This window comes from Amblyomma americanum, chromosome 6 (genome assembly GCF_052857255.1).
Source record: "Amblyomma americanum isolate KBUSLIRL-KWMA chromosome 6, ASM5285725v1, whole genome shotgun sequence".
NCBI lineage: Eukaryota > Metazoa > Arthropoda > Arachnida > Ixodida > Ixodidae > Amblyomma > Amblyomma americanum.
The window spans coordinates 122,769,708-122,841,796 of record NC_135502.1 but is presented as its reverse complement, the minus strand read 5'-3'; the positions used below and the strand labels follow the sequence as shown (position 1 = coordinate 122,841,796).

At 47.8% G+C, this 72,089-nt stretch overlaps 1 protein-coding gene across 1 annotated transcript; it reads right to left on the bottom strand.

Moving 5' to 3' along the window:
• Nucleotides 1-18,944: 18,944 nt before the first annotated feature.
• Nucleotides 18,945-68,814, bottom strand: LOC144095491 (uncharacterized). The gene is given in 7 exon segments (XM_077629216.1): nt 18,945-18,952; nt 20,140-20,481; nt 20,514-20,687; nt 20,690-20,826; nt 40,602-40,659; nt 65,983-66,133; nt 68,755-68,814. Coding segments are annotated over 7 exon segments (930 nt in total).
• Nucleotides 68,815-72,089: the final 3,275 nt, after the last annotated feature.

Sequence of the window (72,089 nt, the reverse complement as noted above, 5' to 3'; positions counted from 1 at the left end):
TAGCATGAAGTACCAACTCGCCCAGTAACTTATTTTATGCACCAGCGAGCACACAAGCTACCAATTTTGAGTCTCAATTTACACGTTCTTTGGGCATGTTGGCTGGAACAAATTGCATGTCATGGTGCGCTGTCGCCTGTGTGCCGCTTGAGTATAAATTAGGCCTCCATATCCGGCCAAAGAAGCTAGTTCTTTCGAAAACTCACAAGAATCTTGGTTAGACGTCAGTTGGTGCTTCTTGTCTGTGCAGCGACGTGAAAGTATATATGAAGGAGTCTGGAGGGAAATAGCCGCTCAAGCACTCTGAGTGCGTCTGCGCGTAGGTAAAATACGGCAAACCATGGTTAAGGAGCTCTCCTCGTGGCGCTGCGGCGCGTTTGTGTGTGAGGCCGTACGCAGTGCTGGAAGATGCGTAGCTGTCATATGACTGTTCACCAAGGCTGTGCTGATACCCGCGCGCACATCGCCTCTCGCCCGTGTGCGCCACTTCGCTGGAGTGCTGGCTATTGCTTGTCGCGCGTTTTTAAGGTGAAATCTTTATATGACCGATTAGCAATGAAACCTGAGGTCGTTTGTCTGCACACAGGAAAAGTGGTCCACAAAACCCCCAATGACGTCATCAGCAAAGAAAAAATTTCCTACAGAAGGTGCAGAAAACTGAACTAAGGACCTGCAGATCGCGAGGCAAGAACGTGACATATGGGTAAAAAAAACCACGTTGCTTCGTCGCGAATGGTGGTGAATTTAGTGCACGCATTTCTTATGCTAGTGAGCAGGTGTAACATTATAATGGAAGGAAAAATTTAAATTAAAAAATAAATGTATTTCGCATTCAAATTACGTAATTTATTCTTGGTTAGTAGACGCTCAACACCGCAAACGCGAGGCAAAGCATGGCAGATATAAGCAGGAACGCAGACCCGTTACTCACCAAAAGGAATTTTGATACTAATTATTTATTTTGCACTGAAATTAATGCGGCAAAGAAATTCATTACATTATAACCTACCAGCACAGAGAAGTAATAAACTACATTACAAATTACCAAGAACATGAATTGATTTACTGTAAATTTATTACAGTAATTTAATTACTACCATGTCTGGTATGACGGTAGGACTAAATAGTTGATTTCAAATATTGCACTAAAATAATAGTGTGAAATCAAAAGTTATAGACAACCTCCGGTTGAACATTCATCTCGGTGGACGGCAGATCTCTGGAGTAGCAACACTCAGGATCCTGGGCATGTGGCCGCACTGCAACCACAATGTAGACCGCACAGACAGAGTCCTCTCCAACTTCACAGCCCAAGAGATTCGGTTGATCACCCGAGTCGCCAACTGCAGTAGTGGATTCAAGGGGGAAGACACAGCCTGATATGAGCTGTCGTCGTCGGTAGAGCCGCGTATAGAGCACCGTACCAAATCCTTACATCAGAAGAAGATGAGAAGATAGAGGCTTTTTTGAGGAAGCGAATAATGCGTCGCTGGGTCTACCTCTGAGAAATTCTACGCATGAATAAATGAATCACACGGTATAGAACACACACCTATAACACCAGGAAGCGCTACGCATTGCTCAGAAAGAGGAACTGCTGCATAAGGCCCCGGGCAGAGCCCTCCTTGGGAGGCTAGGCTGCCCTGACATCCGGAAGAGAATCCAAAAGATGTAGGACGTATCAGACGACATAAGATCGACTTACGCAGTCCTACCCATCCCTAAACGCATGCACCCACCACTGCACCGAGGCAAGAGGGAAGTCGTTAAGAAAGCTAATTGTTGGCAACAAGGACTAACGCACACAGGGAGCCAGCCAGCCTCACCATAAGGGGCTGTGCCTCTGCTCAAGCCGAGGAGAATGCGAATGTTCTTGTAGTAGCCAAAGGCAACAGAAGAGAGTCACTCGCAATCGTGTCGAACTCAAACACGGTCTGTCGTAACTTCCTGAAAGGGAGAATTGTCAAGAAAGCTTTTAGGTTTCTAAGCCAATGCGGCGCAACCCAAGTGAGCCAATTGATTATGTTTGTGCCGGGAGACGCTGGCTTGTGTGGGAACCACGTAGCGGACGCCATCGCTCGAAGACATACAAACCGATCGATGGCTGAGGCGTTTAGACTCGAGCCAGTTACCCAGACGTACGACGATATACTGGAGCACGTTAGGAGACTAATGATGATCTAACCCCACCCCACAGCCAACTAAATGAAGAGCAGTCTGTAAACTGAGACAGCTCCAAACGAGGAGGCGGAGGAACAACTTTATTTTAAGAAAAGAACCAAAGTCCTCAAGGGTGGGCTCCTACTTTTGCAAGAGTCCACGACCTGGGCCTCACGCAGAGCTCTATCCACTAGCCATGTTTGGCCAGTTCGTTAAGCAGCTCGCATAGCAGCCTCCCGTGAGAAGGGGGATAGATTAGGTATGGGAGCAACTGCCATGGGATAGGGGCATTCCCACAGGTAGTGCATCAGGGTGGCCTTAGCCACCCCACATTCCCAGCAGGGAGGGAGCCCCTAACGAACGCATCGCCATGCCTATTTATTCTAAATAAGGTGCACCCACTACGCGCAGTCCCGCATGTCATGGTGCTGAGAGACAGCCGCACTATATATCACTGCCAATATATCAATATATCGCACTATATATCACTGGTACTGACAACGCAACCCGCCAGTCACACACAATGCCACACCTCAGCATATGGAAGGCAGAGCGCTCCAGCTATCTCCAGCTGCCATGCATAGCCTCCGTACGGGTCCTGTACAAGGGACTGCCCCACGAAGACTCAAAACTTGCAAACAGCAACCAATAAACGTTTTTTTCTTTCTGTCCAGATCGTCTTGGAATAAAACCATCTGAAATGTTTGCAACAAAGTCCTGTTCACGTAGCTTTCTTTGCTGGCCCTAAACGAGAGCGCGAAATTTAAGCTTCCCACTACACAGTGGTGATGCTTGAGCAAATACCTCGACCTCACCTCAACCTCAAACAAAACTTGGCAACACCACTCAACTGAAACCTCACCACTCGATGTAGAGGTCTCCTTAGCCGCACTCACTTTATTTTTCAGAGGCTACTAGCGACGTCTTTTAACCACTCTTCAACCTCATATTGTGAGGTTGAGGTCAGATGCAGGACCTCAAAAATAAAAATAATAAAGCAGGTATTTGAGTAGGCAATTAGAAATCTATCCACCGAGAATACTGTGAGTGAAATAAGCTAAATGTTGAGAGTAGCTTAGTAGCAACTTGTTATTTATATATTTATTTATTTATTTATTTATTTATTTATATACCGACAGCGCCGTGAGAGATTACAGTAGCATGACAGGGATTTAAAGGTGTATAATTATTAGATATGTCGTGTACTGTGACCGAAGGTGACCGTTTGGATGCAGAGGCATATCATTTTGCATGTTTCGATACGTGACGCTCAAGCATAGCCTAAACTCCTGAAGGCACCACAGAAGCAGGAAGCTATGCAACCATGACTGTTGCATATCACTATTTCATCCGACAGTACATACACTGTCCAAAGTATATGATAGAAAAAAAGCTGGTACTCTGCACTAAGAGCTCGAAGGGCTTATCTATGACTTCTGCATGGACAGTTACTAACCCTGAATCTTGTTTAGGTCGTTTTGGAGGGACAATTGAACAGACGAGTTGTTAACGGTTTGATAAAAACACAACCATGAGCAAACATACAGCTCTTACAGGACACACGCATGGCCATTATTATTTTTTATTGGGTTTAGCGTCCCAAAGCGACTCAGGCTATGTGGGACGTCATAGTGAAGGGCTCCGGAAATTTCGACCACCTGGTGTTCTTTGGCGTGCACTGATATCACACAGTACACGGACCTCTAGCATTTCGCCTCCATCGAAATTCGACCGCTGTTCGGGGATCGAACAAGCGTCTTTCGGGTCAGCAGCCGAGCGCCATAACCACTGAGCCACTGCGGCGGGCAATAATGGTCATTAAGGCACGATAGAAACAAATTGTACTCACCTTAATGTATTAGTAAGCGGCTTCGTGGTTGTATATTCGACTGTTATTATTTTTTTCATACTTACCACGAATCCCACTTTTTTTTTAAATTACACTTGTGAAAACAGGTAGGCCACAGTTGTACATATGTTCGAATACGCGTCTTTTACATCAGTTCGCCCGTCAAACTCCGCCCGAGCCAAATCTCTCGCCCCTCTGCAAAGCATTTGAAGCCTTTGCAAGACGCCTGAAAACTAAAAACAGGATCACTTCCGGTATTAAAATGAGAGGAAAACTGTGCGCCTATAAACTGCACACCACAACGTGACTTTGCAATCGGTTCGATTCGCTAATTTTGAGTGAACAAAAGAAAATGAATGAATAATTTTTGCGACACCGACCAAGAATTTTGAACCGAAAATCAGCCCGTCTACAAACAAAATGTGGCGGAAAAAATACCCGTCGCAGGTAAACAACTTGTGATGTAGCACCTGGAACATGGTATTTCCTCAGCGTCTAAACAAGAGCTGCGAACGCAAACGGTGCTGGAAAACGTGATGCTGTTTACGAAGCAACGGACTTAGTCAACAGTTGTGCATTAGACGCGTTTGTCAGTCGCATGGTGTTAACCACACCGTCCCACCATATCTTTTTTATTGATGCGTAGTTTTTTCACTGGACTACTTTAGCTCAACGCTGTACTATGTATTAATCCCATAGAGCACGGTGTTTGCCGTTATCGTGGTTCGGGATCATATACAGTCGTGCCTCGTTAGTATACACTTCGTTACGGGTACGCCAGATTATGGACAATTTTCGCGGGAACCCAACTTTTTCAATGTGTTTATGCCTCGTTTATACGAGAATTCGCACTTTGAGCAATGGAGGGTGCGTTAAGGTAACAAAACTCAGTGCCCCAGAGCGATGTCCATAATGCTTTCCGGCGTTTGAGCAAGCATTTCGACCAATGCGAAGCAATGACCGCGTCCTCGTGCAGCACATGAGTAGAAGTTTTTTTTTTCTCTACCGCCCACTCTAATTTGCCAGAGGCTGACGCGATTTTCCTATTAAAAAACAACCCATATGCATTTGTAGTTATTGGATATGGGTGATATAGGACATATGGGCCATATGTGCTATATGGGTCATATGATGTATACGGTTCATATCGGGTGAGCATTTTTTCAAAATGTGGGAGACATGGCCATACAATTCCAATTTACGTGGCAACTCCTGGATACACCTGTAAAATAAGCAATGCCATAAAAAACAGAAAACAATAGCACTTGAATTTGCTTTCGAACCAGCCACCTTCAGATTCATAGCTGAGCACGCTAACCACTAAGCCGCATCCAACACTAGAAAGAAAAGCATTCTTTCCTCAGGTCTACGACGAATGTGCATTTTTGTCACTTGGGAAGTTTTTTCCATGTGAACCCATTGCAGTCATAGCTGTAGCTGGTGCCCTTGCAAATGTGCTAAATATTTTTGCAGTCTATATATCTGCAGGTGTCACCGATTCCCTTCATCTTCATTAAGCATCGGTTTTGGTAGAAACATCTGCTAACGTCACCATTTCTCAATGCTGGCTTTCATGTTGTGTCCTAAGAACGTACGTAATTCTGGCTGCGCTCAGGTATCTGGCTCATCAATACATGGCATAATGCGTCGTTTAGCTTCACATGAGGTCAGCTGAGGACCGTCGTTGGTATTACACTTGCGACTAAGCATTCAGAGGCACGCAAGTACACGACGGTTGCAGGGTACATCATTGTTTACATATAGAAATACAGGTCATGCAGATATCCAGCATAATAAGACAGTTGACCCAATAGGTGATTCAATTCGTGTTAACCTAACCAGGGTTCATGTCAGCACATGGGCACATATGTCCTTATGGCCTCATATCACCCCCCCATATCAACTACACTTGCTCCTTTATGCAACATAAGAAATGATAGGGGTCCCTGTATGTGTCCCATATGAATTCAAATGGGACACATAAGAATATGGGACGAATAGGACACATTCATACTGTGTCCCATATGCATCCATATGGGGCACATTCGTTTTCATATGTGTCCCATATGAATATACATGTGTACACTATTATTTTATACGCGTCCCATATAAATTCTTATGTTCACAATGAATTCTTATGTTGTATATGAATTTATATCTGTCCCATATAAAATCATATAGAGCTTTTTCAATAGGGTTGTGGCCGATGAATTTTCTCACATGGGAGGCACCCGCCAGGGGCGGAGCTTGCTGCACAGAGGCAGAACGGTTTTATGAGACGAGGAACTTAGGGTTACGTACAACCAATTTAAAAGATTGAAGAACCGCCACGGTGGTTGGACCAAATGACCAATCCCCTCGCCCAGTGCCCATTCGCTGCTGTCTCCCAGGTGTTGGTTCTTACAAAAGTAAAAATGAGAGAATTAACACCTACAGTTGTCTTGCCTGCGTTTAGGGATGAGACTCGGACAGCAGCTTTGCACTCTACTGCATACTGACCTTGGGACAAGCGCTCCGAATATCGTCATTTCTCCGAAAAGCAAGGCAGCACTCGCCTCCAAGTCATGTGTCAACAGCGCGGCAGGGCTGCCTCAGCGGATCTGGTTACCAGCGCTATCGACGGATTTGGAGCCCTCAGAGCACCCCGATGCCGGTCGGCCTCGGCTCTGCAACTTCCAGCGCTTCGTCAAGGAGACCTGAGCTGATCTGCCAATAATTGCAGCGCCTCCTTGTGGGTTCCTCCGCTAGTGTTCTATTCTCTAGTCACCGCCATAACAGGCGGATGGCAGGCAAGAATGCACAAGGCGCGGGTATCCAAAGGGAGCAAGCTGTTGTCTCCTGGCCTACTAAAGCGGCGCACAGTGCATTCCGGAGATCGACGTGTACAGGCAGAAAATTTACTGCAATGGCGAAGCCATCCCCTGGCAAAAGGCTGATGGGCTCGTTCTATGGGTCAACTGAGAATGTCGATGGCACACTTTTCAAATCACCAAGACGTTACGAATGTCGAGGCGATGCTCTCGTGGCAGTGAGCTCGCAGCTGCGTCAGCTAAGCGCGTGTTTTTGCCCAGCCACGGCCGCCTCGAGGAGGGAGGTCGGGGGCACACCAGAAACGAGCAAGGCGCGAACACTACAGGGGGAAGACTTCTGGCACCACCGAAGCTAAAAACAACCTGCAGCAATCCTCGGAGGAAAAAGGAACGCAACCACTCGCCTAGACAAAGCTGCATATCCTTCTTACAATTGTGTAAGCTTATTTCGGGCTGTTACAGTTCGGCCCACTGATGCACTTCGACGGAGTTAATGCACAGCTACCACTCCTTCTGAACGGCCAGCAGCATCCTACATCTCAACCACTCAGGCTGTTCATGAATATGCGGAAACTTTTTTTCAAGCTGTCTAGTGAAGGCGACATGAAGCCAGTTGGATGCATTACAATGGCCAGCATGAAGTTCTGAAGAATGGAACTGAATGCGCCTGTGAAGCGCAAGGTCGACGAGTACAGGTGACAACGATGTGGCGTGTGCTGCGGGAAGACCTTCAATCCGCGGCTTTACTGCACTTATAAAGAAAACAATAAAGGAATGTGATATATCTAGTCATTCAAGAGTGCTGCAATAGCTACTAAGCCTCCACAGACAATGCTTTAGTTTGTTTAGGACAATGGTGGCCGACAGAACGCCTTTGACGTAGCTCAGCTTTATTTACATAGTATTATAATGCGGTCTTCGGTATGCACGGAAACAAACTCTTATCACAAACTTGTTTTCGTGATAAATTGGGCTTTTCTTTTGCCGGATATTTGTTTGCCGGATATTTGATGGGAGTAAAAGTGTCGATATGAACGGCACATGACTGTATGGAATTCCGAGCCAGAAGGAGGAAGTGGACACTGTAGGTTACTCGGGCGGATATAAAAGAAACATACTTACATCTACTCTTTATATATATATCGAATGAGAATACAGGCAAGTATCGTTCACAACTCAAATTTGAAGACTCCGAATAAGTGTGAAAACCTGCAACCCTGTTGCTTTTTAGTTCTTTTTTGTTAAATCAGTGGACGTATATGCTAAAAGCTACCCTAACCCTAACTACGTCCCCCTGATAACGTAGGTTGCTCCAGTTTCCGTCGAGTAACCATGTAATGTTCACGGGGTCCCCTTTCTCTTGAAACTAAAGCAGAAGTTGGGACGTTAGAACGTTGCCCGGGGATGAACGTGACGAAGCAGTCTTTGTTCAGATAATACGATCGCCGATGAGCTTCTTCGCTACTTGTTCGGCGTTTAGGTATGATGGCATTCCGCTGCTATATACTACTATATATACTACATGTGTATATACTACACATGTGTATGTGTATATACTACATGTGCATATACTACAGTGCTGTCTTAGCGGGTGTTGAGACTGGTGCCGCTTGGAGTCGCCATTGCTGGAAGAATTGAGCCCACAAATCTGAGCAAGAAGGTTCGGAGTGCTGGCAGACTAATTGGCTCAATTCCGCGCACAAAGTTGTTAGTCGAGTTGAAGCCTGGTGTGTGTTAGGAATTCGTACCGACAACCTTTGTTCCTCGAAACGTTAATGGGGGCAACCATCGGAGGGCCGTTGCGGGCAAACCAGTTGTAAACTTGTGGAGGTTGTAATTTGACGGGTGCAGGTGGTAACTTGTCGTTTCGTAATGTACTCGTTAGAATCCGAATTTGTCGAACGCATAGGTGAAAACGACTTAGCTTACGCTCTCCATTTGATTTCGCATTCGCAAAACACTAATTTTTTATCTGGCACAGCCCGTCTGGGGCCTTCACGCAGCACCGCAGTGAAGTGATACATTTTCAATTTCGCGCGCTTTTTCTCGGAGCCGTTTAGTTGCACCTGCACTCAGTTGGTTTCATCTGCCAAAGACACTCAGTGTGTTTAAAAACTTTTGTTATATATACTTGAAACACCTTGTACACAAATGTAAACAAATATCTGGATAATCTATAGAATAAACATGCATCAGCAAAAACTGTCGAAGAGCAAAACACGATAAATAAAACAAGGTGCTGTTTGGTGCTAAGATATGCTGAGATGAATTTTAAACGCTGCGTGCTCTTAAGCAACTTCACCGCTGATTGTTTATGGTGCACTTTGTTGTAAGCACTGAAAAATATAAAGCAAGAACATTTATGTAATTCGCGACCATGGCAGGCCGGGGTAGCTGGTTATTCATTGGAGCGAGCAACACAACATTGCGCATCTTTTTAACATGGCTAAATAAAGAGCGGACAGCACCGTGCAGTTCTATATTCTTAACATCTATTTTCATGGGGGTTTACGCGAGCAGAAGGCACAACGAATTCAAATGAATGCTTATTCATGTATCACTTGCTCATAAAATTTCTCAAGCTGAACGGCGCGCTGCAGCTCTTCCCGTTCTGAAATTTTTGCTTAACCTGTGAAAAAAACCTCAGCTCTCAGTACTCTCAGCTGGAAATGGTTGCAGCAATTTCTCTGTCGTTTTCTGCAATCCATGAAAATTCCTCAAACGAAGCGTTGTTATACGGAGAGCAAAGAAACATTCATGACGCGTCGGTTTGAACTACTACTCATATAAGTTTCATTATGAGTGTGTGATATTTTCGAAGGTGAAAATAGAATTCAAACTCCAGACATCCCGATGCATAAAAAACCCGTTTATCCAAACATAAAATCCTATATATATATATATATATTAAGGAAGCCAACAGTCACCGAAACCAGGGTGCATAGGGGAATGTTTCTTTTTTTAATTTGTAGTGCCAATCAATCGGTTTTAAAGAAAATTATTTATAAAGCAGCAGAAAAAACAATGATGCCGCCGGTGGGATCCGAACCCACGACCTCCGAATATCGCGTTCGGTGCTCTTACCAACTGAGCTACGGCGACGGCTGTCCAATCTGCTGCTTTCGTGGGTATTTATGTTTACTGGGTGTAAGCGAACCTTGAGAGTGTTCACCAGCGCCACCCTCGACCATAGCGGTGGACGTAACACGTCCTGTAATACCGCGAGTGTGATGTAGGACGTCATCTCACGTCGAAGGCGGAAACTGTGCGAGAGCCCTCTTATGCTACCTATGGCAACGGAGGTCTCGGTTCTGGCAGTCTTGTTGCCATATATATATATATATATATATATATATATATATATATATATATATATATATATATATATATATATATATATATATATATAGTGACGAAGACGACGAACTGCGCAGTGGCGCGGGCAGGAGCGCTCGCGCTAGGCCGGCAGCCATTAAATCATCTCATTTCCATCGATCATAGTGTCTCTTTCTTCGGCTGGCCGCCACGTAACATTTGGTGTGAGGTGCTGGGGTCCCTTCATCGCCATCGTGGTCCCGGAGCTTCGGCGTCCTGCGCCTGCCGTGGTCGTCGGCCGTGTGTGCCTGGTCCGCACCGCCCGGCTGTGCCCAGCCCGCCAGACCTGAACCGACCTCGCCGCTTACCCCAGCCCCGTCCACCGCCCCGACCACAAGACACGACGAACTGACCACGTTGCCGCGACCGGAATGACCCGACCGACCCGAGACGCTGCCCACACGTGAGGACACCGCCCCCCCTGCCTCTGCCGTTCGGTGCGTCCAGGGACCTCGGCCGTAGGCTCCTGGCAACCTGCGGCCCGGATGCTTCGTGGACCGGGACTCATTCGCCGATCGTCTCATTCACCGTGGCGGCAAGCCCTTCACCTCCTTCTTCTGTATCCAACCATTTTACAAGCCCATCGTCATCTGCAGCATTTCATCTTCAGTGCCGATCTTCTCGTTCGCGATCGGGACGATCGCTCGGTGGCCCCGAGTAGTGTGACGAAGACGACGAACTGCGCAGTGGCGCGGGCAGGAGCGCTCGCGCTAGGCCGGCAGCCATTAAATCATCTCATTTCCATCGATCATCGTGTCTCTTTCTTCGGCTGGCCGCCACGTAACATTATATATATATATATATATATATATATATATATATATATATATTGCTACGGTTGTGCTTGTGCTTGGAACGCTCGTGCTTGGTGCGCTCGCGCTTGGAACGCGAAGAGGACGAAGTGCGTTTCTGCTGCTGGGCTTCGCGTGCCCGGTTGTTCGGCTGCGTGGCTGTAAGCTGTTTCCCTGTAAATATATTTTTCCCTTTTGGTGTGCACATCTTCACGTTACATTATTGGTGGAGGTGCGGGGTACAGCCACAGCAAGCACGGAACTTCGCAGCGGTCGTCAGCTCGCCGGCTCTTCAACCATGCCCAGCGAAGGGGCCGCTCCGTCGGCGTCCGCCAACCCGGCGTTCATCATTGCCCATCCGAGAGATCCTGGGACCTTCAACGGAACGGACGGCGTCGACGTGGAGGACTGGCTCGCAATGTACGAGCGCGTGAGCACACACAACAGGTGGGACCCGACCCTAAAGTTGGCCAACGTCATCTTCTACCTGACGGGCACTGCCAGGGTATGGTTCGAGACCCACGAGGATGAACTCACCAGCTGGGATCTCTGCAAGCGCAAGCTTTGTGACCTGTTTGGTAAGCCATTCGGGCGTCAGCTCGCTGCGAAGAAGGAGCTCGCATGCCGTGCACAAACGTCCACAGAGTCCTATGTATCATACATTCAGGACATATTAGCTCTCTGCATGAAAGTCGACGCCACTATGTCAGAGTGCGACAAAGTAGGTCACGTGCTCAAAGGCATCGCAGATGACGCCTTTAACCTTCTTGTATACAAGGACTGCGGAACGGTTGACGCAATCATCAAGGAATGCCGCCGGTTCGAACAAGCGAAGAGCCGCCGAATTTCTCCGCAGTTCACGCGGTTGCCGAATACGACTGCGACGTCGTCCTGTGTAGACTCGACTCCACCGAGCCGTCTGCCGACATCTGAGAGCCTGACACGACTTGTGCGCCAAGAAGTAGAGGCAATGTCCCCCGTTGCGTTTCATCCACCCGCAACAGACAGTACTCCAGCAGTATCCCTTATACAGGCTGTCGTTCGCAAAGAATTTGCCAATCTTGGGATTCAACCTGTTTGCTCAGTTAGTGCCCCATATGCTCGCCGCATGTCCCCGGAGCTCGGTTCTGAACGTGCATACTACCCTCGACGCAGCCGCAATCCAGATGAATGGAGAACACCTGATGACAGGCCCATCTGCTTTAACTGCTCCCGAGTTGGCCACATATCTCGACACTGCCGAAGCCGTCCGTCCTCGACCTACAGCCGCTACCCGCCGGGTTCTGCATATTCCCGCCGCTCTCCCTCGCCCTCGGAAACGACCTCTGCTGGCCACAACGCTCAGACCCCACTTACCAACCGTTCGTCGTCACCTCAGCGCCGTCGATCTCCATCGCCCCGACCTCGCCGCCCTTCGTCGCCGGCCCCATATGCCCGCTCCCGGTCGGAAAACTGATGGCTGCAGCGTCTGGGGGTGATGCTGCTCTGACGACCCGACCAGAAAACCCTCCTTTAACTCTTCATGCTCATCGGAACATCCTTAACGTCGACGTGGACGGGGTCCCTGTTACCGCTCTGATCGACACTGGAGCGCACGTCTCAGTCATGAATGCTCGTCTTCGCCGTCGCCTAAGGAAAGTGCTCACTCCTGCCCCCTCAACTGTGGTCCGTGTTGCAGATGCCGGTATGTCTATTGTCGTCGGAATGTGTACTGCTCGTGTTTCAATAGCCGGCCGCCATACTTCTGTGCTCTTCACTGTCCTCGAACACTGCCCTCATGACATCATTCTCGGCCTTGACTTTCTCACCGACCATTCCGCCCTTATAGATTGCGCCACAAGCATCGTTCAACTCGCTCTACCTGTTCCTTCAGAGCCACCGGATCCAATTGTTCACCGACTGTGCACCGCCGACTTTGTCCGCCTGGACCCCGATGCCGCCACTTATGTCCGTTTCTCCTCGGTCCCGCCAGTTCCCGATGGTGACTACATCATTACTCCGGTTCCTGATGTGCCCTTTACACGCAGTGTTGCCCTTGCGCATACAGTTGTCACCATGTCGGCAAATCAAGCGTCCCTTCCGGTTCTCAACTTTGCCTCTTACGTTCAGCCGCTCCCACAAGGTATGTCGCTCGCCACGCTGTGCCCTGCTGCCGAATGCGTCGTATCGGCGGTGAGAAGCGTCCCACCCCCGTCGAACTGCCGCGACTCTGACGTCCCACCACCTGATGAATATGCAAAAATGATTGCTGCTGACCTCTTACCAGGGCAAGCTCACGACCTTCGGTATCTTCTGTCGTCTTTTCGCGACATCTTTGACTTCGATGACCGCCCTTTGGCTCGAACATCTGTGGTCACGCATCGCATCAACACCGGTGACGCAGCTCCTATTCACAGACGACCCTACAGAGTGTCCAGTACAGAACGCACCATCATACAGCAAGAGGTGGACAAGATGCTCAGTAAAGACATCATAGAGCCCTCGTCGAGCCCTTTGGGCCTCACCAGTTGTGCTGGTTAAAACGAAGGACGGCAGCTGGCGCTTTTGCGTTGATTACCGGCACCTAACCAACATAACAAACAAAGACGTCTATCCACTCCCAAGAATAGACGATGCTTTGGACTGCCTTCACGGAGCCAAATTTTTCCCTTCAATTGACCTTCGGTCCGGGTATTGGCAAATCTCTGTTGATGACAATGACCGCGAAAAGACGGCATTCGTCACACCGGACGGCTTATATCAGTTTAAAGTTATGCCATTCGGTCTCTGTAATGCGCCAGCTACCTTCGAAAGAATGATGGACTCCTTGCTTCGCGGCTTTAAATGGTCCACATGTCTATGTTACCTCGACGATGTTGTGGTTTTTTCGCCCACGTTTACCACGCACCTCGAAAGACTGGCGAGCATTCTTTCTGTCTTCCGTCGAGCCGGGCTACAGCTCAATTCGTCGAAATGTCAATTCGGTCGCCGCCAACTCACCATTCTCGGACATCTAGTCGACGCTTCTGGTGTCCGCCCGGATCCTGTTAAAGTTAAAGCCGTCAAGGACTTCCCTATTCCCCAGTCGTCTACGGATGTGCGCAGCTTCGTCGGCCTCTGCTCGTACTTCCGCCGTTTCATCAAAAATTTTGCCGGCACCGCTCGCCCCCTGACCGACCTTCTGAAGAAAGACACCCCTTTTACCTGGGGCCCTGCCCAAGAGGAGGCCTTTTCTTCGCTAGTCGACTTACTCACCTCCCCACTTATTCTGGCCCATTTTGATCCGTCGGCTCCGACTGAAGTTCGCACAGACGCCTGCGGTTATGGGATTGGCGCCGTACTAGCCCAACGTCACCAAGGGCAAGAACGCGTTATTGCATATGCCAGCCGCCTCCTTTCTACAGCTGAGCGAAATTACTCAATTACAGAGCGCGAGTGTCTAGCTCTTGTTTGGGCCGTAGCCAAGTTCCGACCGTACCTGTTTGGCCGTCCATTCTCCGTAGTGACCGATCACCACGCCCTTTGTTGGCTGTCTTCACTGAAAGACCCCACAGGCCGGCTCGGACGTTGGACGTTGCGCCTCCAAGAGTATTCTTAGACTGTTCATTACAAGTCAGGGCGTCTCCATCAAGACGCCGACTGCCTGTCTCGGCACCCTGTAGAGCCGCCTGATCCTGGAGACAACGACCTCGGCCCGTGCCTCTTCGCTATCTCCGATCTGGTTAACATCGCGGACGAGCAGCGACAAGACTCTTCCTTGCGTATTCTCATTGATCGCCTCAACTGTGCCAGCCGAGATCCTTCATTGCAACTGTTCGTCATTCAGGATGGCGTCCGATACCGCCGCAACCTTCGTCCTGACGGACCTCCGCTCCTGCTAGTCGTTCCCCAGCGTCTCCGTTCATCTGTCCTAGCGGAACTACACGACCTACCGACCGCAGGCCACCTCGGCGTCTCCCGCACATACGATCGGGTCCGACGCCGCTTCTATTGGCCTGGTCTGTACCGCTCTGTTCGGCGTTACGTTGCCTCCTGCGACCTCTGTCAACGCAGAAAGAGACCATCAACGTTGCCTGCTGGCCTTCTACAGCCTATTGACGTACCTCTCGAACCATTCTACCGTGTTGGACTCGACCTTCTCGGACCTTTCCCGACGTCCTGCTCCGGCAACCGTTGGATTGCTGTCGCGACCGACTATGCGACCCGGTACGCTATCACGCGTGCGTTACCAACAAGTTGCGCAACCGATGTCGCCGACTTCCTATTGCAGAACGTAATCCTTCACCACGGCGCTCCACACCATTTGCTGACGGACCGCGGCCGCTACTTTTTGTCCCGAGTAGTTGACGATATCCTCCGGTCCTGTGGCACGCAGCATAAGCTCACTACAGCTTACCATCCCCAGACGAACGGGCTTACCGAGCGCCTCAACAGGACTCTGACCGATATGCTATCCATGTATGTCTCGCCCGACCACCGCGATTGGGACGTTGCCTTGCCTTATGTAACATTTGCTTATAATTCGTCGCGGCATGATACCACCGGCTATTCTCCTTTCTACCTTCTGTTTGGTCGGCATCCTGCGCTGCCATTGGATACATTACTACCGAGTTCTACTGCCTCGACCACAGAGTATGCACGTGACGCCATCTCCCGAGCAACTATGGCCCGTGAAATCGCCCGAGACCGGCTCACCGCATCTCAGACCTACCAGAAGTCAGTTTACGACCGCCGGCATCGCCCAGTACACTGTCCGCCGGGCTCACTCGTCCTCCTTTGGTCTCCTCCTCGCCATGTCGGTCTCTCTGAGAAACTTCTACGTCAGTACAGTGGCCCTTATCGAGTTCTCCGTCAGGTGACCGACGTGACCTACGAGATTACACCTCTTCATGCTCCGACGTCGTCCACTAGCCCTTTGACTGACGTCGTTCATGTAGTCCGTCTCAAACCGTACCACACGCCTGCTACATCATCCACTTAGCACCGGGACGGTGCTTTTGCCACCGGGAGTTATGCTACGGTTGTGCTTGTGCTTGGAACGCTCGTGCTTGGTGCGCTCGCGCTTGGAACGCGAAGAGGACGAAGTGCGTTTCTGCTGCTGGGCTTCGCGTGCCCGGTTGTTCGGCTGCGTGGCTGTAAGCTGTTTCCCTGTAAATATATTTTTCCCTTTTGGTGTGCACATCTTCACGTTACAATATATATATATATATATATATATATATATATATATATATATATATATATATATATATATATATATATATATATATATATATATATATATAACGAAGAACAGAAGCGCCCCCTGGGGAATAAAGATTTCAAATGGAAACTGAAACTGAATACAACGTACCCTACCCCCCCCCTTATTTTAGTGATTAGTTGTGAGGTATTAGTAAGGAAATCCCAAGGCATGAACACTGTACTTATTTACACATGTTTGCAGACTGTACACAACGTCAGAAAGCCGACAAATAGGTCTGATAGTCTCGGAGCAAGGCCCATGGCTGGCGCTCTCGCTTTGAACGTCGTGCTGTCGACGATGGCGACGGGTTCGTGAACTGCTGCTACAGTATGCCACGAGACCGAGTCTGCACCTGGGGGAAGGCGGATGTAGCACGTAGCACGGCAGGCTACAGCACATCAAGGATTTAGGCTGCGGCGTGGCAGTCTGCAGCACGTCAGGAGACCGAGGCAGCGGCGTGGCAGGCTGCAGCACATCAGGAGACCGAGGCTGCGTCGTGGCAGGCTGCAGCACGTCAGGAGACCGAGGCTGCGGCTTGGCACTAAATTGACCTTATCCATAGGTGTACCTCTCAGGAACCTGGAAAGCTTTGAGGCATTCCACGTACGGCCATCTGCAAGTCGGAATAAGGCTGGTCCCCTCCTGACGATCACTTTAGTTGGTGAAGAAAAGGCGCAGTCTCTCTCGAAACGAACGGACGGTTTCTTGATACGGACAAAGTCGCCTACGGCTTTATTCGTCTTCTTGGCAGCTCTCATTTTATCCGTGTAGTGCTTGCTGCTCTGCTGTTGACACCGGACCCTTCGACGGAGTAGCGCCAACTCCTTGCCTGGGTCTTCCGCAAGTGCTGGTGCTGAGAAACCCATGACATCCAGCCTGGTTCCGGGCATTCTACCACGGAACAGAACTGCTGCGTTGAACCTGTGGTGGCCTGCCGATCACATCGGTAAATGGCAAGGTATTCTGTGACTGCTTGTCGAAGTGGTCGCCTTTCGAGAGTTCGACTTGAATGAAGTTTTTAAATGTGCGATTGAACCGCTCTATTTGCCCATTCGCTTGGGGATAGTATACCGAAGAAAGTGAAAGACGGATGCCTCTGCTTTGCAGGAAGGTGGTGAATTCACGCGAAGTTAACTGAGGTCCATTGTTACAAACAATCTCTTCTGGATATCCTTTGCACGCAAAAACAGTTGTTAAGAAGTTTTTCACTTCGCTAGTGAACACTTCGCTGCAAAAATGTACCTCCGGCCATTTAGAACGGTAGTCAACAATCATTACAGCAAATCTGCTGTTATAAGTTGCAGGCACCAAAGGACTAACAGTCTAGGCCAAGCTTCTGCCACGGTCGCCCAGGCCATTCAACAGGCTGCAACGGTGCTGGCGATGTGCTGGCGGACTTATATGCCTCCAGGTAGATGTGGCAGCTTTTTATTGCCATTTCCACTTCGTTATCCATTCGTCGCCGCCAGAAATGCTCACGCAGTCTCGCCCTCGTGCGCGTGATACCCGGATGTGTCTCGTGCGCGGTGGCGATGATCTGAGCCCTGAGGGAGGACGGAACAACGCGGCAATCTGCGCGCAGTAGCAGTTTATGAACAACAGGAAGTTCTTCCCGAATAGGGTAGAAAGGTTTCGCCTCTTCTGGTACGGACTTCTTTGAAGGCCAGGAACTCAGCCCGAATGACTTAATGGTTTCCAGGCAACCGTCGTCGAAGGCAGCCTGCCTGAACTTCTCCTTTGTCACGCAGGCTGGCTCAATGAACTAGACAATTTCTTCATCCTTAGCAATGCCTGCCCCCAAGATAGGTCCTGGCAGCCGAGAAAGTGCATCTGCCACAGTGTTTGTGGAGTCCTTGCGGTATTCAAAAGTGAAATTGTAGCAAAGCAGTCGTGCACTCCAGCGTGCGATTCGGAGTGGGCGTCTTCCAGGTCCTTGTGACGACAACAAGGACACCAGTGCCTGGTGGTCTGTCCGAAGTTTGAAATGGCGACCCGAAAGGTAGTGTGCCAAAGTTCACAGGCATGCCCAAATACACGCAAGTGCTTCTCGTTCACCAACTGAATATTTCCTCTCCGTAGGCGACAGTGTACGAGATGCGAAAGCGACTGCCCGGTGCTCGTGGCCATTTTGTTGCTGCAGGACTGCTCCCAGCAAACAGTCGGACGCGTCGGTCGACACAATGACTGGAACTGACGAATCGAACATCTGGAGGGCTGTACTCGACGATAGCATATCTTTAACCCTCCTGAAACTGCTGAAACTTCGGCTAACCAGACAAAGGGCCAATTTTTGTAAAGTAATTATCTCATAGGCTCGGCCACTTGTGCCAAGTGTGGAACATACTTGGAGTAGTATTCTACGAGACCCAGGAACGAACGGAGGGCGGCAACATCAGTTGGGATTTGTGTAGCAACTATGCAATCTACTTTCTCTGGAAGTGGCGACATACAACGTGCAGTGACCTGATGCCCTAGAAACGCAAGTTCTGGAACGTCGAAGAGGCATTTGTTGCTCACTTTCAGGCGTCCGATCTTGATTTTTTTCGGCACGGTCTTCAAGTTTGAAAGATGTTCTTCTGAGGTCATGCCAAAAATGATCACATCAATATAGAACAATACACCATGGCAGTGGCCGAGGATTTTCGCCATCATCTTCTGAAATGCCGCTGGGGCAGAAGCCAACCGAAAACAAACCCTTTTGAAACGAAAAAGCCCGTCATGAGTCATAACAGCTGTCAGATCCCTGCTGTCAGGGTGCAAGAGAACCTGATAAGAGGCAGCTAAGTCAAGTTTTGAGAAGTTCGCAGCGCCTACCAAAACGTGAAGCAGCTCCTCTTTTTGGGGCAATGGGAAATTGTCTGGAACAATAGCTATGTTCGGTTCTCGAAGGTCTACACATATCCTGATGCTACCATATTTCTTATCAAGAACAACAATGAGGGTCATCCATTCAGAAGCATCGAAGCGCTCGGTAATGTCAAGTCTCAGCAACCTCTGAAGGTGATTTGATACTTGTGACAGGAGATGATATGGCAGACGGCGATGCTTGGAAGGTACAGGCTGCACGCCTTGCGCGTCTTGATGCGATGCGTGAACCCCTTAGCAAGACCCAACTCTGGGCTGAAAAGCGAACTGAGCTCATATGCTAAGGCTGGCGGAAGATCTTTGTTATGGGGCTGCGCGCTTTACGGTGTGGAAATGGTATGGGATAGCGGGTCAATGACAGGCGGCAGCGGAGCAACGGACGTGTATAAGCATTTAAGAGCAGAACCCTCAATGGGACGATTCAAGGCTTTAATGCTGTCAAGACCGATCAGACAAGTTCCTCGGTGAACAACATAGAAACGTAGTGACGCTGTACGGCCTTAAAACCCAACGTCTGCCTGGAATCAACCTAGCACAGAAATCGGCCGTGGAGGGTAGTCAAACCTCGGCAGGAGCGGAACGCTCTGAAAATATCGACTGATATCTTGCTTCGACAGTATGGAAAGAGACGACCCTGAATCGACAAGGAATGTCAAAGTGACACTTGTCACTTGAACATGAATTCCGCTACGCGCGGAACGTTGCAAAGTCAACAATTGCTCAGCAGTGCTAGATGACGGAACATCTTCATGAAATTCAACTTCACGAACTCGGCCTTGCATTTAAATTCGTTTGATGTTGCATACCTTTTGAAAGCGGTCCTTGCGACCACAACACGAACAAGTCCTGCCATGCACTGGACACTGCGGTGCTGATGCAAAGTGGCCCCGCGAGTCGCATCGGAAACAATGTGGTAAACCAGAGCGGCTACTCCGTTATGGGTTCCGCTCAGGGGGGAGGTTGCGCTGCGGCGTTCGTGAGCAGCCCGCGCTCCTCGTTAAATTCTGGTGAAAGGGGCTGCCGGCTGTGCATTTCTTTTTTGCGAAGATTGCGAGGATGGTTTACGGCGCTGCCGCAATGAAATTGCCTCGACCGAAGCAGAAAGCTCTTTTAGCTCTTCAGCCGCCTGCTCAAAGTGAAGTGCAATTCGAACAGAATCCTGGAATGACAGTGTGGAACCCTCGAGCAGTAACCACTCACGTACGCGACTGGAAGCCACGCCGGCAACGACTTGGTCCGGCAGAGCGTCACCCTGCGAAGTAAATGAACAATGTGACGCTAGCTCTCGTAGAGCGGCAACAAAGTCATGAACGGGCTCGCCTGTGTTTTGGCTGCGGTGGTGAAAGCGATGACGCTCGACGATGACGTTGCGCGACGTCGAAAACTGGTGCCGTAATGCGGCGAGTATTCGCCAGGAGTGGCCCCGACAGACTTGTCATCGGCGAGTGCTGCGGCACTCGGCGCTGCCGGTGCGGCGGCGCTGGTCCCTGCATGTAACGTATGATAAACACGCTGGCCGTCCGCCCCCAAACAATGCAAAAGAATAGCCTTGCGTTGCTCCGGCTCGAATGCGGTGGCTCCGAATGACAGCAATTACACGTTAAACATCTGTCCCACTGCTCCCATGGCAATGACGGACGACCGGACGTCGGGAGAAAAAACGGAGGCGGAGCAAGCCCGGTGAAGCTCATGGTGGGCAAATCAGGATGATGCAGCGGGGCTGGGGGCACGTTCACAACATCGTCGTCGCCACTGTGATATTTTCGAAGGTGAAAACGGAAGTCAGACACCAGCCGTCTCGATGCATAAAACCCCCTTTATTCGAACATACAATCATATATATATATATATATATATATATATATATATATATATATATATATATATATATATATATATATATATATATATATATATATATATATATATATATATATATATATATATATATATATATATAACGAAGAAGAGAAGCGCCCCAGAAAACGAAACCGAATACAACAGAGTGTACTTTTGTTTCCAGCGCTACCACGTGACAAAAAAAAAATGTGAGCGCACTCTGTCGCAAGCCTGACGGTGGCTAATCTCGCCTGTTCCGGCTCAGCATGCCGATGTAGGACAAAGGATGCGGAGTCTTCTTCTCGCCGGAAGGGTTTCAGTGACACCCCGCTTATTTTTGTTTATTTTTACAGTTTCTAAACAAAACTCGATTTCGCGCGAATACTAGCGTAGAAAACGGCTTTGCGTGCTGAAAGCTTCAGGCCCACCGCCCGCCACGGCATTTCCATAAAATCCTTTGTCAGTGACTGTCACGTTCAGGAAACCTCGCCTGGAAACGGTAAAGTGTTAAAACAACGGAGCGCGCTTAGATGCTTCCACGAGATGTTGGTTTGAATACTCCTCGCAGCCGGATATTCTGATTCCTGGATCAGCGTTCAGCGCGGCCTGACGCTCAGGAAGGCCTCATCGCATGCTAAGGAACCCGAACTCTTTTGCAACACTACGTTTCGCCGGTGCACCGGGTGTTCTCAGTGCGCAGTCTTGCTTTTCCCTCTGTGACATTTTCGATATTTCTTTCATTCCTTTCGCCGAAGGCACGTAGCTCTTCATAGGATTTTCTTTTTTAGGCGTCAAGAGTATTTTTTTAGTGCGGTTTGCGTCGCGACTTCCTTCGCATGGCGAAACGTGCTAAGCGACCGCACTTTTCAATATAATCAATGTTTTTTTAATTGACGCCTTTATTTCTAGGATATAGAGGTCGTGTCTAACGCTTCCAATAACGGATGATTAGAGTATGTAACCAACTTATTCTTCAAAACTTTACTCTTGCGCTCTGCTTGCGTTATTTTACTCTATGATTTCTTATGCTCTGGCTTCCTTATAGTTCGTCTATTCAGAAGTGAAGCCTGCAGCTGTCGGAGTGTACTCAAGAATTTTATCATTCCTCAGCTAATAATAATAATAATAATTGGTTTTTTGGTGGAAACGAAATGGCGCAGTATCTGTCTCATATATTGTTGGACACCTGAACCGCGCCGTAAGGGAAGGGATAAAGGAAGGAGTGAAAGATGAAAGGAAGAAATAGGTGCCGTAGTGGAGGGCTCCGGAATAATTTCGACCACCTGGGGATCTTTAACGTGCACTGACATCGCACAGCACACGGGCGCCTTAGCGTTTTTCCTCCATAAAAACGAAGCCGCCGCGGTCGGGTTCGAACCCGGGAACTCCGGATCAGTAGTCGAGCGCCCTAACCACTGAGCCACCGCGGCGGGGCACATTCCTCAGCTCTCTAATTGCGATCCGCGCTCCCTGCATGAAAGCCAAGAAGAATGACAAGGACTAAATTTGATTTACTTAAAACCGCGTTTGTGAACCATAAAACTAGATGTCAGTGTGAATGAGAGAGACATATAGATGAAGGGGGAAAGCAGGGGTGTTAAACGGAAGTGTGTTCAAGTTGGTTACCTTGCACAGGTTAAGAAAGATGGCGGGAAAGAATTGGGGAACAGGGAAGGGCTGAGGGGCACAGTAAAAACTGGTCCCTTCAAGCAAGTCGCTCTCAGGAAGCGAAACAGTGCCTTGTAGGCCTTGAGAGAAGTCGACTGCTGTGGCCATGGTCCCAGGAAAGGGCGAAGATAGGGACAGTCCAAAGCACAACGCAGCGTATGTCTTTCGGTCGCAAAAGCAGGACACTCACCCAAGATATGTACAATTGTCTCCTCACAGTCACTTATTTCACAGAGCTGCGGCCATAAAAACAATGTACTGCCTATGTAACGAAATCCGGGAGAGACTCATGACAGGATCCCATTGTACAAGATAGCAGGTGGCACTCTGCAGGAAAAGACTCAGCGGGGCCGCATGCAGGACAGTCGTTGCTTTTAATGCTCATCGGACCCACAGCAGGTGGTGGATGTCAGGTAATCTTTTCTGGAAACGGAGGTTTTGCGGGGGCATGTTCGTTTAACATTTCGTAAGTGAAGAAGTCTGTGCGCTGCTAATAAAATCACAGGACAACACAAAGAAGTGGAGGAAGCAAAACACAGCAAAGAGTCCCCCGCAAGTGTGTGCTCCACTTCCGGTGGCGGTGTTGGGAAACACGCGAGGAGTAGAGAAAACATAAAAAAACTTTAGATAAAACGTAAGCTTCAGTCGTATCAGTCAGTGTCAATGGTGATAATGTGGTGACGTGATTTTTCAGAGGCGCTGTGTTTTCAGTTTCTCGGCTTGTTGCTTATTTGGTCATGGGCGTGTGGAACGATGATTTCCACCTCCTACCAGTGAGAGGAGTTGACGGGTCGCTGACGTATGCACAGTGTTTTCCACGTTTCATGCTTGCTTTATGCTTCTAATATTTCACGCGTTAGTAAGAATGATTATTTAAAGAAAATTTGGAACACACCCCTTATAGTTTTATCAGCGGCCGTCAAAAGCTCCTCTTACTAGCTTGCATTTGTTTTTGTGCTCTGATAGTCTTTTACTGGAGCATCTTCCACTTTGGCAGGCCTTTTCGCACAGAACTGGAGTCTTATTGGGAACTCCCGCCGCTCAAGGCATGATTTCAAATTCGTGTTTATTTTGAATGCATTTTCCGGGCCTTCGCATAATTTATCTTTCGTCTTGTTGCACATTCCTTTCAGGTTTTTCGGGGCTGGCATCACGACTCTGAGATTGTGTTTTCCTGCAACATTTCCAAGTCCGTGCGATACCTTGTGTACGCAGGATATAACGACAGCTGGCTTCTTCTCATCCGCATCCTGCTTGAAACTCCGCCTGCTGTTAATTTTTGTAGGCAGTTTTCAGAAACGGTCAAAAGGAGAGCCTCTGGATAGCCGCTTTAGCTTTGGCATTCCATTTGAAGCTGCAGACTGTGTTCAACGCAGTGTTAGCCTGAATTTCTGCCAGAATGCATCATGCAGCTTCGGGAACTGTTGTTGACTTTACAAGTTTCCTATTCTATGAGTCCTGCGTCAGTGTTCCTTGTTCTCTCTAGTTCTTGAATGCCCGGCGGGTGTGGCGCATTAGACATTACCCACATGTCAAGGTGCTAAATGCTGCTTGCATCTGGCATTTCATACTTGAACCGCAGTTTTTCGTGCGTCTCGGATGCCCCTTGCAATCTGTTCTTTGCTCTTTTCCTTGAAATCTCATGCATAGAAGCAGGTCAAGAAATCGTCAACTTCTGTAAGCGCACGCAAAACTCCGACTTCATGCAATGACTTGAGCAGCTTTGCGGTCTCCTTTTGATAAGAAAAGGTCGCGAAGGTTTCTCGAAATGCAGCATCCGGTTCATATTCCACCTTTTTGAATGTAGACATCGCTGCTGAAGGTAATGTAGAAGGAGTTAAATGTGCACTAAAGAGTAGGTCTAAAGCAGGTCACTAAAGGAGGTCCCTAAAAGCACTATAGAAGCAGGGCAAGAAATCGTCGACTTCTGTAAGCGCACGCAAAACTCCGACTTGGTGAAATGGCTTGAGCAGCTTTGCGATCTCCTTTTGAAAAGAAAAGGGCGCGAAGGTTTGTCACAATGCAGCAACCAGTTCATATTCCACCTTTTTGAATGTAGACACCGCTACTGAAGGTAATGTATAAGGAGTTTAATGTGCACTAAAGAGGAATCTGAACTCGTCTTTTTACCGCGGGAAATCTATCTACACGTTCCGTGAATTCTTAGAAACTTCAAGTTATTCTCTTATGCAGCCGATTGCCCTAATTAAATCGGATTAAATGTCCCGCCTCACGCCTTTTTTTGAACTCAACGCGGCAGGTAGGCGGACTCAGCCAACGCGTGGAGTGCCTTTGAGCCTGTCCAGCAGCGGCTTCGCTTTCGCTATTATGTTGTTTTTTAGGTTTTTGTGAATTGACAGTTTCAGTCACAGACAATATAATCTCAACGGAAATAAAAATACACTTGGACTCTTTGATTTACGTATCACTCCACCGACGTCAGTGCGGCAAGCCGCAGCGGGACTGGCTGACACATTGGTTGACACCTCCTAGCTACCACGTTGAGTTAAAAAAAAGGCGTAAGTTGGAACGTTTAATCCGATTTAAATAGAGCAATTGGCCGCACAGAACAATAGTTCGAAGTTTCTAAGAGTGCCCGGGACGTGTAGACAGAGTTCCCGTAAAAAAAAAGGAGAGTTCAGATTCTTCTTTAGTGCACCTTTAAAGTAAATGCGCAAAAGGTGCAGGTAGTTTGCGGTGCTTGCTTTGTATTGGTTTTGAAACCTGGCCGTGTCGAAGTGGTCAGCGGCTTACTCCACTGCCTGGACAGCCTTCGACTGTAGCCGGTTGTAGAACATATAGAAAATGTCAGCTGAGAAGCATTTTATTAGAGCACCCTCTACTCTAATTGGTCATTCCGAGCCAAACTCAGCAGATTTTGAGCTCGACAATCGCTGGTTTCTTCCTGAAAATGTTTAGTTACCTCACTGTCAAAAGTGATTCCCTCCACTATTTCTGAGGACAAAACTTCCCGGTCACGTGAAATCCCTTTGAACTTTCAAGACAAGTTCAAAACTAGGCATGAAATTTTTCCTACACAGTCAAGAATCCGATGTGGTGCCTGAATGGTTAGGGCGCTCCGGTACTGAGCCGAAGAATTAGGGTTCGAACCCGCTCGCGGCGTCCGCGTTTCGTTCGAATCGAAAAGCAAAAGGTACCCGTTTATTTTTTATTTTGTTTATACAAGTACCTGCTGACCACAAGGGCATTATTACAGGGGGGGGGGGGGGCAATTAGAGGAAAATGAACAAGTGACAAAAACTTGAAACAGCTAAGCACAGTTGGTAAAAGCAAGAAAGTAACACGATACGTAACATCGATAAGTCATCTCAACAGCAAAACGGTCTTTATTGTACCGCGGTAAAAAATTACAACACTGTGCGATGTCCATCCACATTAGGACCCCCAGGTGGTCTAAATTATTCCGTAGACCCCCGCTACGGCACCTCTTTGTTCCTTTCTTCTTTCACTCCCGGTTTCCTCTCTTCCTTCACGATGCTTTTGGGGTGTCCACCAAGAAGTGAGACAGTTTCTGCGCTATTTCCTTTCTTGAAAAAAACCACAAATGGGCAGTACAGGAGCATCCAGAAAAGTCCAGAAGTCTATAACTCCTTTTTAAACACAATTATTAAAACCAAGATCATATAATGAATATTAAGTAACAGGTTTACATGTATACGCCCGAAAGAAATTTGGAATACTGTTGTGAATTTCTATATTACCTACTGTGATACGGCTCGCCCTACGTTGTATAGCGCGGCTATAATCAATCGTTGTACTGACACTTGGTCCTTACCACAGTTTCGAACTGATTACAAGCTGCAATCCTTGGCTCACAATCTGCCATTTTTTCTAAATAAATTTAAAGATACTGCTGGATTTAGTCCAAAACAACTGCGAACATACTTTGTGAAAATGTAATCTGTATTTATTCTTATGTCATCTGAGAAAATGTCAGTCATCACTGTACTCTTTTTTTTTGCATTCATTCATTATTGATAAACATTCTGTTATCTTATTTCTGCTGTGTTGCTCTCATGCATACGCTGTATAATTTCTTTTCTATTTATTTATTGACGACCACTACTGTATTGTTCATTGTTATTTCGTTTTGTCTGCTGCTGCCATGTAATGGTTTCCTGGGCCTTCGTCAAGCTGTCCGTACAGCTTTTAGCCCAGGTGACCATCCAGATACTTTCTGGAGAATAAAATATGATTTGATTTGATTTGATTTGATTTGATATGAAACCATTTCAAACACTACCAGCGCTGGACACAATGACATCGACCATTCTCATGCAAAAATTACTCCCCACATCATTGCTGATATGCTCTCGCATATCGTCATCTTGTTAATGAAGTCGAGAAATTTTTCTGATGAGCTTAAACCTTAAAAGAAGCTGAGAGTTTTTAAGAAGGGTGATTGTACGTGACTAACAAATTATAGACCTATTTACATGCTGTCATTTTTCTGTTAAAGCAGAGGGAAACTCTTTGAGATTTGATTAACGGAAGATTCAAAGAAATTCAATATTCTTTATTCATTACAATTTGGTTGTCACCCTGGAATGTCAATTGACATGGCTCTTATCGCTGTTACAGACCAACTGAAAATTGCAGTAAAAGGTTGAATCTTTTCTGGCTCTGTTTTTCTTGACTTATCAAACACCGCGGGAATGGCCTAGTGGTCTTAACAACCGTCTCGAATACGGGAGGTGCGGGGTTCGTTCCCCAGGGTCACCGGGTACCCACCTGTGTTACAATGGGTACAAGCTTGCCGCTGGTCTGCTGCACGGCTTATTTAGTTTGAATTTTTTCGTAAATGAGTATCTGGCCGCACCTTTAGTAGAACGAAGTACATTGCGCCATGGCGCTCTTTGGCCACAGGTGCCCTTACGCCATGAAAATACATCATCATCATATTGATGTATCAAATACAGTCGATACCATTAATAATTTAATATTGCCTGATAAACAAGAAGAAATAGGTATACAGGTCCACCTTTACTTCTGATAAAAACTTTTCGCTCAACATACATATAATTGTCAGCCTTTCCAGTGTTTGCATTGAAACTCAATTTTCTAATCCAGGAGTGCCTCGAAGATCCATTCTCGGGAAAATTTTATTTCTAACTTATAATATAATCTACCCTACCGTATTTTGTTTGCTAAATATATACTATATGCTTATTATACTACAATATTTCCTCTCATATACCTTCATTTATGCACTCATGCTGAAGCCAACATTTTAATAACCCAGTGAAATGATGTAAATAGCGGAAGTTGACATTAATCCGGGCAAAAAAAGGTTTTCATTATTCAGCTCTCATCAACGACAGCTAACGTTTCTCAACCCCTATTCATTGGATGTCATGCTATCATAACGAGCGAGTGCTCATCATTCTAGGGTGTCATATATCCTTGCCAAAAACCTTGAATTTCATCTTTATAGATCACGTAAAAAAGAAAATTGCTTACTGCATGAGGTCAGTTATCAGAGCAGTCATCTGATTTATAGCATTAGTTGCTTGGGTAACACATGCAGCATTCACCTACAACCACTTTTTAAAAAAAAAAAAAGAAAAAAAATTTAAAAAAAAAAAAAAAAATATTAAGATAAATAATTAGTTCAAAAGCAAGAAGTCGAATTTTGTCTATTAGTTACTACATTTTTAACGAACAGTATTACTCTCAACAACATTCTTTCAGTACCCCAAATTATTATATAACCACTGTAATATTGTGCATAATCTCATCAATGGCCTAGTTTCTTTATCTCAGATTCCCCCGTCTTTCCTCCTCGATCACAATAACATAAGGTTTGCCTTGAACAACAACCTATTTTTCCTAATGTTCGCACAAACCTTGGAAAACAGGCAGCTTTGTTTTGACAATTTTTCCCTCTGGACTTCATCATCATATGAACCAAAAATCATAAAACCTGTGTTGAAATACAAAAAGGAATTAAAACTTTTTTCTGCTCAGTGTCCCATTTCGACAATGAGGCTAAGTTGTGCCATTTGTGTTCGTATTTATTCTAACGGATCACTTTTTTGTTTTGATACATTTTGTACGCCTGTGTTTTTTGCAACCATTTCATATTGTAAAACTCTCTCTAATATAGGAGGTCCGGATGCAATATATGAATATGGGACCTCCGTCTGTATAGTCTGCTTCATATTTTGCTTGCAAGAAAAAATAAAATTTTGATTGATTGATCGATTGATTGATTGATTGATTCATTGATTACACTTTACTATTATCCATAAATAAACTACCAGCTGAAATATGTTAAACCCTGTCACAAAGAATATCCAAGGCCGAGGAGCCGACAGTCTCCCAACTCAAAGGCCACTCGAGCGCCGCTTCATGGGCCGCTCCGATGGCCATCGAATCAATAGTCTTTCCAGTCAACGGAATCGCATGGAACTTTATCGAGATTTCGAAAGCTTTCGAGCGGCTACTCACTGCACTATCAGATGAGGTGCGCTCGCAGCACTGGGCTTGGGAATAGAATTAAAATAGCATTTTTTCTAAGAAGGAACTTCAAAAAATAAAAAGCCTAATTTGCAGAATAAAAGAAACCCGGAGACATAACACTGCAGGGCGCATAGTACGATTGCTGCCAGCGATGCAAAAACGACCAACACCAGCTTCTTAAAAAGTACACGAATGATATTACAGCCTGCCCATGCATTCAATTCCATTTCAAGAGCGAATAATATTACTGTAAGCGATAGAAACTTTGCTTTTAACATTTTCACCTTGAACTTATTGAGTACAAACATGCCTGCAATTTTTTTGGCGGCGACGGCTGCGCCACAACAGACAACACGTTGGTGAAAGATGATAGAATCTCTCATCGGCGAACGAACTTGCCGTGTAGCAGCGGCACCACTCCTTCGAGATCGACAGCAATTGAGAAAATCAAAGGCTCTCAACTCAATAGTCTTTCAAAATGTCCTTGTGACAAGGGTACTATTTAACATTTTATTCTTTGTTTTATCCCGAAAATTGCATTTCCAGCATTTTTTTATGAAACGTGCGCAATATTCGCGATGAATATAAAACGCTTCTGTTTTATGGGATGTGAACAGCTTGGTAAAAATAGTGCATCAACTTCTACTGCAGGAAAAGTGAATTTAAAAAATCCCAAGTTACAAAAAAATGCAATTTGGCACGTATCCAGCCATCAACTTTATTTTGAGATGGTCCAAGTAGAGCACAAATTGCAGCTCACTACACAGATAACGTGACTGTAAGCATACAAAGCGATTTTTATCGGAGAAATATTAGCTCTGACATCGCAAAAATAATCTTATCTAATTGCGTCTCATAATACTCATATAGTGGAAATTTTCTTGACATTCACAATGAATGATATTACCATGACACTAGTAAGTATCAACTCGTACATGCGGATAGTACATAATGCCATTTCAACATCACCACTGACCGATGGAATTCAAAAGTTCATTTCGCATCGGTATTATTAATTATACCGAAAGTGTAAATGTATTCTACGCTGTACCAAAAAGTCGGCACTTTAAATCTTAGTAGCACAGCACCGTGGCTTGCCTGTACAGGATGTTTCACCTAAGACTTTGCAAAGTTTTTTTTTATACGCTTTTTCAGTTATAAGTTTGTTTTTTCGGCATAGCATTGTCAGCGATGTAGCACGTCGGATTACCGCTAAGACGTACTGACTAGCAGGCTGGCCAACTAATATTGAATAGCTAACTTTTTAACTGTTACTGCTAGGCTTCTTGAATATTGGCAGGCGTGTAGCCTACCATGAGTAATGTCCATATCAGGTTTTAAGATTCAGAATACGCGGTTTTCCTTGGTTCTCTGGACCAACAAATTTTGGCTGTTTCGATAAGTTACGCGCACTGGAAATGTTGTTTTGCCTGCAAGCTTCTCGAACGCGCATGTTTTTTGGTGCGATGTAGGACCTTATCTCTCAAATTTTTTTGTTTCAGAATCAACTTCTTGTATGCCGTACACAATAACGTTACATCAAAGACTGGGATGTTCAAGGTCAATAAGTTTGCGATGCTTTGTGCCAGTGGATTTTGGAAGTAATTGCATATGCTGTTCGATCAGACCTTTTTTATTTTTTTATTTATTGATACCGCGATGTTTTGCAAGAGCTTAGCAGGGTTGGCATACAATATGTAAGTAAACACTCGCGGGAAACAATAAACACGCTCTTAAGGAGTTAAAATAAAATTATAAATCAAATATACAAAAAATAAATGAAGAAAATGAAAGCAAAACGCATAATACAACTCCAACAGCAAATATGTAGTGAAAAAATATAAATAAACTAAAGAAGGGCTTCAAACATTTTTAGTGACGTATGTGATACTGCATTAATATTGAGATTATTCCTGTCTGTAATCGTTCTGGGGAAAGATGAATACATATAGGAGTTAATTCTTGCGTTTGATGGTGTCACTGTCAAATCGTTCAGTTGCCTTGTGTTGTATCCAGATGGGTACGATAAAATTTTGGAGCTGTTAATATTGTATACGCCTTTGATTAGTTGAAAAAAGAATTTCAAACGACAGCTACGGTTTCTGTGAGAGACTGGAAGCAAACCACTTTGGTTATCTAGATGGACGTATGACCATAAGAGCAGTGAAGAAACCGTGGTGCTTTCTCTTCAAGTCCGTGAGCACTTTTTCAGCATTCTACAATCTGGGAGACAGCGAATCAAAAAATGCGCGGTTTGTGCTGCACAGCCATCAAGTTGGAAATACCTCGTGGGATTGCTTTCTGGTACTCCATTAAAGTTTCAAAGATTGCTTGAACTGCAGGAGCAGAATTTATATCATTTTCTCCACATAAAAGCAGTTTACACGCTTGGCAACACACATAAACAATGCAAAAACAGCACCGTTAACATGGAATGTGCATCTGAAGAACATCATCTCATTGCGTCTGCACTAGATTTAATTATCACGAACATCGAAACGACTGTTCAGTATGCCATCACAGTCTAGTCTGATGTGAGAGATCATTGTCCTGTATTCATGTTTTATTCCAGACACACAAATGCCGAAACAGATTCATCTGCGGATTTGTTCTCTTTTCAGTGCATAACACCCGATGCAATGGAATCGTTTAGAAGTGGGATAATAGCTTGTGACTGATCTTCTGTACGCGAAAAAACAAACGCGGCAAAGACATATTCGGTTTTCATCAAAATGTTTGCGCGTATGTACTCAAAGCACTTTTCTTTAAAGCTGGTGAGCCATCGAAGAAAATAAAGAAACCGTCGCTAACGAGATATCACGCGCGGATCATGAAGCATAAAAACACTATACCGCGCTTTTTTGCGCACGCGCTGCAGAATTACTTCAAAATTTAAACAGATTCAGAAATAAACTCAATGCTGACCTATGCCGGGCCAAGTTCGCGTGTTATCACCAGCTATTCTCTAACGTTTCAAGCAAACACCGTACCATTTCCTGGAATGTCATGAACAAAGTGTTGGGTCGAAGTGGTTCCCACTCCCACTCTGATAGAATCGTTGTTGACGGGCAGGAATATACTGGCCAGTCGCTCGCTTATTACTTTAACCAACAGTTCATCAGTATAAGGCATACAATAACCCCCCCCCCCCCCTTCCCGCGACACAGAAACAGGATACAGCCTTCAACACAAGTGACACCTTTTCCCTCGAACCAACTGACTTGACGGAAGTGTAAGCAGCATACAGTCAGCTAAATACCTCTGCTGCTTTGGACGGCGACAACTTACAAATCAAGCCCATAAAATATGTTTTAGATTTCCTTCTGCCTGTAATTGTGCATATTAATAATTTAATTTTTGAAACTGGAATATTTCCCGATGAAATAAAGCAATCCATGTTTTAGATTTCCTTCTGCCTGTAATTGTGCCTATTAATAATTTAATTTTTGAAACTGGAATATTTCCCGATGAGATGAAGCGATCCATAGTTTGTCACATACAAATGTGTTGACAGAAACACTTCAGCTAATCACAGACCAATGAGTATTCTTTCCGTTTTTGAAAGCAGCAGAAAATATTATTTTCACTCGTCTTTTAAAGTATTTTACTGCCAGAAACATTTTCTACAAAAAATTACATGGCTTTAGAGCCGGAAGATCTACCGAAACAGCGCTACTGACAATTAAGGAATTTGTTCTCGATAACATTGAGAAAAAATATTTTACACTTAGCCTCTTTGTAGATTTCACAAAAGCATTTAATTGTCTATACCAGAAAATCCTCATAACTAAACTATCCTTGTATGGAATTCGCGAAATATCTCTTGAACTAATGAAGTCGTACTTAAGTAACAGAACACAAATGGTATGTATGGGGAAACACCAATCAAGTGTTCTGCCAGCTAGTAACGGTGTACTACAAGGAAACCTAGCTCTTAGGACCTCTGTAGTTTAATATTTTTATTAGTCACATTGTCCTCATCATTAGGTCAGCAAAATTTGTCATATACGCCGATGACTGTTATATGCATACGGCTGGTTCGGATGCAGACGTGTTAATTAGGCAATGTGAAGACTTTCTTATTAATTTGTCTACTTGGTCACAATCCAATGGACTGAAAATAAATCTAATCAGAACTAAAATAAGTATATTCAAGGCGAAAAGTAAGACGTTTCAATCGAATCATGTCATAAACTATGAAGCAGAGACATTGATATCGTAGAATCAGTTAAAATACTTGGAGTTACAGTTAGCAGCCCATTAAGCTGGGATTTGCATGTTGCTAGTATATGTAAAAAAATCGCTGTAGCTGGAGTAGTTTCGCGTTGTCACACTTTCCTTAAAACACGCGTTAAGCTCCGAATATACCATGCCTTATTTGTTTTACATATCAACTATTATAATCCTGTCTGGAGCACCGCAACCAATGCAAATAAACAACAAATTTTTACAATCTAAAAAAGAAATATACGATACATCAAGAATCATGAACACTTAGCACATACCGGCCTGCTTTTGGCAACCTGTAAGGTCATTCCTGTCTTGACATTATACGATTTCCTTTTTTTATGTACATACTTCTCTTTGACTAATTAATTTCGTGACTTTTTAATTGCCGCCGCTTCACTACAACACCACGAACCAGTCGTATCTACAAGAAACACAGGAAACTGGCACGTTCCTCGTTTCCGAACAAATTATAAGAACCAGTCATTGAAACATAACCTGGCCTCCCAGCTGAACAAGTATAAATTTGACGCTAAGACCACAAGAAACTATTTGCGGGAAGAATTTTTATACGCACAGTAAAAACCTAAATGGCTGTCCATCTTTTGATCACAGTGTGTTTTTTAACCAAATATTGACAGCCATTTGTATGATTATGTCTCTTACGATTGTTCGTTTTTGAACATGTAATATGTCCAGTATGTCATATGTCCTATACAGTCAGTTTTTTTTTGTATACACTAGCCGTGTTTGCCTTTTAATAATACTGCATATAATGTTTGTGTCATATTGCAATTATGTATTTTCACTGCTCTACCTTGTTATGGTCTCTTGGGCCTCGTCAAGCTGCCCCGAGAAGCTTTTTTCTCAAGAGCTCCAGCCATGCATATATGTTGTGAAATGAGCGAATTGAAATTAATTTAATCTGCTAACAACTCATCAGACTTTTTAAGGCACCTGTTTCGTAATTAGAATAGTCATCTGCAAACTGGCATCTATATCAATTGCATCTCGCTAATGCCAAGGGGGTTCAAAGCAGGGCCGCTAGATTCTTACGTTCCTGTTACGCAACGTCAGAATTTCATCCTTAAGATCCAAATCTCAGCTGCTGTATTTGCTGTCGCATTATGTTTCTTCATCTTGATCACAACGTTTTCCTTTTGGCTTAAGTCAGCAACCTACGTACGCGCACATGCTTCACGCATTTTTTCATCTCACCGAACACCTCCTTCAACTTTTACGACCACCCGCCCGCACCCCCGCCTTTTCAAAGTCATTCTTTTTGAGGACAGCAACCGATTAGAACAACGCTTACCACCGCATCGCAGCCATGACCTCTCATTCAGTATTCAACAAAAGTTTCGCCGCGCATCATATAGAAAGTTTTCATTGCGTAAGAGCTAAGACCCTCCCACCCCGTCATGCATTTCGCAATTTTCTGTCTAACTACTCTCATTTTCTCTCTAACCACTGCCTGTCTGATTAATCTAGACGAAGGGATCTTATTACATCATCAAATCTTTCCCACCAGACTGTGAGCAATCTGCTCACCGAAATAGGTAGCAGTTGCTCGGGAAGAGCAACCTGGGCCTCACCTGCGATGGTAGGTGGCAGCACCTGCCATCGCAGGCCAGTGATGCGTCGCTTAACCGCAGCACGACCTCGCCAGGAGTAGCAGGAAGACCCCAGTGGTCTATTATATAAAGCAGATAATGACCAACTCCGCACATATAGGCATTAACTCATTAACGCTATTGCGCAATTTCGTTAAAGCGGAGCTAAAGTGTTCTATCCAGGTTTGGTGCGCTAGCACTAAGGCCCCCTCGCCGATCTCGGTGACCTTTGACTGAAGCCTGCTTCGCCTTGAAATCCAAGCCTAGAACCTAAACCCAAAGTGAAAACCGCAGTGGAACCGCGAATTTGCTTTTAGCCGAAACACGCTAAATCGTCCATCCATTTTTATTTTTGCCACACCCCTTATGCAATACCCCAATGCGGTCTCTGAGGAAATAATACAAAACAAAACTAGGTAATCCCTGTCCTCTCCGCTGCTCCCAAGTTGCATCATGGTGCTAGTTGACCTCTAAGGGCTTTTTCACATTATCCGTCTGGTCTGCTTCCCTCAATCTACAGGTTTTTGCAAACTAGGAGTCTTGCCTCTTCATTGCTTCGTTTGCTCTCGTTTCAGTCAACAGCTAAACTGCCTATGGGCGAACATACCGAACCTCACTGCAAGAGGCCCTGATGGGGCGCCGTATTGTCGACTTCATTTTGAGGGGACCGAAACTTAAAAGTCCTTCCTTGGATGTTCTCGTGCCCTGAGCGAAGAACGCTATTCACCCAACAGGTCTTTGCTTCATATCTGGTACGAACACTAATTTTGACTTGACGCACAGAAGGACGCTGTTGGAAGTAAGCATTGATAGCCTTGCTTCTTTCTGATAGTGTTCGGCCCACGTCCACTGGTGCCTTCTAGTACAGCTGAGGAGTTTCTTTGGTTTATGTTGGTTTAACGTCCCAAAGCAACTCAGGCTCTGAGGGACTCCGTAGTGAAGGGCTCCGGAAATTTCTGCACTCTGGAGTTCTTTAACCGGCACTGAAATCGCACAGTACGCACGCGGGCCTCTATAATTTCGCCTCCATCCAAGTGCGACCGCCGCTACCACAATCGAACCGCGTCTCTCGGGTCAGCAGCCAAGTACCATGACCCCTGAGCCAGCGCGGTGGCTCTGCAGCTGAATAGAGCCCGCTTACGAACTGTGCGGACATAATACGCTAGATTACGCGGCTTTGAATTTTAGACAGCGCTTATGCTAAGACATCACGTGAACTGCTGTGTATGGGGAAACTGTTTAAATACAAGTCGCAGTAGTGTACAATTATCACTGAATGCGGGCATTAAGTCCACCTCCGCGAAAAGTGAAATAATATCCTTGCCACACGGCAAATTTAATGTATTTCGATGCACTGAATGTCATTCGGTCTCCTTCGTTGCCGCACGGTAAAAAATAATGTCAATCGAAAATGATGGCAGTGACGATCAGTGAAAAAAAATAGCACAATTGAAAGACATCAGCGCGCTTAAAAGATGTTCGAAAATTCTAGTGTTGCAAACGCGGGTGAGAACATTTCTGTACAATAATGTGAGCTTAATATATTATTTCCGGAAATTCTACAGCCATTTATTCATAAAAATCTACGCCAAGTACAAAGTCAACCACAAATCCGACCAATGTAAACAAACAAAATGGCTGACGCGGCGGCGCCCGGAGGCCCGCGGAGCGTGGAAACGACTTCCAGAAGGTGAAGTGCTCAGTTACATCTTTAAGTATTTGCAAGCTAAACGAACATGAAACGCCAACCAGCAAGAAACACGCAACCCAAAATGATCGGCGGTCGCGGAAAGGTCCTGCTTCACGGTCGGCCGCTGCCGTTGGCTGTTGCTGGGACCGAGAGTAACCGCTCTCCACGACAGCTTCTCGTGTCAAGAGATTCGCAGCAAAATTAATATTTCTTTAACAGAACTAGATAAATACAATTTTAACCTTGGCAGTGCGCATGCTATTTTTTCGCGTCGCTTGTTTCTGATGCGTATCTGGTGTCCACAGTACACATTCGGTTCGAGATCGAATGCGAATGAGTTCCCCAAACTCACTGACCATCTCACCATACTCAGCGACTCTAAATTTGCCATACGCAATTATGCGAGGGGCAGAATTTCTCAGGCAGCAATGAGCATATCGGGTCAAGCCAAAGACTTAGACAGAATTATTGAATTGATATGGGTCCCGGCTCACTCGTTAAACCCTGGTAACGAAGCGGCACACATAACAGCTCGAGGATTCGTCAGCCGAGCAGGGGACGCTGTCGTTGCTGAGAGTTTTGCGAAGGACGGCCTATCATCTTTTCACGATATTACTAATGATTTTAAACTTGAAAGGAGGATATTCCCTCCTCCAGACAAAGCCTTTAATAAGGAGCAGGAGACCACTTGGAGGCGACTCCAGACGCGATCCTTCATGACGCCTTACCTGTTGTCAAAATTCTACCTCGGTGAATACGGCCCTGCGTGTACATTATGTGGTGATTTATCCACTTATGATCACCTATTGTGGAATTGTAAAGAGGAGCCGCCCCCGAAATCTCTAATACAGGTTCCTACTCTCGAGCAGTGGGGGGCCGTGTTGGTCAGCTTAGACTTGGGAGTTCAAACCCGGGTCATTGAATCGGCTACCCAGGTCGCTGTCAGCCGTGGACTGATAGCCACCTAGCACGGATCGTCTGCATTCTGCCTTTTCTGACGAATTAAATGTTTTCCAATCCAATCCCAAACTCATTCAAGGCGAATATCATTCCAACCCAATGACATCAAATGTTCCCTTGTTGCGGCCGATTAATGGCATTAGGTTCTAATATCATTCGATGGGAATGACATTAAATTTACCGTGTGGCAGGGTTATAAGACAATAAAATGTAAAATATCTTTCGCACAAATACTACGATGCGCTTGTCAAACAGAATCGGTGAAAATAGCGGCGCCATAAGTGATTCTAGTCATCCACTACTTCTCGCTTCAGGAAACACGTATGACTCGATATGCACTCCACCAAAAAGTGCCTTAGTTCTTCTCTTTTGCAGGAAGAAATAAGAACTAATCTAACAATTTTCATGGTCATGGCAGTTCTACAGCCACCCTAATTGCCGCTGTTATGCCCGGCGTGCCTTCCAGCATAAATGAATAACGACGCGGACTCCCTCGACCAGAATTCCCTGAAAACCACCGCGAAGGTGAATGAGCCTTCTGGAAGAAAAGTGACTTCGAGGGCTGGCGTTCGCGGAAGGAATGGCAGAGGCAGCGACGAACACGGCGTCACACGTGGTCGAGCATGCCATCGTGTCAACGAGCGGAGCGCTGTTCACATCAGTCACTCTGGGGTTGACAATCGACGGAGAGCTGCGCCTTCGACGAGGTTCTGCGCTTTGAACAACAAGCGAGGAAGTGCAAGGTCTTTCACCCCCCGGCTAGGAAACGGCTTGACATTCCTGTACCACGTGGGCGCATGGCTGTGCCACGAGGGCGCATGCCTGTGCCATGTGGGCGCATTCCGGGCCCACGTCGTGCCCACCTGGCAGCTGTGTTGACAACAACGTGACCGTGTCTTGTACCCTTTCCATCGACGAGCTGAGAGAGCACCAGCACCGCCCCTGCCGTGGGCCGTACGATCAATGTCATCGTCGACTCGTTTGATTGGACATCATTCTTCGAACTGTATTCCCCAGCTAGGGATCTGGGGAATACGAAGGGTATTTAACGAGCTGCTTGGTTCGGTACCAGAGAGACCCTTTGCTGGGAGAAACACCCGTGACTCCCTTTTACTGAGAGGCATTTTCAGCTCCTCTTCCTTGTACATAATGTAAATAATCTGTATAAAGTTTTCCTTGCCTTTCCCTTCTGAACCACGCCTCCGATCCGCCCCGTCCCTTCTCCGGCCCGACCACGCTACCTGAATCGCAACAGCTGGTGGCAGTGGAGGGATGCTGCTACCTGAGTCCCAACAACGCCCACGTATTCACATAACTATCAAAAGCAATACGCAGATGAAGTTGGTAAAGGGCTCTGCAAGACTGCGGACCACGGAAATCGATCTACTGCGAAAAAAATGCAGTGTTCTTGAGCACTTGAAGACAAATTTGCGTAAGGAGAAATCGGCAGGGAAAAGGTACTCGTCGAAGAGCGAGCCTGATTACGGAACCTCGGCCACTTATGCAGATTAGCTCAGGCAATTTAAGGGCTGCTCTGCAGGGAGTTGCGAGAAGCGGCAGAAAAGGAGCGGTGTTACGAGGCCGGGGGCTGGAATTTTCTTGTATTTTTTACAGCTTTAAGCGAAAGTGCGCGCTTTTGAAAACGAATGAGCCACAGAAAAAAATAATCCAGAAATTAGATATAGCACGTCTTTAAGGTAGCGCGTCCTGATGTTTTACGAAAATTCCGCCTGCGCACTGTAAGTAGCAAAATCTTCGTGGCCTAATTCTGCTATAGTCTCCCGCTTAAACGCATATTTCTACTCGGTGCTCATGTTGTCAGCAGAGCGAAACAGAAACTCAGCAAGGGTGGCCTGCAGTGCGAATTGTGTGCATTTCATGCCATTGAAAAGAACAGATATCAAAGGAGATACAAAGGCGGGAGGTAGATGCATTGCGCCTGAACAGATCGAAAACAAATGGTGGAACATATTTTGCACAAAAGACCCAAGACGTTAGCAACTATGTTTTGGCGCTCGATCTTGATTCTCTTGAGGTATAAACACAGAGTGAGCCTATTAGTACGAATTTCCCCATTTCATGACAAATTATTCTCGTGGAGGAAGGAAAAGCGAGTAGGAAGAACAGGCACCCTAAGGAAGGCCTCCGAAAGGGGTCCAGAGTTTTTACCGTCTGAGATTGCTTATTGTCTACTTACATCTCACTAGCCAATGAAATAGTATGTAGGTCGCCGATTCCCATGCACAAAAAAGAACTGGCAGAGCGGTTCAAGCTTACGAATTAGGGTAAGGTAAGCGAGATAACGAAATATAATATGATGACGACGACCATGTTTTGCACAAGGGATATACCGAAGCGCGGTTTACAAAAGATTTACTGGGCAAAAATCATGCATAGATGCCAAGAGGCAATGTCGTTACCAAAAAAGTGGCACTATAATCAGAACTGTGGCTGGTCTGTCCCACGGCAGGAATGCGCGCGTGCTGCACCATGTTTACACATACATGCTACACATCCAGCATGGTGAATGAAAAGATCCTTATGGACTATATTAGTTGCGCTTGTCAAGAAGCATGTCCAACAACTGGAATGAGGAAAGCGGTGAGTGAAAATGAGGTAATAGCAGGCTTTAATAAAGAATAAAAAACTGTAACAGAAATGTGCTCCTCGTCTCCGTTTTTCTTTCGTCGTTTGCTGCCCCACAGACTGCTTAAAATTCATCTCCGACAAGCCCAACAAGCCATGCTGCTGAACTATGGACGATCGCTACGCCGCAACCTTTTAGACTGTATCCGTAGAACTGGGATCCTTGTGGAACGCTTTCAGTTAGTCTCCAACTTTTTTCTGTGTTTTTGCGTGTATACTGGTGGGACGCTATCCCCCATCATACGGCGATGGATCTGAACCCTCAAGAGCATCCGAATGGCCTGGCGGCTTCCCCCTCGAGCTCGTCGAGGAAGTGGTGCAGCCGTCCGAGCGACGCCGACAGAGATGACACCATCGAGTACCTCAGCGAGGCCAGCAGTGAGGACGGCTTTGAGACTTACCTCAGCCGGAGGAACAAGAGAAGACTGCTCAGAGCCGGATCGTCATCCAGTGAGTCCACTGTAAAATCAAGTGGCAACAAACCGGCACACACCATCCTCATCCTTCCTGTGCAGCCAACCGACAACATGAGGCGGCTTAACAGGCAAGTCGTCTCTGTAGAACTCGAGGCCCTCGTGCCTAACGAAATCAAAGACGTTCGAGTGAATGCGCGGAAGAACATTGTAGCTGTTGATGTCCGCCATGCGGCTGCGCTGGAACCACTGTGGCCCATAAATCAACTCGGCGGTTTATCAGTACGTACTGTTATCCCCCTCGGCGGAAACGAGTCCTTTTCCGGCGTAATTTATGATGTCGACGAGGCTATCACGCGAGATGATTTGCCCATACTCGCGAAGCCGGCAAATGATGGCACCATAATTCTACAGGTATCACGTCTGAGCAATTCCCGTTGTGTGAAGATTTTGTTCCAAGGCGACAGACTTCCATCACACGTGAAGGTGGGCCATTTCCGTCATGCCGTGCGGCCATTCATTCCGAAACCCCTGCAGTGCCACAAATGTGTGAAACTGGGTCATGTGAGCGGGGTCTGCGACAACACGAGAGTGTGCTCTCGTTGTGCCGGAGCTGACAGCGCTGAGTCATGTAATGCACAAGTGCTTAAGTGTGCCAACTACAACGGGCCCCATGACGCCTCATCTAAGCATTACGCGCTTAAAAAACGAGCGTTCCGTTCTAAAGCAATTGGTTCGGGACAATTCCACACACCGTGAAGCTGCCGCGACAGTTCGGAAAAGGCGTTCTTGCCGCAAGAAGAACTCAGGAAAGTATATTGCAAAAAGCAACCACATCGACGCCCCCACGGCACCTCCTTCTCAACCTCCTCCCATGCCGCCACGTACAAGTGTGTCCAGTCCGCGAAATATCGCCAAGGATAATCAGACCTCTTCGTGTGCGGATGCTTGGCCAGCGCTTCCACCGTTACGTCCTGCTGAGCCCCCTCAGCGCGAGCTTCCATCGCCGAGCTCACCTGTCGTCAGAGAAGGGCTCCCAGAGCAAGATCGCCAAGACCTCGTGATCCTCAGGACGGTGGTCAACACCATTCGCCCTCTGGTACAGGCCCTGCAATTGTCAACCACCCGAAGGATCATACTGGTGCGGGGCTCTCTGGTTCCAGCACTACAAGACCTTTAAAACATAATGGCTTGCCAGCTTCCCACGTTTCGTGAGGAAGTCAGGGGCGCGGCGGTCTTCCAGTGGAACGCCAGAGGCCTAAAGTCACGAATCGCAAGTTTTCGGCAATAGGTTTTCAACAACCACTTCCCGATATTAGTCATCTGTGAACTTAACTTATCCCAAGCAATCAGGCTTTCCGGGTACGAGCCCTTCTTTGCTCCAAAGCAAAGTTCTGGTCTACATCCGCACCGACATAACGTACGTTTGCTGCCCAGTTCAACACCACAATGACAATCAGTACATGTGTTCCATAGTCAAAAAAGGATCAATAGAGTTCACACTGACTGCGGCGTATGTTTCCACCTCCTCTCAATTGGACTGCGAGAGGTTGAAGACAATTATGGAGGCAACCCGGGCTCCTTGGATTATTAGCGGAGATTTCAACGCCCACCACCAACTGTGGGGAAGTCCTATAGTCAACGCCAGAGGGCGGATTCTGGCCTTATTTTCTTCAGAAATTGAAGTCTCCGTAATGAATAATCGGAATGAATCGGAAGCGGGCAGAGTGGGTAAGGGAACAAACACGGGTTAATGACATCCTAGTCGAAATCAAGAGAAAGAAATGGGCTTGGGCAGGGCATGTAATGCGAAGGCAAGATAACCGCTGGTCTTTAAGGGTAACGGAGTGGGTTCCAAGAGAAAGTAAGCGTAGCAGGGGGCGGCAGAAGGTTAGATGGGCGGATGAGATTAAGAAGTTTGCAGGCAAAGGGTGGATGCAGCTGGCAAAGGATAGGGTTAATTGGAAAGACATGGGAGAGGCCTTTGCCCTGCAGTGGGTGTAGTAGGGCTGATGATGATGAATGAATAACGGCAGCCCGACAAACCTGCGAGGCAGTCCATACAGCAGTTCCCTAGACCTAACGCTAGTTTCGCGGTCTCTGCGCCGACGTGTCCAGTGGTTTTGTGATGTGGAGACCCACGGGATTGACTACATACCCGCCTACCTCAAGAATCCAGATCTTGGGGCGTCCGGCGCAGCTAAACACGCGCACATTGATTGGACGGCATTTAAAACTCGAATGTAAGAGGCGTGTAAAGAAGCCCTCACTTCCAGTTTGGAGGACTTTATAGCAACAGCAATGAAGGCTGCTAGAGGCTTCCTCACGTCAACTAGAATGCGCGCAGAATTTGATGTCGAATTAGACAACCCACGTGCTATTCGTCGGCGTGCAGAAAGACGTCACAGACGGACCAAATGCGTGAGGGACCTCAGAGAGGCGCGTCGTGTGCTGAGGAATATCAAACGCCGAATGGACACGCTGGCAGAACAGCGCTGGAAGTCCTTCTGCCAATCTCTAGATCCTCGAAAACCCATGTCCCTCATTTGGCTGACAGTGCGGGGGCTTCGAACGCTTCCACAGCAAAGACAGCCTTTCTATGCGTTGGCTCTACATCAAAACCTTCATCAGGTTGAAGTTGCAAGTGACTTCTGCAGGACGATCGCGGGTGCAGTGGCTACCTCGGGTTCCCAGCGCGTTCTTCCTGCATCGCGGGATTCATCGATGGATGTTGTCTTTACTCGTCAGGAACTTGATGCTGCCCATGCAGAATGTAAGCGTTCGTCTGCACCAGGTCCAGATGGCATTACATATGCTGCGCTCTGCCACCTTGGCCACGACGCGCGTAGAGAGCTACTCAGCCTTTACAACCACTCATGGCAAGACGGAGTTTTCCCTCCCCAGTGGAAATCCAGTCGCGTGATACCATTACTAAAACCAGGGAAATCCCCGCTCGACCTGTCACCATACAGGCCAATAGCTTTGGCCAGTTGTGTGAGAAAAGTCATGGAAAGAATGATTCTGGCGCGTCTTGAGTGGTACCCTGAGCACAATAACGTGTATCCTAATGCCATGGCGGGTTTCCGGCAGGGTCGCTCCTCTATAGACAACGTCATTGATCTCGTGTCCACAGTAGAGCAACAGAAACGCCAGAAGCGCATGTGCGCGGCACTTTTTCTTGACATCAAAGGTGCATACGATAACGTGACACATGAGACCATCCTTGATGCGCTAGAGGCTTGGGAATCGGTGGACAGATGTATAGGTGGATCCAAAGCTATCTGACCAAAAAGACATTTTTTATGTGTGAAGATGGCTCCACACCCGTGCATTACACATACCGGGGCGCGCCCCAGGGCGGAGTGCCTAGCCCTACTTTGTTTAATCTAACACGTATAAGACTCCAGGAGTACCTACCTAATACCGTCCATATCTTTTTGTATGCCGATGACATCTGCATCTGGGCCTCCTCTGTGACGCGTCTCCAGGTGCGAGCAAGACTTCAGAGGGCAGCAACCATAACTTCCTCCTATTTCCGAGAGCAAGGTCTGAGCGTGTCAGCGAAGAAGTGCGGTACAGTGGAATTCACGCTCAAATGTATGACTCGTTATCCGCTAAATATTGACGGCCATGTCATTGCCTATCGTGCATCTAATCGTTTTTTAGGAATTGTTATAGATCGGAATTTATCATGGAGCCCGCATTGCAGCATTCTAAAGAAAAATCTACTCGGTATGACACACCTGCTCACAATTCTTGGCGGAAAATCACGGGGATTCTCGATTCTATTTATGCTGCAACTCTACAGAGCACTCTTTTTGGGATTTTTGCGGTATAGTGCACCAATGCTTTCGAGCAAATGCAAGACAAATTTACGCGCCCTGCAAGCTATACAAGGTCAGGCACTTCGCACATGCCTGGCTCTCCCTCGCAGCGCATCAACAGTTGCTACCGTTGCAATCGCCCAGGACTACCCACTCTCGACGTATATAACCCTTGAAAACCCGCGGATCCACATACGGCATCTCACCAGGATTCCACAGCACCACCTTGTGTCAGTGGCGAATCAAAGACCGCAAGCAGCGTTTTCAAAGGTTATAGCAGCCCACCAGTCGTCCATCCCATCGCAGTTCACCCCGGCAGCACGGCCTTCCTCGGCGCTGTGGTGTCTGCGGGGAGCCATGCGTGCGCCTTACAATTCCGGGCATAACGAAAAAATTGAACTTATCGACACCGGCCATTAAACAGTGGACACTCTGCCTACTCCACGCCGTATATAGTGACTGCACTCATGTGTATGCAGATGGTTTGGTCTCAGGTACAAGTTCAACCTACGCCGTGCTCATTCCTGAGAGACAGAAGAGTATTATTCAGCAAACATCGCATCGGGCAACCTCCACTGGGTCAGAATTGGCCGCTCTTCGTGCGGCTGTGCAGTACATCGGTGCACAAACACCCCACAAATGGGCTGTGTTCTGCGACTTAAAACAGCCTTACAGTGCGTAAATTCTGATTTATGCCATGGCGATCACGATCAACTCGTAGCTGAATTAAGACATCTCCAACCCAGGCGCAGGAACAGGGTCATGACATCGTCTTCCAGTGGATACCGGGACACTCTGGCAGTGTTGGAAACGACGCAGCTGACGCTGGAACTCGAGCGGCTCACGGCAGTGCCAACATTGTCCAGATACCGTTGACAAGAGCCGACGCAGCAAGACATCTTCGAATGCTTGGCCGAAGAGAGCTTTTACTAGCAACCCTCTACTAGCAACTCCACATGCCGTCTGCACCACCTAGACTCCTTACTCTGACTCACTCCTCCGTTCGGCCTCTCCCGCTGCGATGCTACGCTGTTGTGTCGCCTGTTGCTGGGAGTGGCGTTCACAAATGCCTACTCCCACTTAATCTCAATGGCAGACTCTCCTGCGTCTGAGATGTGTGGGTGCGCCGAAACTATAGAACACCTTCTTTGTAACTGCCCTCGACTTCAGCGTGAGCCTGCACTCCTGGTTGCAACACTCCGCCGTTTAGATCCTGGGCCCCTTACTGAAGCCAAGATTCTGGGTCCTTGGAGTAAGCCTTCATTGCAGAGGACAGCTTTGAAAGTTCTTTTAAAGTTTCTGAAGGACTCAGGACTGAGTGCAAGATAGTGAACAATCAGTGTGTGCCATGTGTTCCCTACAAGTAACGGCCAACGGACACGTGGAAAACTGATCATATCCCTTTGTTCTCTCTCTTTTCTATACCTCCCTCCGTTTCCCTTCCCACGTGTAGGGTAGCATACCGGGCGCTGCCTAGTTAACCTCCTTGCCTTTCCGTCTCTCCCCCCCTAACTCTCTCTCTCTCTCTCTGCGTAGAACTGGTCTTCACCCCTTCAATTTTCTCCTAAATTCCGCTCCCCTTTTCCAACCTGTGACAATCGGAGCTTTTCTCGAACAGGAAAAAGCAATTTCTTTGAAGGACGGGGCGGATATAAGTTTTCTACCCTGTATACTCAATTCCTCGCCATCTCGAATGCTTACGTCAAGCTTGCAAGGAAGCTAAAATTGCCTTAATCTTTAAGAAAGGGGACGACACACATTGGAAAAATCACTGATATAGTTGAAACTACATTGGACTCTTGTTAACAAAATGAGCAGGACGGCTTTTTGAAATTTAGTGGACAACCAGGATGTTGATACTATTAATAAGGCGATCGAAAAAGGTGCTGAACGTAACAATCCCCTACACCGGGTGATGGTCTTAATATTTCCGTTTATTGAATTTAAAAATGGTGAGATATAAGCCTGTGCGGTCTGTGCACAATTAGAAAATTCAGGTGGGGAGGGGGGCACTTTGTTGACCTAAAGTGCGGTAAGGCGAAAGCCTTTAGCGTGGCGTTGCTGCTTGTGTCACTGATGTGTGGTTAAGATGCTGATTAAGTACGCAATTATTTGTGAATCTTAATAGCTGGAGACAGTGGAAGGTATCCTTCTGGTTCGATGCCTTTCGGCAAACACCATCAAGCGTCTTAGGCAAGGACAACTGCATACGCGATGGCAGGAAGTAGCGTAGTCGTTAGCACGCTCGGCTCCAGAACGGAAGGATGGTGGTTCGAATCCCACCGCTCACGAAGGTTATTTTTTTATCGAGTTGCTGAGGAGCGTTACGGACGGACGGACAGCGTCGTGTCCGCGAGTATGAGCCATTAAAGGCTTTCGCCTTAATAGAAGGCTCGCTAAATGTCACCTGAAGAGAAGCCTTTTCGTTTTCTCACGCCACCACAAATTCAGGAAAGGGCTTTCCAGCGATACGCAGCTAATCGAATATACCATTCTGTTATCCCAGAAAAATGGACTAAAATTACCAGGTACACTGCATATTTGTGGATATTTCAAGAGTATTCAACTCTTTCGCTCATTGTCGCTTTAGATCTGTAGTGTCAGCGATTACTTTAGGCTCCTTAACTATCTCCCAGAGCCGGAACTCTAAATAATTTCGCGAAAGATTTGTGGTTTTCGCACCGCGTCAGCACGTACCCTTTAAAGAAGCGTTCTCAGATATTTGTTCTGCTCGGTGTTTATTATTGTCCCACGGTCTCAAATAAGATCATCAATCTGACTGGTCACCGATGCCTGCATTATTAACAGTGAAATCAAATCTAGCAATGATTCTGTCACTGTTCAGCAGGACCTTGAATGTGTAACCAAGTGGCGGACATCGGCAAAGACTTTAATTACTGAAAAATGCAAATCAATGACATTTAACACAAAACAATGATGTTCGGCGTTCAAATATTCGCCTAGCAGCATTGTGGTCACGTCGAAATATGCTTTTGCATATATTTAGGCCTTAATCTCACTTCCGATTTTTATTGGTCTACCCGCGTTGAAAACTTAACCGGACATGCAACACGTGCGTTTGGCTGTCAGAACCGTAACCTTCGTGGCGCACTAATTTCAACACGCAAGCTCGCATACTTAGTGTTTGTCACCGCCAACTATAATGTGCTCCTGTTATATAGTCCTCACATCAGGCATACCTGCTGCAGTCCGTAGAAGCAGTTCATAATCGTGAAGAAATTTTCGCTTTTCATAATTACAGTCGCCAGTCCAGGCTAAGTAAAATCAACTGATCTCTTGAGTTCACAAATTTGCAGACACGTAGAGATATTGCACTCCTTGGCTGACTGCAGAAATTGATCTATAGTCGTGACGCATCCACTTTTCCACTCGCCCTACTAGCTCGCACCTGACGTCACCTACATATCAATCTAATCAACAACGTCCCTTCATCTGAAAACGCGCATTTACCTCTGTAGCATTGCCACGTGCTTTTCATGTTCAGATTAATCTTTCTTAGCACAGTGCGAACATATGATGCGCGCTAAGATTTAAAAAAAATTGGAAACCTTCCTGCAGTCGTTATATTACACGTATTTAAAGTTCACCATGTGCACCATTAAAACGTTCTTTAGACTGTCCACAGAGTTATGCCTATAAAGTCTATAGACAGATCCTAAAGCATAGTTTATAGACAATAAAAAGCCTATAGACAGCATGTAGACAATGTATAGATGTATGGTATTACAGTTTTAGCAGGCCTTTATATGTAGGCAGTCTGAAAACTATGGTTAGAAAGACAAATATCTATAGAAAGGCAATAGAATCTATATCTATATACTCTCTATAGACATTCTTATTAGGGCACTGTCACTCCTTGTAATTCCGTTAGCATTTGTATAACGTTCTAATTATATGTTTTGCAACTATACCTCCTTTTTCTAGTATTCTTTCCTATTTGCTGCACCTGAAATTTTACGTACACCACAATTTACATTGGCATTTTTAAACACTGCATTATATGCTCAATCGCAGTTATCTGCAACACTCCACCTCGCGTATTCTTGAAACTTTATAGCCTGTGAGGTACGTGAGTATATATTAAAAAAATAAAAGTACCTAACAGTTCTTTTTATTTCGTTCTAGGCCGAAAGAATGTATTCCGGATGTGTAGGCCATAAACAAGGGAGGCGAGCCTAGTTTTTAATTTTCCAAATCACCACTTTGCTTCGCAATATACACAGGCAAAAAATTGCAGGACGCTTAAAGTTCGCCTTTAAAAGTGGCACGCGACAGCGTGTTGCAGCACTGCCAGGGAGTCCACGGAACGCCCTCGCTCGTTCGGCGCGACGCCTTGCACGATAGACAAATCGCCCTGCTACGTATGGTGAAACGGACGCGCGGAGCGGCAAACCACCTAGAAGCGCTGCCAGGCGCCTTGCTGTAACGCGCGGGGCTCAAGTTGCAGTCATATTCCATCGGCACATCGTTCTCGACAAACCCGATGCCACGAACGCCAGCATAGCTTCCGCGCCGAAAGAACGGGCAGCAAGTCGCAATTAAACTTCGTGGTGAACGAGCTTTGGATGTGCGCTGCGTTGTTCACCGCTCACCGCGCGATTCCTGCGGGCCCGCACGGCCCCACTGCGCCCGAACGAGATATGTCAGAAGCGTCACTTCCTTTTCTTAAAATCAATTTTCATTTCATTTTCCAGTCCTTACGGAGCGGTTCGGGAGTCCACAAATATATATATGAGACAGGCATCTCTACCTTTCCTTGCGCTGCCGTCGCGCTCTATCTGTTGGGGTAGCGGAGTTCATTGCAAGGAGGAGGAGGAGCCATTTTTCGCTCACTACCGACGCCAACGACACCGGCCTTTCTGTGACACGAGCTCCGTAACGCTGTCGCGTTAAAATACCCATTTTGAAAGCTGGTTTTGTTGTATTTCTCGCATTACACATAAATAAAATGGGACCGCTGCGGGGGGCATACCCACCCATATTTAGTGCATCCTTCTACATCATAAGATACACTAATTTCAACCTAATTGTGGAGCCTAACCGACGCACTGAAACAGGTTGCCCATTCACAACAGTTTTGTGGTTTTGATTTATAGGGTTTTAACGTCCCAAAGCGACCAAGGCTATGAGAGACGCCGTAGTCAGGGCTCCAGAAATTTCGACCGCCTGGGGATCTGTAACGTGCACTGTTATCGCACAGTACACGGGGCTCTAGAATTTCGCTCTGTTGAAATTCGACACCAATTGGCGGGGTCGAACCCGCGTCTTTGAGGTCAGAAGGCGAGCGCCATAACCACTGAGCCAACGTGGCGGCCATTCACGCGCTTTAAAAACAAGGCTCGCCTTTGGTGTTGAAGGCCTTCAGTTTCACTACATAATCGTTCCTTGTTTTCAATGACTGCTAATCTTTTTGTGTGCACATGAGGTAGGAAAGAAAATTTGGCTAGTTGGTAAAGGTTCATTTGGTTCAAATGAACGAAAGACAAATAAGGAAGAATGAACACACAGACAGAGCTCGTGTGTGTGTTCCTTGTTCATTTCCTGTTTTCCATCCGTTTGCGCCCTTCCACCCAAACTGAGCACTCATGGACAGAAGCTTGCGGGATGTGTGTTCGTGGAAAAAAATTGTTTCATTGCGGTCAAGCAAAAGAGGTCAATGAAAAGTGTAGTCGCATGAGGGGTGATGTGAGCTTTATCTTCAGGAACAAGCTCAATGTGACTGGCAAGCGATGCAACGCAGGAATAATTCATTTTCTATCAATCCGCATATTGTAAACTTTTATCGATGACTGCATGCATGAACGTTTAAATAGCTACGAGAGAGGGAGAGAAAGACAAACGGAAAGGCAGGGAGGTTAACTAGGCAGCGCCCGGTATGCTACCCTACACGTGGAAGGGGAACGGAGGAAGAGATAGAAAGAGGGAAGAACAAAGGGAGATGATCACTTTTCTACATGTCCGTTGGCCATTACTTGCAGGGTACACAGGGCACACACTGATTGTTCACAACAGTGCACTCAGTCCTAAGTCCTTCAAGGAGTTGAAAAGTGCGTTCAAAGCTGCCCTCTGCGTTGAAGGCTTACACCAAGGACCCAGAATCTTGCCTTCAGTAAGGGGCCGAGGATATAAACGGCGGAATGTTGCAGCCAGGAGTAAGCGCTCACGCTAAAACTGAGGGCAGTTACAAAGAAGGTGTTCTATAGTTTCGTCGCACGCACAGATCACACACGCAGGAGAGTCTGCCATTGCGATTAAGTGGGGGTAGGCATTTGGGAACGCCACTCACAGCCTCAGGCGACACAACAGCGTAGCATCGCAGCGGGAGAGGCCGGACAGAGGACTGAGTTGAAGTAAGGGGTCTAGGCGGTGCAGACGGCATGTGGAGTTGCCAGGAGAAGACCATGACGCTAAAATCTCTCTTCGGCCAAGCATCAGCAGATGTCTTGCTGCGTCGGCTCTTGTCAACGGTATCTGGACAATGTTGGCACTGCCGTGAGCCGCTCGAGCTGCAGCGTCAGCTGCGTCGTATCGACAATGCAAGCGTGTAAATAGCTACAAAGTATATATAAAATCCACTACCGCAAGATTTTTTTTATAAATAGCTACAAAGTATACATAAAAACCTTGCGTTAGTGGACTGAGTTGTGAAAAAATAAGGCGCCTGATTTGCGCCGACATATAGTCCGAATCCGCTCGGAATGCAAGGAGAGTGAATATTTCTGCTTGGTGCCAATCAGAATTAATAATTAATAATTAATAATTGGTTTTGGGGGAAAAGGAAATGGCGCAGTATCTGTCTCATATATCGTTGGACACCTGAACCGCGCCGTAAGGGAAGGGTAAAGGAGGGAGTGAAAGAAGAAAGGAAGAGAGAGGTGCCGTAGTGGAGGGCTCCGGAATAATTTCGACCACCTGGGGATCTTTAACGTGCACTGACATCGCACAGCACACGGGCGCCTTATCGTTTTTCCTCCATAAAAACGCAGCCGCCGCGGTCGGGTTCGAACCCGGGAACTGCGGATCAGTAGTCGATCGCCCTAACCACTGAGCCACCGCGGCGGGGTACCAATCTGAAAGGATATTTTGGTTTTGAGGGCTTAGGTTTGGCTTATTTTTGGCACCAAGTGCGCAATTATGTCTATAGTATGTTAGGCTAAACTTGCCGACAATGGGAGAAATTTATGCTTCAAGAAAACAATAAAGGCGACATAGACTTCCAATTAGATATCATCACCCTTCGCGTAGCACGCCGAGCGACAAAACGACTGTAGGAGATGTCGCACGGGAGTGCAAAACTTCAACCTTCCATATTTGTCTTATTCCCCTTCCCCCTCTCTGAAGTTATGGCTAGTGACATTAGCGTTGAAAAAAAAAGACACACTGGAACCCATTTTGAAGAAAACTTCAAAACCTGCGCTGTCGTGTCCTGCCTTGTCTTTCTTCCACGCTTGGCTGTATTGCCTTGCGCCTGAATCATAGCTGGCACAAGCAGTTACACATGTTAATAATATCAATTATATTGTTCTTCAGTAGCGGTACTTTCGTACCTTACAGCGCATTCGCTGTCAATAATCACTGCGCGCAGCCCCGGAGCTCGAATTTTATGTTTATGTGCTTGTTATCTGTGACAAGCGTCAGTTCTCCATCATGCGTAACATGTTGCAGCACGTCGAGACTGCCTAATTTTAAAGAGACAATGTTAAAGGTCCTGTTTGGTGGGAAAATAGGCGTCGGCGTCGTTGTGACCGCAAAATACGTACTCGCACTGTTCCCCATTGGGCCGGGAGCTGAGAACGCTGCCTCTACACCCCTGAGGAATGTTCTTAGAGTGGAAGAAATGGAGGCCCTTTACGAGCACCTCCCAACGCACATAATTAATTAGGTTAACTAATTGGCATCACTAGACAATGTCAAGAATGATATGTAATAAAGCATTATGCGACGGCAACAAGCTAGCCTATGTTCACGAAACGGTGCACAAGGGAGCCCCCAAGCGACAGCACTGAACCCTTAAAGCCATCCCGTCATACTCTGAAGGTGTGCCTAAGCATCCTCGATTTCTTTTTAATTTTTTGCTGAGGAAGCATTGATATGACCCTAAACGCTGCTAGAAATGCTTTATACGTTTGTATTCAGGGCAGTAAAAGCAGCGCTGTAAAAAATCTGGACCCTTAAAGGCGTAACAGAAATTAAGGCACCCTCATCAGACTTCATTTTCCCAGCTTTTTGGAAAAGGGCGCGCCCAGCATGCGAGCACTAATAATGCATCCCAGCACCTTTTATTCATGCGCAACTATATCAGTGTTGTAGTAGGAGCGCAAGTTGTGCTAGCTGGGTGACGTTCATTTTATAAGAAATATACAGCGCGAACAAAGACGACGGACGAAGATGTGCACAGCACAAGCGCTGTCTCGCAAGTAAGATTTCATTCAGAAAGAGCAAAACATATATAAAAGCACCTGATAAGCAGCACATGCCCCGCAATCACAAGAGGCAATCAACACAAGGAAACAAGGAACAAAAATTAAAACGCGATAAACTGCGCGGGACGTTCTTTGCTATGACCAGTGGCAGATTAGTTGTTATCAAGAACCGTATCTCCGCATCATAGAATATGATACAGGGCTGGCTGATGCGCGTGCAGAAAAACTATTAGCATTATCGTCTAGCACTCGGTGCGTGGCCGCGGCTTCCTTCTGCGTTCAACACTCTTCCTTCAGTACTGTTGTGGAACGAGTTCTAATAACGCCTTCGCTTGGTTGCGTTCCTGTGCATTGTGGGGCACATGCCAGCACAGTGGTCCTTTGCTAGCGGGTATGGCATTCCGAGGGAGGATAAGGAACGACTTTAATGCTTTAAAAAAAAGAAAAACAGAACTTGAGGTTGTCGCTAGGTGATCAGAGGACGTTTCTTTATGATGAATTTGGTGGCTGGCTTGAGGGCCCGGCGAGGTCTGAGATGAGCAGAGTGGCCTTCCAGCGTAGGAGACCACTGATTTGTAACTCTCGTTTAGGAATATCAGCGAGGAAATCCTGTAGGAAGTGTCCTCTATCACATTTTGACCGTATAAAGCGGCAGTCTATACCAGCAGGAAACATGGCGTCATACTAGGACGGCGTGAGGAGAGACAGCGGTTGAAGCTGTTGCCAAAGGCCCGTTTCAGATTTTGTATCTGTGATCCGTCGTGTGCTTTGAGCACCGTCGTGTGCTGCGGATGTATTTTCCAGTGCGTGTGGAGTGTGAGCAGGGATGCTGTTGATGGAAATTATGCGGCTATTGATTCTGGCAGCGCGAAGGATAATATTTGTTTCTTTCAACGTTAAAGACCCCGTTCTCCAGAAAATCATCTGTCGGCGTTATGAGCGAAAAATCACGAGCATGACTTTGGCTGGCGGGTGGTGCCCAGAGAACAACCTAGGAGGTGGCTGGACCACCTAGGTCAAGTGACCTTGCGACGTCGTCACAACCTGGCCACCGGATAGTGAGGAAAATGCCCATTGTGGCAGGTAGCAGTTAAATTAATCAGTGATTACTCGAGAAGAGCAAGCTTGGCCGCACAAGGCGCACCGCTGGGAGCACCTGCCTTCGGAGGGCAGTGGCGCATCGCTTAACCGCTGCACCGAGGGGTATCAGGAGTCCCAAGGATCTATGAATGTGAAGTAGAGAATGACCGTCTGCATACAGGGGAATCAACTGACAGCGCTATCGCGTCATACCCTCCAGAGGGAGCTTAAGTGTCATCTCTGATGCTTTTGTCTGCCCACACTACTTAACGTACGAAGGTTGAAAAGAGCAGCGAGGGAAACCTAGCATTTGGCAAAGCTACGTAATGCAGACTGCGAATCACTAAGACTAGTCGGACATGATGTGGAAGCTGTGGCCGTGGCTATCACATATTCCTGTGCCGATTCCGGGGTGCGAGTACGAAGCGTCGAAAATACCATAGGGTTTGGCATGGCTAAGCGCGGATCTTGCGGTAGCACTAATTACGCTGGGCACTTAAGGTTCTTACGAGCAAAATGCACTTGACCCAAATGCACTTAACATCAATGGCTTTGGCCAAAGGCATTTTACCTCAGGCCATATACCATGAAGGCTATCCCCTGAAGGCCTTTGCACTTATGGCATTTGACTTAAACTAATTTTACCTAAGCACATTAACCACAAATGTTTTATGCCTAAAAGCCTTTAACCTGAAGACCTTTTACCTTATAGGCCTTCACCTAGGTGTGCCCTTCCCCCAGCCTTCACCTTGCAGCTGTACACACCTGGCAGGTTACCCACCACCCGGTGGGCAGTTGAACCGTCTGCCACAAAGCTGGCTTCAGACGCGTGCGTAACTACTTATGCCCGAAATCAAAAAACGCGTCTAATAGTGAAATCGCACTAAAACGTCTTCAGGGAAATCCTCACGCGCTAGGAGCGCCGACAGCACGGCTGCTTTTAGGTACACAAAGAGCATTGTTACCCTTGCCAATATGAAGCCATTTTTTTCCGCAGCTCCCATGCGCTTGAGGGCCTAGAGACGTATCTTGGAGCAATAATGTAGTAACCAGACATGTGCCTATAGTTCGGAATATTTACCTCTGTCTTATAGTCTTTGAAGCCGATACGAATGGCTGTAAAAATGGTCTTCTAAACAAGCCGCGTAAAAGAGGGCCACTTCGTCAAGGGTACTCGTTTTGGTTGCCTCAGCCGCACAACTTCCGAACACGCTGGACACGTCTCGCAGCCTCACATGTTTGTTTTATGGCGAATGCCTACGCCAAGCCAAAAGTTTTAATGATGGTCACATTCCGTTCAGCGGAAATTGCTTTGCGCTTTAGTTTTTCACAGGTTAGCCCATTGAAACAAACGGGACACCAATACTACCAAACACACCAAAAGCACCCCGAGACGCTTTAACTATACGTGACCACGCTGCGAACACGCAAACAAAACGCACATGGAAGCATAGGTTCAGAACGCGCTCGAAGTGGGCCGTGTGCAGCGAGGATGTTGTGAACGGGGGAACTCCAATGACCTTGATAACTGCCCAGGCGCAGCACTGCGCGGCGGTCCTTTCAGTGCGCCGCGTGCGGAAACTTAGGCAGCGAGCTAGAGCAAGTGCCAAGCCACGCTGACAAATTATTTTGATAACTCTATGCAGGCCTCGCTTGTGTCGGCATAATCTCATTGTGTTTAATGACGTGCTGGACAGACCAAGTTATGCGTGGTAATATCAGCTCTCCGCACCTTGGTGGTACAGAAGTGCTGAGCACAGTACGGATTTGACATGCTTGAGGAGAAATGGTCAGTGATTTTAACTGGGGTTTACTACGCAAAAACAAGATACCAAATGCTTATGTTTCTGAGAGCATTAGAGGGCAATGACTATTCCTTTGTTGTATCCGCCATTTTCTTATAAACTGTTTCGTTATATCGTGGTTTGGCACTGTTACAGAAAGCTAACCGGACACCTTGTACAGCTGAGTATAAAAGAGCACACAACAAGAGCGGAAAAAATACGAAGATGTTGTTTAGGGGCACATTGCTCTACGTGACAGCGTTTTCCAGACTGAGTGCGCACGTGTCACCAATGTGCTATTATGACCAACTCGAAGCCGACATATATGAGACTTTTTCCTGTGAGCAAAACGGCTCTGTATATACGCAGCCCGTTCATTGCCCTTATTGACGAGGAATTCTCATATATTTTCTATAGCGAAAGCAGAAGTTCGCTTGCATGGAGTCTCATCTTATATATTTTATTCTTTGCTTGGTTAACGTATTGCTGTTTCTTATGCTACCTATGGCATGAAGACTGCCAGAACCGAGACCCCCGTTAAGCTATTAGCAGAGAAGGCATATGAAATGAGGGGCTCGTTTGACAAACATATTAAGGAAGCCAACAGTCACCGAAACCAAGGTGCATTGGGGAATGTTTGTAATTTTTTTATATTGTCAAGGCGTTTATTTGAAGGACAGGTCGGTTGGTCTTGGTTGACCGGCGACACGACGCGCACACTCAGAGGCGTCGTACGAAAAACCCAGCTGCACTTCGTCTGCTTCTTCGTTGTCCCGCTTGAACTCGTCCGCTTCTTCGCTGCGCTGCGCCTGTCGGTCCCATTATAATTACTCTCCCTCCGAAAAAGGAGCCATCCTGGCGACTTACGGAGAGGAGAGGATGGGCGGGTCATAGTAAGGCTTGAGGCGCTCAACGTGCACAGTTTCGCGCCCCCGGCGACGGTGGTCCGAAGAGGGAACGAGCGGCTCAACGATATAAGTCACCGGAGAAGTTTGGTGGACAACACGGTAAGGTCCGTGAAAGCGAGACAGTAGTTTCGTGGCGAGGCCGGGAGTGGAGGAAGGCACCCAGAGCCAAACGAGGGCGCCAGATGGGTATGACGCTGGAGGGTCCGGGGAATCCCGACGGTGCTTCTGATCCCATTGTTGCTGTGTGGTTAAAGAGCGGGCAAGTTGCCGGCATTCTTTGGCATACAGGTGAGCTTCGGAGAGTAAGGTGGTCTCGGAAGGGTCAGGGTGATAAGGAAGGATGGTGTCCATGGTGGATGTAGGCTCCCGGCCATATAAGAGGAAGAAAGGAGAAAACCCCGTTGTTGTCTGAGTAGCTGTGTTATACGCGTACGTGACGAACGGGAGCACTTGATCCCAGTTGGAGTGGGCGGTGTCAACGTACATGGCGAGCATGTCACTCAGAGTTCGGTTGAACCGCTCAGTCATGCCGTTGGTCTGGGGGTGATAGGCGCTGGTGTAGCGATGAACGATTTGGCATTGCTTGAGCAGGGCCTCGACGGCGTCCGAGAGAAAAACACGGCCGCGGTCACTTAGAAGTTCTTTCGGGGCGCCGTGACGAAGAACAAGACTGTGTAGAAGGAAGTGAGCGACATCGTTTGCGGTAGCAGATTTGAGAGCCGACGTTTCGACGTAACGGGTGAGATGGTCAACGGCAACGATGATCCACCGATTATTAGCCGAAGTAGTTGGAAGCGGGCCATAAAGATCAATGCCGACGCGGTCAAAGGGACGGCCAGGGCAAGGTAACGGCTGCAAAGGAGCGGCGGCGGGGAGGTTTCTTGCGACGTTGGCAGGCGGTGCATGACCGAATGTGCTGACGTATGTAGCGGTACATACCTCGCCAGTAGAATCGCTGACGAAGGCGAGCATATGTTTTCAGTACACCGGCGTGGCCGCATTGTGGAGCGGCGTGAAAAGAGGCACAGATTGCAGCACGGAGGTGTCGAGGGATGACCAACAGCCACTTCAGGCCGTCGGGGAGGTAATTACGGCGGTATAAGAGGCCAGCACGAACGGCGAAGTGGTGGGCTTGGCGGCGAATGGTCCGGGTCGAATGATGCGGCGAGGGAGTGTTCAGGAAGTTTAGCAGCGAGGTGATCCAAGGATCCTTCAGTTGTTCGGAGAGCATATCAGGGATGTTGAACGAAGAGAATTCGTAGGCACAGACGAGGGCAGAGGTTGACTCGCATGGGAGTGGTGAACGAGAAAGGGCGTCGGCGTCCCAGTGCTTGCGGCCGGAGCGATAAATGACGTGTATATCAAACTCCTGGAGACGTAAAGCCCAGCGGGCGAGTCGGCCAGAAGGGTCTTTGAGGGAGGATAGCCAGCATAGGGCGTGGTGGTCTGTGACGACATAGAAGGGCCGGCCGTAAATGTAAGGGCGGAACTTGGCAATTGCCCAAATGATGGCGAGACATTCTTTTTCTGTGACAGAATAGTTTGATTCCGCCTTGGTGAGGGCGCGGCTGGCGTAAGCGACGACGTATTCCGGATACCCAGGCTTTCGCTGGGCAAGAACTGCGCCCAAGCCCACACCACTCGCGTCAGTGTGAACTTCTGTCGGACAGGCGGGATCAAAATGGTGAAGGATGGGGGGAGAGACCAGCAGGCGGCGTAAAGTTCTGAACGCGGTATCGCAGGCGGGGGACCAAGACGAAAGGTTCGGGCTGCCGGCAAGAAGCTGCGTTAAAGGGGCGATGATACTGGCGAAATTGCGGATTGAGCGGCGAAAATGTTAGCATAAGCCTATAAAAATGCGAAGTTCTTTTAAGGTGGTTGGTTTGGGGAAGTCAGCGACGGCGCGAAGTTTGGCACGGTCAGGAAGAACGCCGTCTTTAGAGATGACATGGCCTAATATTGTGAGCTGCGTTGCACCGAAGTAACATTTTTTCAAGTTTAGTTGCAGGCCGGCGTCAGTAAGGCTAGTGAGTGCGCGCTGAAGGCGGTGCAGATGGGAAGGAAAATCTTTGGAAAAAACGGCAATGTCATCTAGGTAACACAGACAAGTTTCCCATTTGAGGCCACTGAGAATAGTGTCCATCATCCTTTCGAATGTGGCTGGAGCATTGCAGAGGCCGAATGGCATCACATTGAACTCATACAAGCCGTCTGGGGTGACGAAAGCGGTTTTCGGCCTGTCGTTCGCTGCCATCGGGACCTGCCAGTAGCCGGAGCGTAAGTCGAGGGATGAAAAATACTCCGCTCCCTGCAAGCAATCCAGTGCGTCGTCGATTCGGGGTAGAGGATAAACATCCTTGCGTGTGATCTTGTTGAGACGGCGGTAGTCCGCACAGAACCTGATGGAGCCATCTTTTTTCGTCACCAAGACAACAGGAGAGGCCCAAGGGCTGTGAGAAGGCTGTATTATGCCGCGCCGAAGCATGTCGTCAACATTGTCACGGATGACGCGGCGCTCGCTCGGCGAGACTCGGTACGGTCGCTGACGCAAGGGAGCGTGGGTACCAGTGTCAATTGTGTGAGAGACGGCCAATGCGCGCCCGAAGGAGGGCTGGGAAAGGTCGAAAGAGTTGCGGAAGCGATAGAGAAGTTCCAAGATTTGGTCACGGTAAGCGGACGGAAGGTCGGGAGCGATGTTACGACGAAAGACGTCGATGGAAATCGGATCGGGCGCTGTCGCACAACAGGCTAAGGCAGTAACTGGGGAACAGGCACGGGTATCGGAGAACTCGGAAGCAAGAGCAGGGTCCAGTTCTCAATAGAGCCGAGGCATTCGCCGCGAAGAACAAACGACGGGCAAGAAAATGGGTTGGTGACATAGATGGCGCAGTGGCCATCGGAAATCGAGACAACGGCGAATGGAATGAGGAGGCGCCGATGGCGAGTGGCTGCTGCGGTAGGTGTGAAAAGAACAGGGCCGCTGAGGAAAGAGTCGGGGCGGAGCGGAACGAGGGCTGAAGAGGAGGGAGGTATGTCGGTGTCGGCAGCTACAAGAAGCTTAGCGGAGCGCACAGGTAGGTCACACAACGAAACATCACACAGGGGAGAAAGCTCAAGTTCCGCACGGGCACAATCAATCACTGCACGGTGGGTCGAGAGGAAATCGCAGCCGAGGATGACATTGTGAGAGCAGGCGGTCAGCACAACAAACTCGATGGTATAGGCGACGTCGTTGACAGAAACGCGGACCGTGCAGGCTGCGATGGGGTGGATGCGCTGAGAGGTGGCCGTGCGTAGTGAAAAGTCAGACAGCGGCGTTGTCACCTTACGAAGTTTGCGGCGAAGAGCATCACTAATTACTGACACTGCAGCACCCGTGTCGACGAGCGCGAGAACGGGGACGCCTTCAACAGACATCTCAATCACGTTAGCAGGAGAACACGGAGGACTTAAAAAGTTAGCAAAACACGCAGTTCTTGCCTCCTGAACTGCGGCAGTCAGTTTTCCTCTGGGAGAGGGTCCGGGCGGCGGAGCATCGGAGAAATGGAACGTCGTCGAGGGGAAGGCGAGCGGCGAGTAGAGTACTGGGAGCGATGTGTAGAAGAGGCAGAAGAGACATTAGGCAAGGGCGGCCCGGAATTGTAGCGGAAATTGCGCATGAAATCGCCAGAACGAGGAGATCGCTGACGGCAAAAGCGTGCGACATGGCCCGGAAGACCGCAGGAATAGCATATCGGTCGATTGTCCTCGGTACGCCAGGGGTTCGTAGGGTTTCGGCAGGGTCGACGAACCGGGACCTGCGGCGGGGGTATAGACGGCGGTGGAGCATAAAAGGCCGGGCTGCTAGGGTAGCCGACAGAGGTGGGCGAGCGCCGTGTACCGGTGACTGCTTCAGCATAGGTGAGCGGCGCTGCCACAGGAGGAGGTGGGGGACTGGATGGCAGAACTGCAGCGACCTGCTCCTGAATAGCACGACGGATAGTGGGCGTGAGAGATGGCGCCAGGTCGTGCGGAGGGCAGACGGGGTCGGGAATGTGATGCAGCAGAGGAAGCTGGCGAGCGATCTCTTCGCGGATGAAGTCTTTAACCTGCTGCATGAACAGGGACTGCTCAGCAGACGAGCCACCAAGGGCCAAGCCAGCAAGACCCCCCGCAGGCGCGCCGGACAGCCGCGTAGATGCGCGTTGCTTGCGGAGTTCGTCGAGGCTTTGGCACAGCTGGATGACGGTAGCGACAGAGGTGTGGTTCTTCGCCAGCAGCATCTGGAAAGCGTCCTCGGCTATGCCTTTAAGTATGTGGTTGACTTTATCCCCTTCGGACATGGAGGGGTTGACACACTTGCACAGGTCAACGATGTCCTCAATGTAGCTTGTGAACGTCTCGGAAGGGAGCTGAGATCGAGCACGAAGACATTGCTCGGCGCGAAGCTTCCGGACGGCGGGGCGGCCGAAAACGTCGGCGAAGCTCGTTTTAAAGGACGATCATGTGGGAAGATCGGCCTCATGGTTGCGAAACCATAGGTTGGCAACGTCCGTTAGGTAGAAGAGGACGTTGCTAAGTTACACGGAATCGTCCCACCGATTGTAAGTGCTGATGCGCTCATAGGAGACCAGCCAGTCGTCGACGTCTTGGTCATCGGTGCCACTAAATGGAGAAGGGTCACGCTGGCGCTGCACCCCGTGACAGAGTACGGTGGCAGGGATGGGCTGCGATGGTTCACTCGGACCTTCCGGCATGGTGGCGGAGACGAGGAGCGTTCCATTTCGAAGTTCCAGGATGAGGACCGGGACGGGAACCGAGGCACCTCCACCAAGTGTCAAGGCGTTGATTTGAAGCACAGGTTGGTTGGTCTTGGTTGACCGGCGACACGACGGGCACACTCACAGGCGTCGTTCGAAAAACCCAGCTGCACTTCGAAGGAAGGAAGGAAGGAAGGAAGGAAGGAAGGAAGGAAGGAAGGAAGGAAGGAAGGAAGGAAGGAAGGAAGGAAGGAAGGAAGGCCTCAGACGTTGCTGGCACATACCCACTACGGGGGAGTGGCCAAGACACAGGCGGTTAATTACTGGATCCAGGAAAGTTTTGTCTGCTTCTTCGTTGTCCCGCTTGAACTCGTCCGCTTCTTCGCTGCTCTGCGCCTGTCGGTCCCATTACAATATATATATATATATATATTTGTAGTGCCAATCAATTAGTTTTAAAGAAAGTTCCTTATAAAGCAGCAGAAAAAAAAAAAAATATATATATATATATATGTGTGTGTCTGTGTGTGTGTGTGTGTGTGCGTGTGCGTGTGCGTGTGCGTGTGTGTGTGTGTGTGTGTGTGTGTGTGTGTGTGTGTGTGTGTGTGTGTGTGTGTGTGTGTGTGTGTGTGTGTGTGTGTGTGTGTGTGTGTGTGTGTGTGTGTGTGGGGGGGGGGGGGGGGGATCCAGAGTAATAGAAAAATCTACTGCCTTCCAGCGGTGTGCCATTCACCGCGTTTTGTTGCATTATGTGCCAAACTGTTCGCTTCTCTATATGAAATTACTGATATTCATACACCCTGTTGCTCCTGAGCGCTTTTTTTACATTGCAGGCGCGGCACGATGCATTTCACAAGCCTACTAGCGCAGTACATTTACTCATTCTCATCCTTTACTACCTGCATCACTAATGATGCACATATACCACTTCCAAAGATCGATAATGAATGCCTGCCTGCTTCGTATGTAATACGTTTCTAACACCATCCTCGCGCATGGCTTAAGCGGGCTCCGCTTCTGCCGGTCCGCTCCCTGATTATTTTCCTTGCCTAGATAGCGCTCTTCTCGCCAAGTAATACAGCGTGCTTCTGGGCAAATTAGTAAGTCAAATGAGGAAGGAATCTCTCATTGATAGTTCAGTAGGCAGTGCCCTGCTGTTTGAAGCGAGGTGAGGGTGTTATAGAACGTGAAGCTACGCAAATAAATGCAACCAGGACGCTGACACATGCGCTCTGTGTGGTGAACCTGCAGAAAAAAAACAAATTTTGCTTTAGTGTGGCAGTATCTGTCTAAATGTCGACAAGGGCACAGTCGCTATCCCTCAGGTGATGAGGTTCAGATATAACGCAGGTAATAGGAATTAATCTGCACTACGTGGTGGTAAAACTTATTATGAAAGAAGTGTTTTATGACATGAACGCCCCTCAGCCCCAGCACGATGCCACTACACTCAAACTTTTATGTTCTTATGCTTCATGACGTCGACAGCCTGGTACGTGGCGGTATTCTGCCGGGTCGGCTCCTCAGAGCGTAGCAGGGTCTCCATGTCCTCCCAGCTGGTGAGGTGCTCCTGGCCCCGCGGTAGAGAATCCGCTGGGCATTGCAATAGAATATGGGCGAGGGTGGCGGTGGGGTGGTTGCAAATAGTGCAATAGGTGTTTGTGAGCGTTTGGTGGAAGCGGGACCTAGTATAAGGGATTGGAGGGATCGTGCCTGGAGGCGACGGCATAAGGTTTGGTGGTGATTATCAAGTTAATCGTGTGGCGGCAGGTAGAGCTCTGCTTTAGCGCGGTGAGCGTGAGTCAGCTCACTGAATATGTGCATGCGCTCCCAGCAGAACTCCGACGCAGGGACCGCCTGGGCCCGGTGTATCAGTCCTCGGGGTAAGCTATCGGTGGCTTCGCTACCGGCACCCAGAGGAGCTCCACGTGGCAGAGTGGGTTGGCACCATGCGAGGTCAGTATGCAAATAGCAGGGACAAGAACCCTCTCGCGCGCGAAAAATTTAGTAGAGCAGTTTTCGAATCTTTGAGAATATAACGGGCTTCCCTCTGGGCAATTGCAAGGGAAATGGCTGCATTCTCAGCCACTTGTGAGGAGAAAAAGTAGGGTAGAATGAGAGCAGCAAGTTATTGAATGGTATGGACCACCACGGCTACCGCCGCTTCCTTGTCCGATCATGCGGGCTACACCCACATGGCATACTCCTCGGAACCGTAATATTTGTGGACAGCCTTTACCCTCGCTCGGCGTCATGACCCGTGGTATAATAATAATAATAATTGACTTTTGGGGAAAGGAAATGGCGCAGTATCTGTCTCATATATCGTTGGACACCTCAACCGCGCCGTATGGGAAGGGATAAGAGAGGGAGTGAAAGTAGAAAGGAAGAAGAGCTGCCGTAGTGGAGGGCTCCGGAATAATTCCGACCACCTGGGGATCTTTAACGTGCACTGACAACGCACAGCACGCGGGCGCCTTAGCGTTTTTCCTCCATAAAAACGCAGCCGCCGAGGTCGGGTTCGAACCCTGGAACTCCGGCTCAGTAGTCGAGCGCCTTAACCACTGAGCCACCGCGGCGGGTCCCGTGGTATTGCAGATGGGCGTTTCTGGGAAGGAGTTTGGTGAGGAGGTTGGAGTGGATAGGATATGGGATGAAAAGCAGTGTGGGCTTCTTAGCTGGGATGTGAACGCCGACAGTGTTGAGGTTGTGGCGTCCGGTGGTAGTCTGTGTTAATCGGATATACTGGGTCTGTCTATTGGCCTCCACAAGCCCCTCAACAGTATTGTAAAAACCCTGCTGCAGTAGTTTTTTTGTGGAAGTGAAAAGGGGTGGGTGGAGGGCCGTCCTGAATGCAGTGCAAAGCATCGTGTCCAAGGTGGAGGCTTCCTTACTCCTATGTCTCAGGTACGCGAGAGAGAGCGAAATAACTTTAATTTGCACCCGTCAAAAATGACGGGGGAGAATACTATAGCATAAACCCCATTCATCCGCTGACCGTCGTCCGGAATCCTTTGGGACTCGGCGCGGGTCAGGGCGAGCCCGATGACTTTGCGTTGTTCTTCTGCTTCGCGGTTGAGCAATAAGGTCTCCTAGGATTGTACATTTCTATTCGGGTCGTAATTAAAAGGGCAGGTCCAGACCATGTAGACTAGATCTGAAATGCTATTGCAGTGCGTACATCTAAGATTAAAGTCTTCTGGAATGTCATTTACTGTACAGTTGAGGGTTTGGAAGCACCCCGGTTTGCAGTTTCCTCCACATGGTTTCCTCTTTCCTGCTGAGTTCTTCGTCTGCTGCTGGATAGGTCTTAAGACCGAGCTTATAATGAAAAATTATTTCATGGAATGTAGTGAGTTCGTCACGCGATGGGAGTTGTTCCTCGCGTGGAGGCGGTGCGTCAGCGGCGATCGACCGGAAAGTAACCCCTCGGGCTGTCGCGTGCGCCTTCTCGTTCCCCCAGAGGCCCTGATGAGCCGAAAAACAAATCAGTGAGATTAGCTCTGATGGTACTTGCCCTTTTCTCAAAATTTTGGTGGCTGCAGCATATTCTGCCCATATCATAATTCTTAATGGCTGCCTTATAGTCACTCACTATCACCCTTGTACCGTTTTGTATCATTGCTAGAGCAGTGGCAACTTCTAGCTCAGTTGCACCTGTGTTATTAACGGTGCAGCACGAGACCGGGTCTTCACTCTCAAGAACCACTACCGCTGTGTGCAGCCTTGCGATTGTATTCGGCAGCGTCCGCGTAGAGCACGTCGAATCTACCTCGAAATTTGCCCTGCAGGGCCACAGCCCTATCTTTGCGTCTACCTTCGTGAAATACCATATGCATGTTCTTTGGCAGCCGACGAATTTTGAGTCATGAATGGCATGAAGCAGCACGAACTATGTCGTCTTATTCACGCCTTTATCCTCAGCCGATTGCTATACACGCTGCCTTAGTAGAGCCTAGAGCAACCAGGGATACACTCAGGTACGGGAGCGTGTATAGGAATCGGCTGAGGATAAAGGCGTGAATGAAGCGACATAGGTCGTGCTCCTTCATGGCCTTATGGTGGCTCGAAACTCCGCAGATGAGGTACGAGATCGCACCTGTCACCTTCTTAATTTTCATTATGGTAAGGCTGTGTCTTCTGCTGTTTTTGATATGAAGGCCCAAAACCCGCAGAGTGTCCTCCTAAATGATGGGGGGATCGTCCAGGGCAATGGCTATTGTGGTGGGACAGTTACGGGCGGTGGGACGGAGGATGAGGAGCTTGGACTCCTCTTGAGATCAAGGGAGCCCGATGCTGCGGGCGTGTTCTTGTGTGAATGTGGCGGCGACTTGTGGTCTGTCCTCTATGTCACCATCACTGCCGTGGGTGGTGCACCGCGTGATGTCATAGGCATAGGGTGTGCTGGAGGTGTGCTATTGTAGTGAGCTTATGGGAGAGAGAGATCATGGTTTCGTTGGAAGGGAAAGGGGATAGGACGAAGCCCTAAGGGTTCCGATCCTCTGAGAGATTAGGAAGGTGATATATGTGGGCCAAAGTCGACCTCAGCCGTTCGGTTGGTAACAAAAGCTCCGATACAGGTGTACGTACGTACATCTATATGAAGCGAGGAGAGGGCCGTCATGAATTTCTGGTGGTCAATGCGACCAAAGGTTTCAGATAAATCCAAAGCCAGGACGGCCTTTGTGTGACCTGTGATGGCCGGGTCAAAGATATCATTTGTGAGCTGCAGCATGGAATCCTGCGCAGATAAATGGGGACGGAAACCCACTATGCTGTGGGAGTAGAGGTCATTGTCCTTCATGTGCTGGGTGAGTCTCGCCAGAAGGATGTATTGGAAATCTGTCCCTAGACACCACGTGAGAGATTGTGGGAGGTTGGCTAGTGTGAGTGGTTTGTTTGATTTGCGGATTCATATAACCAATGCATAACGCCATGAATGGGAGAGGGTGCCCTCCGCCCAGCATATGTTAAAGTAGTCCGTAATCTGGGTGACCGGTTGATCATCCAGGTTGAGGAGCATAGAGTTTGAGACTTAGTCAACATAGGAGTGGAGGAAGTACAGAGAGTCATTAGGTCTGCTCTGACTTCCGGTGCCGTAATCTCGGCATTAATGGTACAGTTTGGTTGGCCTTTGTAGGAAGGAACGGAGTCGGACACGCTAGGCGATGTATGTGTTTGCTTGAGGTTGTCCAGGAGGGCATCTGGGAATGAGTGAGTGTTGTGCATGAGTCGTGTCATGTGATGCTGTGTGGCTGTTTGGACTGCGTGCGGTAGATGAGACGGCGGAGAAGTTGCCAGGCTCACTTGGTAGACAGGTCACCGGATATGCTGTCACATATTCGTCCCCAATTGGAAGGGCAGAGCTTCTCTGCACGTTGGTTGATCTGTGTCTGACGCGCGGCCAGCCACTTTTTGAGACTGCAGATCAGTTTGTTCTTTTTCCGGCGCTCTAGAAAGTTGTGGTAAGCCTCCCAGACCTGGGCGAGTCGAGAGTCTAAAGTGGGAGTGTCTTGTGTTCTTTGAATGTTTTGGGCGTGGGTGGCGATATTGGTCGAGAGTGAACCCACCCATTGCTTGATGTCCGGTAGGGCGGCAGTTGGGGTGTCCATTCGCAGTTTGCGGATGGCATCTATCCCAAATTGTCAGCTTGCGTGTAACGTATTTCCTGCGGAGTAGTTTAAACGGAACAGCGACTGAGATAATATAGTGGTCGCTGATTAGTGTATGGTTTGTCCTGTTCCACGTGGTGCCCACGACGTGGTGGCTGAGCGTCAGGACTGGATTGGTGTCCATGCAGATAATATTGCGTATTCTCGTGGAAGTGCGGAAGTTATTGTGCACAGTGAGTCGGAGGTCCGCAAGAAGGACTAGAGGAGTTTGCCCCCTGCCCGAGGTAGCTCGGTAGCCCCAATCAGTCTGTGCACAATTGAAGTCCCCCTCAATGATCACAGCTTCGTGAGTCTATGAATTTCTGGCAGGAGCGTCTCCAGTAAGGACTTTGGGTGGGAAGGGGGTGGTATATGTTTGCGATTTGCTGATGACATTGCCTTGCTGAGTCACTCAGGAGGTGAACTGCAAATCATGATCAACGAGTTAGACAGGCAGAGCAGATCGATGGGTCTAAAAATTAACATGCAGAAAACCAAGATAATGTTCAACAGCCTAGCAAGGGAACAACAGTTCACAATTGGCAGCGAGAGCCTAGAAATTGTGCCGGAATACGTCTACTTAGGGCAGATAGTGACAGCTGATCCGGATCATGAGAGGGAGATAACTAGAAGGATAAGAATGGGGTGGAGCGCATATGGCAAATTCTCGCAGATAATGAGTGGCAGTTTACCAATTTCCCTCAAGAGGAAAGTGTACAACAGCATAATCTTACCGGTACTCACCTACGGGGCAGAAACGTGGAGGCTAACGAAAAGAGTTCAGCTTAAGTTAAGGACAACGCAGCGAGCCATGGAAAGAAAAATGATAGGTGTAACGTTAAGAGATCGGAAGCGGGCAGAGTGGGTGAGGGAACAAACACGGGTTAATGACATCCTGGTCGAAATCAAGAGAAAGAAATGGGCTTGGGCAGGGCATGTAATGCGAAGGCAAGATAACCGCTGGTCTTTAAGAGTAATTGAGTGGGTTCCAAGAGAAAGTAAGCGTAGCAGTGGGCGGCAGAAGGTTAGGTGGGCGGATGAGATTAAGAAGTTTGCAGGGAAAGGGTGGATGCAGCTGGCAAAGGATAGGGTTAATTGGAGAGACATGGGAGAGGCCTTTGCCCTGCAGTGGGTGTAGTAAGGCTGATGATGATGATGATGATGATGATGATGATGATGATGAGTAGGAAGATCTGGGGCATGGGGGTGAGCTTGGGGAGAAGTTGAAGGGGTGCGCACTTGCCATGGAAGCAGCGACAGTTCCATCAGAAGAGAGGTAATTCGGTATAATTGTGTGCCCCGCCAAACTGCAGTGGAGGGGGGCGGGGGTTAGATGATAGAGGGGTGTGAAGCCGCTAAGTGCATATTTAGCGTCTGCATCATTCTGGTGAACAGTTGTTCCATCTGGTGTTGAAATCGGTGAGCGATATGATATATGTTGGTAAATTGTGCGTCTTGGAGCGCCTTCATTTCTTGTAATTTTGCGTTTAGTTTTTGTTCTAGTTTCCTGTGATCGTCTTGGGTGAATTGGGGCGGATTCTATTGTGTGTATCATTTCGGCAGGCGGGGGATTGGGTTGAGCTAGGGGGGGGGGGAGTGGGTATGATGGGCTTTGCGGAGGGGAGGGGTGGAGGTGAGGCGGTTTGTGTGAGATGAAGAGGGGAGAGGTGGTATGAGAGGGACTGGGAATAAGGGAGGAGAGGCTGCTTACCTCCGCCCTTAGGGCCTGTAGCCCTTCATCCCAGGGATACTCAGGAGCTGGGGGTGTCATGCCGGCAGCTCTGTCGTCCCATGAGAGGTGGTGGGGCGCAGTGGGTGACTTTGAGGAGACCACCTTCCGGGGGCGTGTTAGGTACTTTGAGGCACTACAATAGTTTCTGATGCGTGAGGTTTCGCGGTGAGTTGGAGGGTTTTTCCGGGATATGCGAGTTGACTGGCCGTCTTTGGAGGGCTCGGCGACAACGGGCCTTGCATCCGGCCCTTGCAGTCATGTGGGGCCCTCCACAGAGGCGCATTTTGTTGCGCATGTAGTCGTTTCTACTTGAGGGTGTGGGGTACCGCATCTTGGGCAGTCGTGTGTGCGGGCAATATGCACAGTTCAGCTCGATGTAGTGGCTTCCAACAGTTAATGCACGCGTCCATATGCCCTCGATAAGGGGTGCAGAGGTGCATACCTCCTCCATACACAATTTTTCTCGTGACTGGACCTTCCCGGAAGGTGATGAGAATGGATCTGGTTTTGCCAATCCTTCTGGCATCTTACTACAGGGGCATGTGAGTTTTCTGTGATCAAGTCATCCAGGAGTTCTGCCATAGTCTCGTTCCAGAACGCATTACTAATTACCCCACGTACTTACCCGTTAAGGGGAGCATGTACGTTGCTAGCGCGCCGGCGCTGTCTTGAAAATTGAGTGTTGGTAATACGGAGCCTACTGATGGCGTTTTGTTGGTTGCGCAGGCTTGCAGGGCACGTGTTGTTAGCTGGCTGAATGCGGAGTTGGACCTTCTCAGGTTCCTGGAGCTCTTGCCTCTGGAGAGGAAAACCACATTGAAGTCCGTAGGCGGGAGCGCATGCTGTTGTGCTGTATTTTGGGCGAATAGGTGTGTAGCGCGCTGATCCACTGACCTCAGAGACAGGGACGCAGAGACAGAGGATGACGAACCAGGCTATCACACTGGCGCTCATGGCGCCGTTCATGGCTTCTGCAGCGGCGTTCTCAGGCTATCGGGGGTTCTAGCCGGATCCTGGCATCGGGCTGGAACGCTCAAAGTATCAGTGCAGTCATGGGGGCAGTAATCCCGTAAATCGAGGGTCTCTCCGGGCACACGTACCTACTCCATTGTGGGGCTTTGAGGGGATGTCGCGGCACAGTAGGCCTAGCCCCAGGCAGAGCGGCGCGCTCGCTTGGGTGAAAAACGAGTCGTGGGGGCGCGAAAATTGTCGGGCTTGTCCTAAAATTCGTCTTCGGGTTGCGCTCACCATCACGAGGTTCTGGCGAAGATTTAAATGCTGATGGTATAGGCGATTGACGAAAAATTTCCTCTTAGGACGGAGATAACCCAGGTTCGAATCCGACCTCGGAGGCTGCGTTTTTATGGAGGCAAAACGCTAAGGCGCCCGTGTGCTGTGCGATGTCAGTGCGCGTTAAATATTCCCAGGTGGTCGTAATTAATCGGGAGCCCTCCACTACGGCACATCTTTCTTCCTTTCTTCTTGCACTCCCTCCTTTATTCCTTCCCTTACTGCGTGGTTCATGTGCCGAACGATGTATGAGACAGATACTGCGCCATTTGCTTTGCCCCAAAACCAATTAATATTATTGTTAATATTATTATTAGGACGAATCCAATGTGAAGCGCGTCTGCCCTCCACGATCTGCTAGCGACCAATCTCTCATCTCTGCGAATAGTAAATAGAAAACGATTAGAAGATTGATAGCTAAAAGCACAGGCAGGAACGTGGATATAGATGATCAGAATTCAAAATTTGGTTAGACAATGGAATTTTTTCTTTTAGAGGAAAGAAATTCAACATAGCGTCATGATATTCGAGAGTTTGATCAGAGAAATTTCAAGAAAAGGAACGCTCCTCTTCCCCCCCCCCGCACGCGCGCACACACACACACACACACACACACACACACACACACACACACACACACACACACACACACACACACACACACACACACACACACACACACACACACACACACACACACACACACACACACACACACACACACACACACACAGAGATGAATGCATGCATACATACATACATACATACATACATACATACATACATACATACATACATACATACATACATACATACATACATACATACACACACACACACACACATACATACATACAAAATGTAGTGAACCATGACGGCCGCGCCTGATGCCGCATAAGCAGATCATTGATCAAGCGCCGATGGCCAGTCCAAAACCAAGCGATCTCGTGCAGCGCGACGAAACTTCGTCTTTTACCGGCTCCTCGTCTTCATGGGCGCTTGATCAATGATCTGCCTATGCGGCATCAGGCGCGGCCGTCATGGTTCGCTACAATACATACATACATACATACATACATACATACATACATACATACATACATACATACATACATACATACATACATACATACATACATACATACATACATACATACATACATACATACATACATACATACATACATACATACGCACTGGTCATCGGCCCATTATTGCAACAGGATGGTCCCATCCTGGTCCTTTGTAGGGCCGGCCTTTGCCAATACAGTTCCAATGTTGGCCCAATTACTTGTGCTGCTTGGATACATACATACATACATACATACATACATACATAAATGCATACATACATACATACATACATACATACATACATACATACATACATACATACATACATACATACATACATACATACATACATACATACATACATACATACATACATACATACATACATACATACATACATACATACATACATACATACATACATACATACATACATACATACATACATACATACATACATACATACATACATACATACATACATACATACAGTACTCACGGATTGAAATAGGACATTCTGAGCGCAAGCCTTGCAGTGCCCCGCAGGCATGTGGTAAACCACAGTCTGGCTCGTTGGCTACTGGAAGGAACAATTCTGCTTTGTAGATGTTCTCCCCCTCGCGCCATACCACAATGCACCACCTTGGTTCTATGAGCATCTACAGGCAGCGCTCCATGAAGCGACGGCCACGCGCTCCGAATGTCCTATTTCAATCCGTCAGTACTGTACATACATACATACATACATACATACATACATACATACATACATACATACATACATACATACATACATACATACATACATACATACATACATACATACATACATACATACATACATACATACATACATACATACATACATTAGTGCAGCCATAGCAAGGTGTCTTGAGTAATCAGAAATTCACAGCCGAGGGATGCTATACAGCTCATTTTTCATGAAAAAT